The sequence below is a fragment of the Hippoglossus hippoglossus genome, chromosome 24 (genome assembly GCF_009819705.1).
Source record: "Hippoglossus hippoglossus isolate fHipHip1 chromosome 24, fHipHip1.pri, whole genome shotgun sequence".
In the NCBI taxonomy this organism is placed as follows: Eukaryota; Metazoa; Chordata; class Actinopteri; order Pleuronectiformes; family Pleuronectidae; genus Hippoglossus; species Hippoglossus hippoglossus.
In genome coordinates this window covers 10,887,857-10,959,945 of record NC_047174.1, presented here as the reverse complement: position 1 = coordinate 10,959,945, position 72,089 = coordinate 10,887,857, and the positions used below count along the sequence as shown (strand labels likewise).

The following is a 72,089-nucleotide window of genomic DNA, read 5'->3' as shown; positions in this document are numbered from 1 at the left end:
AGACAAATCATAACATGAGACTGAGCTGTGATTTGATGTTAATTGTGTCACTTTTCTTTTTTTATTATAATTGTATTGGTCGAACACAATTGTGTTAAAATGAACACTGTTAATGGATTTCTGTGAATCTGCGTCTTTTACTTCTCTTTTTAATGAATGAGTTCCATCTCATTTTGAATGCACTCAAATCGTTCACATTATAATTACAGCAATTTTACATTGTTCCAGGGAAATTACAGCCCTCTGATCATGTGTGTCTCAGCTTGGCCCTGGAATGCTCTTGTTTTGTTCCACAATCGTTCCCGAGCAGTTCCGCAAAGTGTTTCCTCTCGTCAGCACACACACGTCTCCTTGTAGGCTTTGGAACAACCAAGTGCTTTCACCTACACGTCAACATCTGCTGTCGCCCAAATCATTTATACATTGTTTCTTCTTTCCGGCTCTTTAAACTGATGACGGTTCTGGTGAAATTATATGCAGGAAAGGAATTGGGGGAGAAACAAAAATGAAAGTGTCTAATTGATCTTGTTTGTCTACGCGTTTTTTAAGACCAGGTTGAAAATGAGACATAGGGTGGTGCTGACTGCAGCTCCCCAGAGCCGCCAGTTGTGTTTAGTCTGTGCACAAATAGTGAACCTGCCTATCAAATAGAAACATGATGTTAATGAAGAGTGGGGGGGAGAACACAGGGTTTGAGTAGATGAGATGAAACACTTCATGGTCTCCACACTACTACAGAGTTTTAGAACTGGTGAAATAGAGAAGTTTGAAAACTCTGCTGGCCCCGTTTCAATTTGAAAACGTAGATGTTCGGAGAGTTGGTATTTGGCTACAAGTGTGAAATGCAACATGAATAATCAATTACCTGTTGTCTGTACAAACAGTTGCTGTCCGCTTCAATCCCACATTTTACGATGATACAACTGTTTTCAGGTGGAGGAGACAAGCTATGAAAACATAAATCCTCACTCAGCTTCTTATCCCATTGGGCCTTTACATGAGCTCATAGGGAAAATGTTTCCAGGGCCTTTTAGATTTACTTATCAGGGGCCTTTAAAAAAAAAAAAAAGAAGCAGCATCGTGCTTGAGTTAATTATCCAGATGCAGCTTGTCGAAGATAAGCAGTAACTGTACTTGATGGCTACCGTATGGAATTGTGGCACTGATGGCTTCAAGGCCTGTTTAAATCTGTTCAGGCTGTAATAAGCAGATCATGTTTCCACATTTGCTTGTTAACTTTCTGCTGCTGCACTTAATCCCATAATTACTGCGTTCGCTCCGCAATGATTTCTGCTCTCACTTTGGCAAAGACTTTTCTTTTTTCAGACAAAATAAGAGTTCATTTCTTTTCATTCCTGCTCGGCTAAGTTTCCATTTAGTCTGGTTTTGTTTGCGTTTTTCCTCATCATTTTTCCCCATGAGCGCCCCAGTGCTGCCTCCCTGCTTAACCCTTCTTTCATTTGTGAAAGTTTTAACACCAGCCAAAAATAAGAAAATAGATTATTTCAGCACTGTGAAATATTCCTGCAGTAATTCGCGGTGGCGTGCAGCGTTTAGAGCAGCTGCCGGAGCAGAGCGGCTCGTATCCCTGACAGGCCAGAAATTAAAGGGCAGCGGCTCGGAGGTATTTAGCTGCTGTGTTTCCGAGCCCATTCATAAGAGATGAGGTGGTGTGGGGGGGGGGGGGGGCGTGTGGTCGCTCTGCATTGAACAAGAGAGTAATGACGAGACAAAAAGGAGACGATGCTCGTGTCAGTGATGGGGCCCACAAGAACATACACAGCTTTCAAATGGGCTCTCTGCAGATCCGGCTGAGCTCAGGAAGCGTCAACATTTTACCACGAGAAGGAAATAATACTGCAGAGATTGGTGGTTCAATTTCACCGGCTCCGGCTGTGAGGTTTTCACACGAGACGCCGCGCCAGTGTCGGATGTTTCATAGTTATTCTGGACTTTGCAGACAATACACTGATGTGCGTCCCCCGGTGCCAAACAAGTTCCTATCAACACCGCAAAGTGAATTAAATTGGTCTCCGATGGAAACCGACCCCGGATTTGTTGGAGCCCTCGAGCTACAACAGGAGACCACTCTCGGTCCTGGCCAGCGTGAAATCAAGTCTTTGTCCCAAACTAACAAGATTACACCAGGCCTAGTTGTAATCAATCCTGGAGTGTTAGAGCCTCCACACACACACACACACACACACACACACACACACACACACACACACACCTTTGGTTTTAATGCTGTAACTAAGTGGTACAGCTCAGATAACGATTGAGCAAAAACTACAGCGTCAGGCTAACACAACATTTTATGAATGTGCAAAAGAGCTATGTAGAAAGCTTGGCTGAGGAGGAGGGAGGCGTTAAATACTGATGAACAGCGAGAACGAGAGGTCAGAAGATTTTACAGGAGAGACAAAAAAAAACAGAAGAAAAAAGAGGGACGGATGAAAGGGGACAGGGGAGGACGAGGTCCGAGTGGATAAGCGCTGCAGTGTTTTCACCGGCAGAGTGTTTCGACCTGTCTTGATTAGTAGTGCTGACCCCCATAAACTCCGGGGACCGTTCCTGCCGCTTGTTTGTTTAAAACACACACACACCTGCAATGCCAAGCAGCCTCTCACCGCCCGTCCACACAGCCCATGCATCTTAATTCTCGGCTGCTGTTGTCTCAGCAAACACTCGGGGTGAAAATAATGAAACGTGAGGAGCTTCATCACAAATGTTTTCCCAGCGCAGCCCCTGTTCTGTTTAAGGCTGCTACAATCAATGTTTTACTTAATTGAGATCTATCACTTGACTTCTCAGCGCCAACTCCAGCCAGTGTTTTGGTGCAGGGGCATGAGAACAGGCCCCCGTCACCATTTGGTGAGACCCTTGACCCTAAACCCTGACACCCTGAAAAACTGTGATCAGCTGTGTACAGGAGGCTGCAGTGACACCATGATCTGAGACCCCGGGGGCCCCATGTCACCAGCTTCCTGCCAAAAGCTTTTTCGAGGATTGTGTAGGAAGTGTCCGGGATGGTGGTGGTGGAGGTTTGCACTAAACGTTACTACCTAACTATTATCCATGTGCATGCATTGTGTGCAGCGTGGTACTGATGGAGTCATTTGAAGACTGCAATGATGTGGTTTGGTTTCCTGAGTTTCTTGGCGGTTTGGGGAAGGTCGGTTTGTTTCGATGCCTCAGGCCCCCAGAGTCTCTAGAAACTGCCTGACGAAGAAAGTGTTTTCGCCTCCAAAGGGATTTTTTTTCCTCAGGAACTGGTTGAAACCGTAACAGAGCTGAAAAGAAGAGGGAATATTGAACTCATATTAGATGAGAGCCTCCTTCCTGCTATGTTAAAAATCAAAATCCACTCCAGAATGTTATGGGTTCTTCCTTCCTCCACACCTCCTGTACATTTAATGGAAATCGGATAATATGGTTTATAAGGAATCGCAGACAGACAAACAAAAACATTACCTCCTAGATGCAGGTGATTAATGCCTTTGATGGATGTTTATAAAAACAGGCAACACACGATCACTCAGTGGGAGAATGGACTCATGCAAAGGGCAAATCAGGGAATCAGCTCCAGATCTGAAATATGAATCAGTTCCTCAGATTCTCACAACCATCAGTGTTTAGATTCACTGGACTGACAGGTACTGATTATTGATGATTCCCTCAATGATCAGCAAACCCACATCTTGGCCTCTCCTTCTCTCCCCGTGTGGATTTACTTGGAGTTGAGAGTTTTTTATGTTTTTGTCTGTTAAAATACATTTACGACTTACGACAAATCCTCCTGAAAAAGCTTTGCCCTCTTTTCATATATATATATATATATTTTTTTTTTCTGCAGACACCTCATCACGTCTTGTCTAATATTCGGACCAAACAGTCTGACAAAGCCATGCTGAGGATAAAAGGGCGTCTGCCTCTCATAATTACCTGAAGTATAATTTCCCTTTTATTGACTTCCAGCCTCATTTTGCAGTCAAGTCAGACCCCTCCACTCACACGTTTCTCCTTCACATGCTGCTTAACATGAACCCCGGGTCCCATTCACACCTGACGACTGTTTGAGGGGAGATCAATAGTGAGATGAACTTTTAACGACAAAAACATTTGTTCCTTAGAAAAAAAACGACGACGATCTTTTCGAGGGTTCTGCTTGTTCTCGAGTGCTCAGACAGATTGCGAGCAACTCGGGGACACGTTGTTAATGTCGACCTCGCCTTACTGTCGCAGGTTTAGCAAACACAATGTCGAAAAGTGTCTTACTTCCTCTGTCAGACGATGCCCCCAGTGCCGGCGGTGTGAGCCGTCCTCACGATCCATCCAGAAGGTGAGAGACACAGGATCTTACAAACGCTCTCCTCCTCTTAGTGGAAGTTTTCTCTGAGAAAAAAAGGCTTTAAACTTGTGCCCTATCTCCGCTGTGGAGAGTGCAGGAGTGAGAGAAAGAGGAAACATGAAACAGGTGAAAGAAATAGTGTTTTCACTGCAGGAAATCCCTCACACGCCTTCCACACTGTCAACACTCTGAGTCCTGGGAAATCATTTACCCTCCAAGGCCCCGTTTGTTCCCTTTGCCTTTATTCTGCATCCATCTTGTCTTGCTCGGTTTTGACCTGCGACCTTTGCCTCTACGGAGAAACTGTCTGTCTAGCACCTCCTGCACATGTAGTACAGTGAAATACACACATATGGGGGGGAAAACACCTTCTAACAGAGGCAGATTGGAAAAGAGAGAGAGAGAGAGAGAGAGCTGTAGAATGCAATGTAAAGAATGGAAGAACAATGAAGGAGATGGAATTACTGAAGGTCAAAAACAACGTGGAGAAGGAGACAAAGAAGAGGGAATAACAGAAGGTCTTGGAGGAGGATGCTACTGCAGGGTTTGCATGGGGGGGGGGGGGGTCTCAGAATAACAATTCAGATTCACCAGTGTGTTAGGTTAAGTGTTGGGTTGAGTTTAGATGTGTTGATTAGTAGGCTTGCATTATTTCCTTGTGTGAAACTTAAAGTGAACTTAAAAACACTGCTCCACAGCGCTACTAGTGGTCAAAAATCCCAACGCACAGTTGCAGAATGTGATCTTTGTTGTGTTGTATTTTAAATTTGAGAGTCAAAATCTTTCTCTCTGCTTGACTTTTGCTAAAAAGACTATTGAACTGACCTCCTCCATGTTTTGTTTCTTTTATTGACCAACACCTTGAACGAGAACATCTTTGATAGGTGTCGTTTGACCAGACTGCTTGAGGAGCCTGCACCTGAGAAACAGCCACTGATGCTAAATCAAGGTAAGACCCCACCAACCCACTGGGAGAGTGCTGATGTCCTTATCGAAGCTTTGCTACAAAGGACAGAGACTGTAAGTTACAATAAATGGAAATTGATAATCTATTATAATATTATGAGCCTATTTCTGCTTTATGCTATTTCAAATTGGTAAAATGTCACCATAGAGCTCGGCACAGTTTCTTGACTCATGTAGTCCCCTGATGGTGTCATGGTCTCTGTTAAACCTGCCCCCCCCCCCCCCCCCCCAACCCAAAATCAATGGTGGAGGAAACCAATACCTGTCTCCTATTTCCCCTGGTGTTCAGTAAGTACAGTTAGAAAATGACGAAATATTCGGGGATATCAACGATGGTAAAGTTATCCTATAGATGGAGAAGTCACATTCTTGATACGCTTTATCTGATTATTTCAAAATGTGTACCACTGAATGATACATTTGCTCAGTCAAAATAAAAGTGATAAATTAGAGAATGTTCACGGCGCCATTTAAATCCTCCATTCCGTTTTAATTGAGGTGTCGTGTCAGAGTTAAATGGGCGGAAGCACTTAACAGCTGTCAGGTGATGTTTTATCCAGTAATTAATATTTAAGTGTCTTTAAACTGAAATTGCCCAAATATAATCAAACCACTTGATTCATGCATCTCCCAAAAGATGTGGATGTGGGTGTTTTTTATTATCCCGTCCTCAAACCAAGTGAGTGTCAGATGTTTAAAATTCACACTGTCGAGCTAAAATGGCCCAAAATGAGTGCTCGTTTAACACATTTGACTTCTGTGAGGACAAATTATTCCACAAAGGTCAAGATTTGCGTAACCTGTTATTTTTAGCCAAGATGACACATTGCTAATCGAGAAGCGGCCCAACATGTAATGTGGGTTTCATCATCTGATCCTTTCTGGAGAAAAATACGAGCAGGAGATGCAGCGTCTGAATAGTTGGTTTTGTAGCTGTCGAGCATAAAACTTACAAAAAGGTGGAGAAAAAATGTTCACGTCCAACTTCCAAGTCTCAGATATGATGGAAAAAAAGGGTTTAACTCTAAATGAATAATCAGCACAGTGAAAAGTTTGCCGTGCTCCGGAATGATGTGCTGGTTCCTCTAAATGACAAAGTTACACAACCAGTGCGACTAAAAGTTTGGAGCCCCCGCGTATAGAAAGGGTCTCGGTCTCTGTGATTGCGTTCCAAAGAATCAGTGGAGACTCTCTCGACATCTGTGGTGTCAAATTCAACTTTAAAACCTTTTTAGAATTTCTTAAAACAAGTGAAACATTTTGCCAGCAGCGTGAGGTTCTCCTCAAATGTTGAACCGTGGCAGAATGAGGCCGCGGCTAAAAAGGGGGAAAAAATGACAGTTGATTCGATGGAATTGATGAAACGAGTTGATTTGCATTGGAGCCACGTGCGTTTAACTCCCACAGCTGGTACGAAGTCTGATGGATTGTAACATTTAATAATAGATCAATATGGTGTGTTTCTGCAGTGAGGCTATCGAAGCAGTTCAGAGCCGTGAATATTGGAATAATGAAAGAAATGAAAGCTGCATTATAAAAAAAACTGCCTGATGACACGAGACGGAAGCAGAAACATCTTTCTATCTATCAGCATCACATGTTTCCACAGCAGCTTTATTATACTGAGGATAGAAAAACGTCAGTAATGGGTTGTATTTCACACCTCGACATTAACACCCTGTCCTCTTTTACAGGCACATTTCACATCCTCATAAGCTGTCACTGAGGTCCCGTATGCTCCTCACACTGGCAGGTTGCTCGGCTGTTTAGGAAATTAGAGGAGAGCGCTGCCGAGGAGGTGGAGAGCCGTGTGAGACGGGTGGGGGGGGGGGGACAGAACAGTGTGGGTGGAGGTGCAAAACTGGAGATCCAGGAGATCCAGAGTGACTGAAGGATGGTTAGTGAGCGTCGGAGCACGGAGCTGAGGCAGGAGATGGGAGGAGAAAAGGGAGATCAGGGGTTTCTACAAGTGTCTGGATCTCAGCCGCATGAATGAAATACAATTCTCGCCAAAGATATTTCCTCATCAGGCGTTTTAATGATTATTGTCTCACACGTGGGTCCAAAATCTCCCATAGGTGTTTGAGTGGGTTGAAGTCTAGTGATTGCGAGGGACATTAAAATATGATTCATACTCATTTAACCATTCATATATACATGTTATATGCTGGCTGTGATTTTAAGCACATCAAATGGAGGAGGAATAGAGGAAAGTTGAGGAGTCTGGGTGATACTTTATACTAAGTGGAGTAAAAGTTTCATCAGCTGTGTGTGTGTGTGGCTGAGGGAAGCTTGTACGTACGTGTGCATGCATGTACGTACACTATATGATTGCATGTGTGCGCTCCACCCACGTCTGCTGAATATCAATCCTGCTCCTCTTCTCTGTGTGCAATTTTGTATGCTTCTCCCACTTTATGAATGTGTGCGCGTGTGTGTGTGTGTGTGTGTGTGTGTGTGTGTGTGTGTGTGTGTGTGTGTGTGTGTGTGTGTGTGTGTGTGTGTGTGTGTGTGTGTGTGTGTGTGTGTGTGTGTGTGTGTGTGTGTGTGTGTGTGTGTGTGTGTGTGTGTGTGTGCGCGCGCGCGCAGCATTTAGTATCTCTTCTCCTGCAATCACAGTTTCATTGATGTCGATCTCCTCGGCTGAATGTAGCAAATTACCAGCTTTGCCAGCAGCCGTTATCTTCTCTGCTCCAGTGTTCGAGCTCCGCCTCAGCCTCTAACCTCAGAACTCACACTCCCCTCACACACAGGCAGAGGTGAGGTTTACGAGACCTGTCTGAGTGCCATGCAGGATCATCACAAATACATTGTTAAGTGAGTCGAAGGGCTGCGTTTTGTATGTTTTCCTAAATGTCTGAGTTGTGCACGTGGCGCAGATCTCTGCAGATACAGTATGTGCATCTTAATTGGATATTCTCTGTGATCTTTTGTGTCCTTTGTCGAAGCCCGGGTCTCGCTTGGAATAGAGATTTTCAAGAAACAGATGATTTGTTTCTTAAATAGCAACTGTGTGATACAATTGAAAGCTCCAGAGCAGGAAGTCAGCAGGGGGGAACCTCCTCGAGACTTGATCCGGCTGGTGAAACAATTCTTAGAAACAAACGAAGCAATTTAGGAATACAAAGAACTTCTAATAACAGCATTTTTGTCTATAATGAAAGACAATAGCATAAACAGTAGAACAGCATTTCCTCATTACCGCCTGACACATGAAAAACTGGATGAGTTGCAAGTTCTTGTTTCCACATTCTGAAGGAGACAATGTTGTGGCCCTTCATAGCATCATGGTGATAAGCTAATGGCTAAAATCGTGAAGGAGCCTCGTTGCTGCTGCACAGCTGCTGGAACTACAGTAAACCTCTTGTCTTGATGAACCATTGCAGAGCAGATGGCACAAGATATTGAAAAAACACAGGAGGACACTGACAGAAATGTTCAGTTTTTTTTCACTCTGGCCCACGAGGAACCAACAGACATTACAAACACCACCTGGCAAATCATTTTTAACGTGTGGGACAACTGCAGAGTTTGTTATTAAGGAGGAATCACTGTCTATGCAAGCTGTGCATAACAATAGCAAAGGTGAGGATTTGTTTAAAGTTTCAGTGTGTAGAATTTAGTGACATCTAGTGGTGAAGCTACATGTTGCAGCTGAACACCCCTCACCTCACCCTCCTCTTCCAAACATGAAAGAGAACCTGTGGTAGTCTTCAGTTGTCATAAAAACTCAAAAGGTGTTTAGTTTGTCCAGTTTGGGCTACTGTAAAAAAACATGGTAGCCTCCGTAGAGAGGAAATATAAAGTATTTAAATATAAAGGCCCATTCTAAGGTAAAGAAAACAACAATTCATACTATTTAGATGAAACACACTAGTGAAAACATCACAAGGATTATTTTATTATTATCAATTCCTGCCAATAGATCCCTTTCACCTAAATCTAACACACTGGACCTTTAAGAAAAAGTTTATGGCTAAAAGCAGCTCTTAGTACAATCATCATCTTCATCATCTTCATCATCTTCATCATCCCCATCACTACCATCTGACATCAGACACCTTGCTGAAGAGAAGCAGTCCCACTCATTGCACTACAGAGGTTAGTGTGATGCAGAATGTAAGTGAGTAAAATGTATCCGCGTCTCCCCTTTCACAGATACAAATCCCACGGTGCTTTATGTAAAATAAACAATGTTAGAGATAAAAAAGATTAGAATCACAAGCGATAGCTCAAATCCCAACAAACAAATGGGCACAGAGACACAAAAACTTTCAAAATATAGGTGTTTCATAATTTAGCTTTGCCTTTGAAGAATGTTAAAGAAATTGAAAAGGCCCTTGATAAGAAAAAGGTTCCCCACCGGTGTACAAAGCGGATCTGGTTTGTTGTTTTATCTCTCTGTCTTCAATCAAACTGTGACACTGTTATGTCAGTCCTTACAAACTCATGCTGTGCAGCCCCGTTTTATTCAAGGCTTCCACTCAGAAACTCTTCATTTCAAATTCCTAGTGTAGATCTCAACGTTTACAAGGATACCAAGTAGCACAGGCTGGAATACGGGGGGGGGGGGGGTAGCATGTGCAAAATGATGCTTAAAACTGAGAGCATATTTCCAGTGTTGAAAATGATGCAGTCATAAAGATAATGGAGCCGGCAGTTTTAATATTTCACTTAATGTGGACATATGGCAGCAGTGAAGGGCTGGAACAAGTTGATACTGAGGATGTGATGCTGTCAGACAGGAAGAAACTTTCTATCTTTCCAAGCTTATAGGTACTGATAGGAGAAAAAATAAAAACCCATCATTCACAGTAAGACGTCGATTGAGTAAAAAGCTTTTCAGGGTCTTTAAAAAGTTCATTTCAACACAGAAGAATGTGCGTCTGCTCCGAGCGAGACTTTTCCAAATCTGACACACTGATGCACAAATCGAAGCTAATCCAGGATGGCAGCGACAACAGGAACAACAGGTGTTTGTGTTTCCGAGGGATTCGAGCCAGAGGAGAATGAGGCAATCAGTTACCATGGCGATGGTGAAGAAGGAGAGGGAAGAGGAGGAGGAGGAAACAAACTGTTTCGTTTGGAGAGTGCCACTTACAGGCTTTGATGATGATAAGGGTTGCTGCCGGGGTAAACAACATCACAGCATTAAAATACTGAGAGAATTGGGGACTCGAGAGAATCAGGTTGTGTTCAATGTCATTTTTTTTTATTTTTCTCTCTCTCCTCATCCTTCTTACTTACCCCCAACATCTGCCCTCAAACACGCAGACACACACACACAGAGACACACTCATATCAGCCCAGGCTACCTGCGGCTGCTCTGCTGGCCTTATGATGAACAGCAAGGAATGGTGTAACCATGGCAACACTCTGACACAGACTTTCATCTGAGTGCAGGGTGGGTATTTGGTCATATATATATATATATATATATATATATATATATATATATATGTTCAGTTGGTGAGTTTTTTTGTGCGTGTGTGTCTGGCCTTGCATAGAGGGAAGCTAGGTTTCGACAGATGCTCTTTTTGGGGAAGGTCTGATTGGGAGTTTATTAATGCAGCACGGTGAACGTATGTCACACTGCCACTGGATAGATGTCATCAAACGTGCTCCACAGATTGTCTCAGTTTCGCAGGGGGAGGACGGGGGAGGTATCAAACCAGCGAGGCAACAATCACAATGGCAGGCGGAGACGCTTTTCAATCCCTTTGGAAGATAAAGAAAGAGAGAGGGCAGTGAAAAGAGAGGCGGCACAAATAAAAAACAGTGATGAGATAACAGTCCTGGTAAAAGCAGAGTGGGAGGGTGAGCCAGAGCAAGACGAGGAGAAGTGATAAATTAAGAAAGGGATACAGTGAGAAGGAGATACGGGGCAAAGTGTGTGCGTGTGTGTATGTGTCTGTGTGCGTGTGAGATGACAGTGGGAAGCGCCTGACTGTGTGTGTCTGTGTGAGACTGAGCAGGCGAGAGGGTGAGGTAGAGATGAGAGCAGTGGAGGATGTTGAGCTGAAATCTTAACTAACAGAAGCACTGGCACCACACTGAGAGGAAGAGCTGAAACCAGACCTCAGGGCTTTAGGCTAATTAAGAAAAGAAAGAGGCTGTGTGTGACTGTGTGTGTGTGTGTGAGGAATAACAAGCTGTTTATGGATGTGTGTTTGTGTGAGTGTTTCTTTTTGGCAAACTCTACCTTCATGTCACCTTTCTCTCCCTGTTCTCTTGATAGAATATCTCAATCTCATCTTTGCCATATGTCAAACTGCTTTTACCTGTGTGTGTGTGTGTGTGTGTGTGTGTGTGTGTGTGTGTGTGTGTGTGTGTGTGTGTGTGTGTGTGTGTGTGTGTGTGTGTGTGTGTGTGTGTGTGTGTGTGTGTTTGTATTTGTATCTGCGGGTGTCTTTATCGTCTTAATTACCTAAAGATATCTATCTGTCCGCGGAATGGGCGACAGAGACGGCAGCAAAACAATATTGTCTCCTTGTGAGTCGGGTCAAAGTGCTGATTACTATTCAACGTGACTTAATTGCAGTTTGGATCACATGACGTCGTGTGAGCCGTGATCCATATGCTATCAAAATGTTCTTAAAGGGATATTCCACTATTTTGTGCAAGCTTATTTTGATGCTTATGGCCATCATCCCATTCGTTTATCGTATTTGAAAGTTTAAACCAGAAGTGACCGCATCCAAAATAAATTCCTAAATAAGTAACACTGAGCTCACAAAACCACCATAGGCTCAAAGTCAAATCACTTATTATATTAATTATGTTGATTAATTACGGTCACGATTTTAATTTGTGTTATTACTTGAAAAGGTTTACATTCTCTAATGTTCAGAAAATGCATCACTTTCCTCAAAGTGTCCATTGCTGCCGCTACTCCTTTCAGCCTCTGTCTGAAACACATGGTTTTAGCTGCTGTCTCTTTAAGAACCCCTCCTGATGAAGCCAGTCCGCTCTGATTGGCCATCTGGCTCACTCAGGTTTAATTGGTCAACTGCTTCCGGTGTATGTACAAAATATTAGCCTCCACTCTCGATCTACCTGGCTTTGTTAGGGGGCGTGCCAGACTCGATGCTAGTTAATATGCAAATGTCGGACAGTGTGACATCACAAGGGCGTTTCGGGAGCCATGTTTTTTTGTCAAGTTATAGGAGCTCCCTTTACTGCGATCATTTTAACTTTGCAGATAGTTTACGTACACAAAAACCTATATAACACACACAAGAGGAAAGAAACACTGAAAAAGAATAATAAGTCACCTTTAATGACTTTTGTCTTGATTATTTTTCTGACAAATACTTGTGTAAAGACTGGGAGATAGTGATGCTTCTTCCTTTGTGTTCCAGCCTCTTTCTGTGCATCTGACTGCTTGGTTCCCCCGTCTCTGAAGTCAGTGTCTGTGCTTCATCTGTCTTCTCCGGCTGACTGCACACGTTTGTCTGTGTCTTGTTGACTCCATGAGTCAGAGCATGACTTAAAGGCAGTTTCAGCTGTCACAGTGTGTCACAGGTGTCCCGGTCGCTGCCGTGGTCATTTTGAGTGACACTGATCTCGTCTCACCATCCGAATGTTTCACATGAGTTGTTGTCTTCAGCTCTGTCGTGTTCCTCCCCTCTTGGTGCATCTACAAGCACAAACACGTGGATTTAATGGTGCCAGGTGGGCTTCTGTGGATTTTAGGCAAACTTTCCAAAAGATTTTCCACAATAAAAAATGTCCCTTCACTGGCTGTGGTTCAGGAAACAGTGCAGCTTGTCCACTAACCAGAAGGTCAGTGGTATTACCCTTGGCTCCTTCAGTCTGCAAGTTGAAGGGTCCATGATCAACACACTCAACCCTAATGTGTGTGTGTGTGTGTGTGTGTGTGTGTGTGTGTGTGTGTGTGTGTGTGTGTGTGTGTGTGTGTGTGTGTGTGTGTGTGTGTGTGTGTGTGTGTGTGTGTGTTAATGGGTACATTGTATGCAGTGTAAAGCACTTTGAGTGGTCGATTAGCAACGTGCACTTCATTTACTATTTCACCAATTTTCTACTAAATTACCTCATGTGGGAAATAATTGTAGAATGAGATGAATATCAGTTAAATCCATTCTGATGTGCAAAGGGGATGTGATGTCTCTTTCTGCTATGGTTCCTGTAATTACCTGGAAAATGTCCTCACAATTTCCTAAACCTCAGCTGGTGTGTAGTCATAAATTATTACGATAATTCCAAGAAGGGCCGACCCAGTTGGGTACAACTTCTAAGGGAAACAGAGAGAGCGAGGTCCACTGTGGTAAATTAAGTAGCATCGAATCAAGTAATAATTTAACAGCAGCCTTAGAAATGTGTGGACGGCGCTGGAACCTTACACTCCAGCATCACTGATGGGTTGGATGGTTGAAAGTGCACTACAATGCACTTAACCCGTGCATCTGACCGTGATGTCATGGTGTGACGACCCACCCTCGAGTACTAATAGTCATACAAGTTGCAGACAATGTAGAAATACACACTTACTCTTTATAAAGAGGTACAGACAACGTGTCAAGGAGATGCAGCTCAAGTCAATTCAGAAAACAACTGTAATATGTTGTCAATACGTATATATAAAATAAAGGTTTCTTTATGAAGATGGAATTCTCTCATGAAATGATGTCTGCTGCTGCAAACCCCGAAGAGTATACAACATTTTGAATAAAGCAAAACTGAGCAAAGATGCTACGTCTTGTCCGTCACTGAACGTGGTTTATTTGCCAAGAGCTTTAGTCATTGTTGTATTTACAACAAAGCAACGCTGGCCTCACCAGGTGGATCCTCTCTGGCCCAACATATCCCATGATTCATTGCACTTCCTTGACAAACAGTCTTTGAAAGAGAAAGAAAGCGAGGCGAAAGCGTCAGAAGAATTTATTTTTAAATTTAAGTACTGAACCCAACAGCTAATGGTACACATCTTCTTCTCAACGTTTTTAAACAACCGAAGAACTTTTTCGCCTATAGCTCTGTTGCTAGGCGACGGCTGTAAGTGCGAGACAAGCTGGTGATGCAATAAGTAGACCCGATCATCTCATTTTTTGTTGTAGTATACGCAGACGATGAAGGATGCAGCTGATGTCGGTTGCGTAGACCGGCTCCTTCGAAGGATGCGTCCCCTGATTTGTGACACGGCTACTGTCTGCATCTGTCCCTCAAACTGAATTACATTCACCAATTAATTTATTGTAAATTAACTGTAAACCTGCTGTAGATTGTGTCTGTAAAAATCAATGAGTATTCACAGCCACAGTTAAGCCACCGGTGGTGCTGCTGATTAAAAACCACACCTCTGTTTGCCTACACACCACCTGTCAGGCCACGTCTCGCAGCTCACACTCATGTTAGCACATAGTGTTATAACACACGCCACCACAAATCAATGCATGTTCACATTTGAAACGCATTCGTCACCAGCCGTCAATCAATGTGGCCCAGGACTCGGCCTGCCTGATTGGTTTGGGCTGTGACCTTGGTTCCACAGGGAGCCGCAGCCATCGACGGGTGTTAACCTCGAATGATTCAAAATACAAAAATCCTCACCTGTTTTTTTACAAATCCAGTTCAGTGGTGTCTCAAGAAAAGAGGAGAAAGGACAAGTGAAAAAATAAAAGGAAGATCGACTCTGGCTTGTTCTGCTTTCTGAGGCAAATACGGTGTCGATTAAGTTTGAAAACTCTAATTGAGTTCAGCCAGATTAATGCAGCTCTCCAGTGACTAATTAAGTTGACATCTGCAGCGATTTGTGTACTTGTTAATTCATCCCCTCAACGAAACCCATTTTTTCTAGTGGTGAGGCCCTTTCCAATACTCCAATAGTCAATAAAAGGCGCACTAATGGATGACACACTTTCCTGCAGAGACTATCACTGCAGATCCGACTGGAACTCTCCTTTTCTTCTCTCTGCCTCTGTTTGTGAAGCGCCGCAGGAAGATTATTTGTCTGATTACTACCAGGCCGAGCCCACGCTTCTCTTTGTACACAATCAGCACAGCAATGGAAACAATAATGTAAAAGCTTTCTATCAATTTACTCATCCTAAATGTAGAAAAACATCAACAACCCGGATTGTCTCATAGTTTGAGCGCTAAGTTCACTGATTGGGGAAAATAAGAATCCAAAATGCAAGTAAACAGCAATTTTATCATCAATTTATCGACCAAAGACGGGGTCACAAGTGCCAAAGGCTGAGTGTGCACACAGAGGTATTGTTAGGGTACGTCTCTACTTTTGGGAAACACACCACTCGAGTCCTTCCTCATGTTTGAAAGCGAGTGAGGTTCCCTTTAATCTTTGAAACCAATAGTAAGATAGATAGAGCACTATGGTTTTTGCCTTGAAGACACTTAGCTGTTGTCATTGGAAATTTGTTTCTTACCGAGGTTTAAAAAAGCCTGTGTGTGTGTGTGTGTGTGTGTGTGTGTGTGTGTGTGTGTGTGTGTGTGTGTGTGTGTGTGTGTGTGTGTGTGTGTGTGTGTGTGTGTGTGTGTGTGTGTGTGTGTGTGTGTGTGTGTGTGTGTGTGTGTGTGTGTGTGTGCGTGCGTGCGTGCGTGCGCGCGCGTGCGTGTGCGTGCGCGCGTGCGTGTGCGTGCGTGTGCGCGTGTGCGTCAGATATATGAGATGCATCAAAGCAAGAACAACAGGTCAGTGATATTTTCATTGAATGGAATGTTTCCATCTTCCTGCATTGCACTGATTTGTATGAATATGTGATTTAGAAATATGCATCTAAAAGTGTGTGTGTGTGTGTGTGTGTGTGTGTGTGTGTGTGTGTGTGTGTGTGTGTGTGTGTGTGTGTGTGTGTGTGTGTGTGATTTGTGTGGGGGTGTGCGTACTTTTTCAAGTGGATTTTCCCTAAATGTATTCCCAAGTCTTGGCTGCCTGAAATGATGATGACTGTAATCAAGACAGTGCCTTTTCATCACACCGAGCTCAAATGCAGTGATGACATTTGCAAAGGTGCGAGCGAGATGGAATATTAAAACGCCGTGTCACGCCAACTCTTTTAATGGCCTGTCTTTGTGCCTTTCAAGACGCTTGACATTTCCTATCAGGGTCCTGTGCAATGTGATTTTGCTTTCTGAGGCTTCAAAGTTTAATCAGTTGTGTTGGATTTGTGTGTGTGTTTGTTTCTTACAGTTGTCTTTTCTTGTCAAGAGGTAATGTGAGGTGACCAAATGGATATAATCAGCATTGACTCCTGGTGGTGGGAGTTGATGGAAATGTGTCACCTGGGCCAACGCGTTAATTTCCACTTTTTTCATTTTGGCAGCCGAGCACCTGAGCAGCGTTATGACGTGCATGGAACTTCCTGGTGTTGTAATCATTGTTTTTTACATCTTGGGAACAACGTGCAGCTGCAATTTTGTTTTTCTGTATGGTGCAAGGTGCAACTCTGGCAAGGCAGCGAGAGAGCTTCCCCGCAAATTTGTGGAATTGAGCATGAAAGACCAGGGAAAATGTCTTTTCCACTTTTAAGCAGGTTTAACGACGTCTAGAAAACTTGCGTATATCCGCTAATAATAAAAGTAGAATTTGAAAGAGCAAGGTGAAAGACAATTAGACTGGAGGATGTATTGTGTGTGTGTGTGTGTGTGTGTGTGTGTGTGTGTGTGTGTGTGTGTGTGTGTGTGTGTGTGTGTGTGTGTGTGTGTGTGTGTGTGTGGTAACAGTAGGTAGGTCAGCACCGCTCCACTACTCTATCAGCTTGTTGACTGAAATGGAGTAGGACATCCGTGCAAACTATCGCCCTACCTGCAGACTTGAGAGGCTCAGAGTTAACGGCTCACATGTCTGTAAAAAAACGAAAACAAATCCCTTGGTTTTTCCAGGTAGTGAGTCATCATGTCTTGTCACACCATGCTGCATTATTGCCCTTCTTTTCCCTCTTTCTTTTTTCTCTGCAGCAGCATCTGTCGTCCTCCGTCCTCTCTCCATCCTTTCTCATCCTGAAGCTCGTTTGCTTCCAGAGGCCCATCCCGGCGTCGGAGACGTGCTCGGAATCGATTCTCTGATTAATACAGGAGACAAACACAATTAAAAATTGATTTGTGGCTCATTATTGACCAATGTGAATAATTAACCGAGGTCTCTATGGCCATGCAAGCAGGGAGTGTGTTCTGGTGGATGGTTGGTGTGTGTGTGTGTGTGTGAGATTTTACTGCAAATTCACATATTGTGGAGACCATATGCTGCAAGTGGTGGCACTAAGGCTGCACACACACACACAAACACAGGCTTATAGTTCTATCTTAAGCCGTTTGCAGATATGACCTCCAGGTAAAATCGAATACCTTTCACACGTGCACAACACAGCGGGAGGTTCCCTGCACAGATGCGTCCACAACAGCATCAAATCCGAGAGGTAGAGCAGGGGGAAAAACTGCCTGCTGTAACCCTGAGCCTAACATAACTCTAACCCTAACCCTAAACCCCAAAACAAGTCTTAACCTGACCAATATTTCCTCACTTTCCCAAACTGTCATTACTCTGTAAGGTCTCTGCTCAAAATGGTGCTCTCAAAGTTCAAGTACAAGAACACACACACACACACACACACACACACACACACACACACACACACACACACACACACACACACACACACACACACACACACACACACACACACACACACACACACACGCACACATGCACAGAGATCAGCTGCTATAAATCACCTGTGTTAAATGAACTCTGCTGGTGTGTGTGTGAGTGTGTGTGTGTGTGTGTGTGTGCGCGCATATATAAACTGTGAATTTCCCTGTTAATGTTTATGTTTCAGTGACATTATAAGTGCTGAGAACGTTGACTCTATCCATGTGTGACTTTAGGATAGAAGTTCAGTAATCAAACTTATCAAAGTTGTTAAAAACTAAGTGTCGATTTCACACCACGCTCACGAGGACTTATATAACAGGGTTTATTTAACACAGAAGCTTTTTACAGGGCTGATGTGTGCGTGTGTTGACAGGCGGATGTTTTTCAGGACGAATCCATTTAGTCATTACAGACAATGCTGTACCTCTCAGAGCTCATTGGTCTCGTTTAGAGAAAACATGGGAGGATGAATTCTGACACGTTGCTCCTGCAGATGGGAGAAGAAAAAAATCACACCGACAACAAAATTTGGGGATGTCAGAATTTTTGACAACACTTTTGCCTGTGCCATTTTAGACAAATTTAGGAAGATGATACATTTTTGTTTTGTAATATGAATTCAGAGTTGGATTATATGCATGTTTAGGAATCTCAGAAAGTCTGGTTAACAGGTTGAGATGATGCATATTGTTACTGTCAGGGAATTGATTACTTTTAATACCTTTTGATAATATTGTGTACGACGCATAGTATGTCTGACCAAAGGTATCGTTAAAGTTGGGTGGTTTCTGGTGGATAGTTGACCTGAGACGTCTGGAGGCCTTTATACTAAGGACAACTGATTAACTCATCAAGTTAACTGGGGACACCATAAACTGTTTTCACACTGCTGCCCAGAAGTGAAGCCAAAGCGTCTAAATCGCCCCCTGCTGGCTGGCTGCAGTACAGGTCATAAACACTGCTTACACCACATTTGTGGATGGGACATGTTTTGTGAATGGAGCCGCGGTATAGTTCATATCACAGTGACGTATGTTCAAGTGCTAAAATTGCAGTAAGTTTAGTTTTAATTAGTTATTTGATGCCATAAAACCATGAATGAATGCCATGAGACGTCATGATTGACAGCGGAGACTGACTCACGATTGGTCAAGCTCGCTTACCAGCAGGAACTTGCCACATCGGCTCCATCCCCTGATCGCTACTAAAGATCATCCATCTTTACGTCAGACACCAAGTTTTCTTCTTCATTAATTACTGTTAAACCTTCAAGTTGTTGATCGGTTTACGCTGCTCATGACCTATTGTTCTTTCACAAGACCTGAATTGTGTTTATTTGTAAAACTCGAGCCATATCAGCTCTGAATTTGTTAAAAACAAGAAAAAGTTCCCTCTCTGCTCACTGTCGCGTCTGACAATTTCCGCATCTGCCTCCTCACGATTACCTATCATTGTGTTGTCATCGCCTTCACCGTCCTATTATGTACAAATAGAGGAGAGGGGCTGACAGTTTGTCAGGGTGGGGAAGATAAGATGGCCATTTAGCAGGCGTTTGCTCTCCCGTCATCCGTCGAGATTTAATTACACCGTTAGCTCTGCTCCGACGGAAAGGCTTAGAAGTCAGTATGTCAGGAGAGCAGAGACACTGCATGTGATCTGTTGTAGCGGAAACTGTACGGAGTCGCAGCTTTGGGGAGATTTAGGAAAGGATTTGAATTCACAGCAGCCTTTGTGACTTTGATCTTTGAAATTAATAACCGTGTTTGATTACGTCACCATTGTGCAGAATTCAAAAGCGCCCCTGTCGCATTTAGACCCTGATTTAATGCGAATCTGCCAAATTACAAGAAAGGCAGCCGTCTGTGGCAGCTGCTCCACTGCAGAGTCTGAATGCAGCACTCCCATCAGGACAGTACACTCTGTAAAACATGCACTGCAGTCATAGCCTGAGGCAAAAGAGGAGCGACCCTTATAAAATGTGACGATACAAAGTAGGCAGCGGTGTGTGTGTGTGCGGGGGGGTGTCGCGTAACGAGCTGGGAGATTATCCTTCAAACCAAAGACCCGAGCTCCGGTCGACATTCAGCTCCACTGAGGAGAATTTCCTGGAGGGGATCAATATTTATTATTATGGCTCGAGCGTTTTCGATCAAGAGGAAACAGAAAGTGTGATTACAGCTATAAGGAGCCTCTGCATGATTTCCCTCAGATAAACACACACACTCTCGTCACGCATGACAATCTGAACGGTGAGGGAAATGGATGTAAATTGTGAAATTGAGTCGTCCTCCCCCTTTTAACGGCAGAGATGCACTCTGTGTACTTTGGGGTATTTATCGGTTTGTTGTTGTTGCTCTTTGCCTCTTTCCTCTCCTTTTTCTTGTATCTATTGTTTCATTAGACCCAACCTATTGGTTTGCTTTTGCTCTTTCGGGCCCAAGCTCCTTTTTCTTTCCCTATCTGCTGTTTACCAGGTGGTGAATCTGTGAGAGCTGTCTGATTTATAGCGGCATATAGAGAGCCATCCTGGACAGGAGTCGTCCATTGGGAATTCAGTCAATGTGTGTGTGTTTGAGAGAGAGAGAGAGAGAATCAGTGTGTGTTGGTTTATGCAAGGGTGGAGAAAAATGTACAACTTTTATTCAGGACCAAAAATGGTAAATGGTCTGTATTAAATGCTTTTCCAGTCAAAGTGCTTTACAGTACAGTTTTTTCGCCTACACCCATTCATTCGTCTATGTGCAGTACTTTTTCTATGAGAAGGGCTATTTTTTGGGTTCAGTATCTTGCCCAACAACACTTCGGCGTGCAGAACGGGGAAGATTGGGATTAAACCACAAATTTCTGGTTCAAGGACGACCGCTCTACCCCCTCAGCCACAGCCGACCCAGTCCTGTGTTTTTGTCTTACCATCTCATCCATTCTATTTGAAACCAGTCACTCTTGCTTGTCTTCCTTGTTGCCTCATTCCACATAAATTTTTTATTTTTTAAAACAAAGTCCCTCTCCAGCAGCTTATTACACCACAAACTCTACTTTGTTCTTCAAAAGTTTTGTCGCGAAACAATTCCCCTCACGGCCTTAAAATGTCTCAAATGTAACTCTGCACTTTCCTTTCCTTTCCTGTCCCTCCACCCTCCCCCCCGAACTCCCGGCTCAACTGCACTGTCGGAGCTAGAGTGTTCGATACCCGACACAAGCCAGTCAGGACCAAACCCATCAGATTCAGGATGGATTCAGCCATGTTGGCCATTTACTTGATTTGTATACACTACACGTGCCTGTAACCGGGGGAAACAACGGGCTCGGGTCAGGTTTGCTCACAAAAGACCAGGATGCCTGTCGGGTTGAGGTCGGGCTCGGTTCCTTTTCTCTTGGGCTCGGACAGATTTGGACAGAAAATTGCGTCTGAAGCTGGACTCTAGTCGGAGCCATTTCCAGCTACTGAGCCCCTCCCACAAGTTGCCACTCTGGCTGTTTGAATCTATTTACCAGTCACAGTGGAACTGAGCCCAACCCTGACCTGTAGAATACGCCTTGTTTTGTTCATCTGCAGCGAGAGTGTCACACCTGCTGAGCGAGAAGCTAACATGAGAAGCCGACAGGACGACAGGCAGCAACATGCCTCTTGTACCAGATAGTTTCCTCCTGTGGTGTCACAGCAATCTCTGCTATCTCACACAATTTGGTGTTGGGATTCTTCACTGGTTTCCATTAAAGAAAGGAAGACTTGCTTATTACATGAACAGCGACACATGTGATGGTCAGACTGGTCCGCCATGACCTCTGTTACAGTACAAGGCCTGTTGCATTTGTGAAAATGAATTTTAACACATCCAGACTGAATGTTTGATTCTAAAAAGGAGAATCTAAAAAGTGATTATCACAATGTGAATGGAAGTGGCAGCGACCCTGAAGTTTAACCCTCTTCTTTTGATTCAGTCTTTTTTTTTTAGAGGACACTTTACAGAAAAGTAAATATGGGAGAGAAGTGACAGTGACGTTGATTTACAGTAAATTGTGTTTCCAGTCAGCATTAATCACAGATGCACGTGTGTGTCTCTGTTTGTAAGTTACGCAACACCTCTATTTATGTCTTATTGTCTTTCTTAGGTTTGCTGCACGTCCTCATATATGTGCATATTATTTGTATCTTTCTCAAAAAATGTATTATCTGTATTAACCGCAGATATCCATGTTTCCTGTGCTGCAGGTTTTCAGGGGTTGATTCCCAGCTCTCTATCTGCCTAGTCTTCAGTCCTCTCTTCTTTTTCCAATTTATATCTTTGTCTCCCGTTAACTTTTACTAGATATTGCATCATTTACTCGGTTTTCGGAAACTTGGGCGCCTCTTTACACTAATTGGGATACAAATGCAAGTGATGCTGATCTGTCCACCTGCCTGCCTGTCTCCGCTGTACGTCTGCCCGCCTGTCAGCCGATCTGCCTGCCGCACTCTCTCTCTCTCTGTTTCCAACATTTTCTCACAGTCATATACAGGAACCAAAAGGTGCTAGGTTGCTAAGGTAACCAGTCTTCCGATCATTCCGGGATCTGTCACAAGTGTGTTCAACGAGCCAGTTTGGGGTCGAAATTGGAAAAAATGAGTCGTTCTCGCAGTTAATGATCTTGGAAGAATTTTAAAACGCAGACGTCTACTCGCAACCCCAGTGAATAGTAAAATACTCACGTATATAAAAAATATATTTTAATGCCCTTTTAAAGTCAGAATTTTATATATGGGTGAGTCCAGTTCATCAGGGTTTATTTTATAGAGCATGGTGGTAGGTTTTTTTACATGTGCATATGGGGATCAAGTGCTAAGTCCTGCCACCTATTGTTTTATACAATATATTCATGTTTGTGTTGCAGGTTTCATCTGAAGTCAATGTAAACATTGACAGTAAATGTCAATTCATTGTCACCAAATGAGAACTACTGGTATCTGCAGGGGTGAAGTGCTGTTTGAAAAAGAACCAAGACCGGGTTGCACCAATGACAAGTACGTTTATTCTCCCTATCATGGCAAGTTTTCATACATTAACCAACTATAACTGAAGACACTATCAAGTGTTAAACTGACTGAATACTTCATTAAATGATCATGTTGCAAATTATTTATTTTTTAAAAGAACATATAACGGTGATACTGCCAATGAGGATTATGTCCATATTATCTTTATATCTTAATATACATCAAATAACGATCATGTGGCAGACTGCGAGTCCATGATTAAGACATTTTGGGAGTTCTGAGTTGCTTCAGAGCACCGATGGACTTTAGCATTAAAAATATTGAGTTGAATGAGGTATTATTAAAGGCTTTAGAGTTTGGAGTTGCTTTATTAATTTTATTTCTGTTTTATTTTAAGAAGACAAGTAGAAATAGCATGAATGAAGGTTGACGCACTGTAGTTTGTGAATGAAAAGCTCATTGGGTATTGAACCCTTTTTAAACTGAGGTAATCAGAGGAACCAGTCATTAGATGGTTATAATTGATAATAAACTTTATGAACCTTGAATAATTTGTTTATTGAAACCCATATACAATTATTGACATGTTCTGTCTGATGCAACGCTCTCAGAGTGTTGGTATGAGAAGGACATGGGGCCCTTATGGGGCCGGCATGGTTCCAAAACCCATCAGTCGACAGCCTGGTCTTTACACGCTTCACTATCCTGGTTTATGTGTATCCCACCAGGCATCATCATGACCAGGGTATGAGGTTATCTGCTCTACTGTAAAATGTGATGGGGACCAAATCACAGATGGGACCTTCCTGATCATAATAGAACTCATTAATCCTCCTCCAACGTTTGTTGTCAGAATTCTTTATTCTCAGTAAAACAAAAAAAAACAGACAATAAAGAATTCTTATTACATATTTTGATTGTATCTGTATATCGATGCCTTCGGGGTTTGTTTTATTCTCTTAATCAACTTGCAGGTACATTGTTAGTAAGGAAATAAAATGAGCCCAGAAATGACAGCTTGACACTCCATTGTTATACTATCCTTACTTTTATATTCATGTTTATGCTGAAGTGTTTTCAATTATAAAATATATAAGAATTGGAACCAGGAAATACATGAAAGGAAATACATAACGGATAGAGACCAATAAAAAGCCAAACAGAGTTGATACCAACAAGACAGGGAACCACTAGAGAACTATTTTTTTCCCTGAGATTTCTATTCTCAAAATTCCAAACAAATCATTACTTCCACCAAAGACGTTATGTTTTCACCCCTGTCTGTTGGTTTCTTGGTTGGTTTGTTTGTTTGGTTGGTTTTAAGCAACTTTGTGCAAAAACAACATGACAGATTACCATGAAATTTAATTAGGGGATGTGGTATCGGTCAGGGAAGAACCCATTAAATTTTGGTGCGGATCATGAGGTTTATCCAGGAATTTCTTTTATCACTTTCATAACATTGATTTTTTTCCACATTTTCACAGATTCCCGGGGAAATAATGTGGAAATCAGGCATATTTAGGGGAATGATATCAGTGTGAGAGATTTGGTGCAGCTTCATTGAATTTAAAATTAGGCCATGGTAGAGGTATGTCTCTGTGTATATTCCAGTACTCTGTGTGATTTTAATGAAGTTATATTTTATTTTATGGTCATTTAAGTAGTTTTACATTCATATGACATCACTGCAGCATATACTCTGGTATTGTGAGTTAGTGTTGAGGTTATACAAGTAGCCTATTATTACACAAGAAGAGCAGGCAAAGCACAAATAGGAATAAATGGCTGAGACCTTGACAACCGAGCCACAACCAATCAACTTGATAATGGCTTTGTTGGCTTAACAGTAGGTGTGTGAATGACGAAATATTGTCGATAGTGTTGGCTTCACCGAGGTGGTGGTGGGGGCCCACAAATTAAATTCAGCTTGAATGCCAGGGCAACTAAACAATAAAGTAAAAACCCGGAAGCTAATGGTTAGCTCACTATCTTCTGCAGTTTATCAACGAGCCATCAAGCATCTGGCCTCATCTATTTTGCATGAATGAGTGAATTCCGCTCTGTGGTGTGACCACAGCTTGATGCTGAGCGTCCCCCTTGTGCCTAATTCAGGGTCCAAATCATTAAAAGAGCACAAAGTCAGGTCCTTCAGAGAATGAGCCTGAACCTGAGCTGGGAGATGATCCAATACCATCACTAATACACACCCAATTTCCACTCATTTGCATTAATAGCTTCAGACATATTGGGTTTGACTTAAATCTGGAACCATGTTGCCGATGTAAAACTCCTGGAGAGCAAAGAGAGAGAAAAACAAACATCAATACTGACCTAAAAATGAAAAAGCCTAATCAAATCTGCAGTATAACATGTGTTTTATCAATGTTTGTAAGTTTTATAAGATCTCCTTTGCAGAGTCTGTCCCGTTTGTCCTGTTAGAGTAGAGAACTGGCAGACACACACACACACACACACACACACACACACACACACACACTCTCATGGAAAGAGACACACTGGGGGGAAAGTCTGGCAATTGTTAGGAGTTAATCAACCTGTTAATTGCCCCTCTGTGACAGGTTGGTGTTTTTGTTTTTATATCTCTCTCTCTCTCTCTCCTCCCTTCATCCTCTCCTCCTCTACGATCCTGTTGCAGTAAAAAATCGGACCCAATCAGTCATTCAGAGAAGCAATTAACTGCAATTGGCCAGGGCTGGATGGGAATAGTGCAGTGTGTGTGTGTGTGTGTGTGTGTGAGAGGGAAAGTGTGAGCTCTAGTGACTCGCTGTGACTTAATGTTTTCCACAGCATTCATTCAGGAAAAGGCTCCGCCTGGACTCAGGCTTCTGTTGCCTCCACAAAGGAGGTTATGTTTTCACCCATGTCCGTTGCATGGTTTGTATGTTTGTGAACAAAATTACAGAAAAATCACCGCACAAATCACTATGAAACTTGGTGGAAGGATGTGGTGTGAGTCAGGAAAGAACCCATTCAATTTTGGTGAAGCTCCGGCTCATGGGGCAGATCCAAGAATTGAATTCACATTTTCTTAAACATTGCCAGAAAGGGCATTCTTTGATATTTTTTCACAGATAATTAATGAATCTTAATAGAAAAAAATCAGGCACATTTATAGAACTGACATCTATGAATGTGTCAAATTTGGTGCGGCTTGATTCAATTTAAAGGACCTGTATTGTTGGGCCTTGGCGGAGGCATGTGCTCTACTGAGTGCCCTTCTAGTTCAATACTGTTTGAATTTGTGTTATGATAACAAATGTCCTTTCAGAAATTATTTAAAGATATATCAAATTAGCTTCATAAGTGCACAGAAGCCCTCGAATTCAGGTTTTCAAGTATTTTATATAAATATGAATGTCTTGATTACTAACCCAAAGAAGTCTTTTCGATGTAAGACACTTTTTTTCCCTATTAGCTAAAGAATCAGTACTTAACAGAGACTGTGACTAAATATGGAGTTCTGTAGAACATCATCAATATTCTTTATATTATAAAGATGTATATACTATTGTTATTTCTTATTGCTAAAATTCATGGTTATTAATGAAAAAAGTCCGATCCCAGCACATTTTTGGAACTGTTATCTATGAGTTTGTGAAATTTGGTGCAGCTTGATTAAATTTAAGGGGACTGTTGGGCGGAGGCATACGCTCGATTTAGTGTAGTTCTATGCTAAGCTAATGAATGTGAATTATTATAATGTGTAACTTTAACAGCTTCCTTAAGTGTATTTTAAATTAGGTTGATTTATTATTTATGCTGCCAACTGAAAAATACTGTTCATCTCAGATAACGTTTGTTTTCCCAAAACACACCGAAGGGAAGAAAGAACAAGAAGAGGAAAAACTGAAAAATAATTAGTTCCAGGTAATACATTTAAAGGTCAAACACACATACTGTATGTAGGCTAGAAAATAAGCCTTTTCTCCGCCGGTGATAAAATGTGTCCGAGGCTTTACATTGGCTGTGATTGTCTTCCAGTGTGATCTCTGCACCACAACTCCAGAGGGGAGAAACACCTGATTGGTCGTGTATGTGTTGCTCTTACTCCGAAGCAAAACAAATTAATTAAAAGTGTTAAAGATTGAGAGCCGCTGTGGGCATCAGCGGGAATGGAAAAATTAAAACATTATATAAAATTCGATTAAATTCGTTTTTCTCCATTATTCTGCATATCTGATGTAATTTCCATTCAAAGCGGTTATTGTTCGGTGTCTGTAAAGGCCCAGCTGGGTCTTATTAAATGAAACTCATGACGCGCATATACCAGCTGCTGATGCTTTATGAGCAAGAATCAACAGATAAGTCGGCGTGTTGAGTGTGAGCATGGGTTGGCTGTAGCAACTTCGCCGCCGTCGTCGCCGCCTCCTGCCTGTTGTGTTCATGTTTTCACACTGATGGTGATGTGGGTTGAGCGTTTGTCTTTGTTCCGCCGTGATTCTTTGCTTCTAGTGAGACTCCCAAGGTCTCGGAGGACTCTATGAAAACACGTCTTATTTCACTTTTGTCGTATATTATCCCGTCGACTGTGCATGTGGTTGACATCAGTTTGAAGATAATGAAAGGCGGTCCATTTTTCTTATGATGGCTACACGGAGTATTTCACAGGAGAAAGAGATTTGGACGATAGCCAGATGCTATTTTAGACTTAGAAAAGCTCTTCTGGGGAGTGGATGGGATATTTTTATGCTGAATCATGGTTTTGCACTAAAATGCCATAGAGCGTGTGCATACAAGAGTGTATGTGATTTACGCATCTACTTTGATATAATGCATGTGTGTGTGTGTGTGTGTGTGTGTGTGTGTGTGTGTGTGTGTGTGAGAGAGTGTGAGTGTGAATATGAATGTGCGTCCTTTGCCCTTCATTCGGGATGCAGAACCGCTCTATTTTGGTGCCTCACATGTCTCATCAATATTTTACTCCCTCTCCTCCCTATTCTCTCCTCTTTCCCTCCCTCTATCTCTCTCTCCCACTCTCTCCTTCTTGGGTATCAGAATAAGGTTTTATCTATGCCTCACCACACACCATTGAAGGACGGGCTGGCTGGAATCCCGTCAGGAGGATATGAGTTGTGTCTGGTGCTATAAAGGATCTGCCGCCGCCAGATGGTTGCAAACAACCCTCTCGCCGTTTATTTTGAACCTTTATTAACACCACACTGGCTTTGACGGAGACCAACACATGCTCACGTATAGTTCTCCGCTATCCACAGAGGAGTTGTCCCAGAGAAAACCAATCTCTTTTGACATGAGGTCATTTAGCAGTCAAGGGCAGGTCAGTTGATGAAAGCAGTTAAATATAGTTTTGTCCAATTCTCCCACTAGGAATGTCAAATCATATCCCCCTCCCCCGCTGAGTCAATTCCTGCTGCCCCATCAACACTAATAGCAGCACGCAGACAGAGCGAGATGGAGGGAAAGTTAAAGGAGCAGAGGGTCCATGTAGCGCACCATAATCGCAGCGTGCTCCCCATACTGATCACACAGGGCAGATGCTACAAGTGTAGCTAAAGCTGCAAACGTTTGACCTTTGAACGGATTTATCTGCAGGTGGAATGAACACTTTGAGTTTTTTTTCTCTGTGTCTGTCTTCTTGCAAGGGGGCGAGTCAAAGCTGTGTGCACTTCACATGGATTTTAATAGAATGTGTTTGAGAAGATTGCTCCTTTTAATCACAACACGATTAAGTTAAAGGTTATATACACAGCAGCCAGAAACAGTTTTCTATATAACAACATAGTGGAGTCATGGCGTGCTGAGCAGAGTTGAAGTCAAGCCCGGCCTGTTTGTTGTTACCATAAATTGTATGGATGAAGTGATGGCTCCCGAAAAAATGAAGCCAAAGCATCTTGATCACCCCCTGGTGGCCGGTTGTAGTGTAGTACACATCACATACACTTTTCTCAAAGATCGTTTCCGTCATTGTCGGGAACTGGTTGGTTTGTTTTTAATCAGTCATTTAATGCTAATAAAATGGGGTGGAACTTCTTGATTGACAGCTGAGACTGACTCGTAATTGGTTGAGAGCGTGTGTCCTTCCCCCCCGATCACTGCCGCACAGACTCTAGCTTCAAATGACTTCATCAGTGCAAGATGGCAGCGTTCGTTTCGTGTTCCGAGACATTTTGGCCTCTTTCCCGGATAGTTTGAGGATGTAGAGACACGTCCTTTATCTTTATACACAGTGTCTGGTTTTGAATTGAGCTATTCTCTTCTTTGTGTTGTGAGTAGTTATGGTTGAAGGATTTGTTTTTGTGCATACACATGTGCACGGGAGTCCCTCCCTATGAAACCACTGACTCTCCCCACACTTATATAGTGAGATAGCTCCAGCTCCGATAGACAGTGATTTCTATCACCAGATTCATGACTCAACACCGATGGTGTCCAGACTAGATTCAAATGCCCACCCTTCACATTTGGAGGCTCGACTTGAGGCTGACTCATTGTCATCGGGTCCAGTTTGAAATCTACATAAACCCCCAAAAGAAAGGGCTTGCTCTATTTTAGCTTTCAAACTGTTCCTTTTGTGTCATCTGCTCTTCATGATGCAAGAAATGTTTTATCCTCTTTGTATGTTTTCATGCAGTTTTATGGTCTTTTTGTGTCGACAATTAAAAAAACATGTCATTGTGTGGCAATAAATCGCGAGCAGTTCAGTCGGCGAAGTCTTGTGAAGCCGGATCGCCAGCAGACTTCCTAGAAGTCTGCAGAAAGTCGACACAAAGACCCCATGTGGACTCGATGAATTGTGGATCTGGACAGTCTCTGGGCGCTCCGGGGAATCGCTTTCAAGTCTGCAAGCTGTGGAAGTCCAAACATTTGGATTCAGCCACGGTCTCTTCTGTGAAGTAAATATGACAAACAGTCTGGGAGCAGAGAGAGTTGCATCTTTCATGTTGCCCTGTTGCAGCAACTTTCAGTGTCAGACTTTTGGCCAAACACAAGGTTGGATGTCCAGTGAAGTGAAGTACCGGATGAAGGCTCCTCGTTAAGAAGATGCTGAGGGATCAAATTCATCCCTGAAAGAAAACGCATAGTCTGAAGTACATCAACTTTAATCTTATACATGTGGATGAGTTTAAAAACTAAGGGATATTTGACTCGGAGAAGATTCAATGATTAGAGGTTGTGAGGATCATTGTAATATTTAAAGTTTAGACTTGGTTCATCATCTCGGCTGCAGACACGTAGGGACTCTCATCACCGTATTTGTTGAGATGATGAGATAATTGAACCATGAGCCCTGATGTGAAAAAAAAGAATCTCTGTTTCAGTTTAGTGAAGTGATTTAATCCAATTAATCACCTGACTAAACACAAAGGTTTGGCAACTTCCCTGCATATAATGATGTTTGAAGCTGAAATCTCCAAAATAATTTATATCCCTAAATTATGGGGACAAGTGGGGCATTCACTGCACTTAATTATATTGTATATTGTGCTAATGTAATTAATTGGTCATTGGTAATGTTGTCAGACTCTTAGCAAAGACCTAGAACAACAATTTGAGCCTCTTATTGGTGAAAATATATTTTGTCGCAGTTGCCCCATAGTATTACATGGTAGCCACATGTTGTGGCAGCTGGAGGAGGCGATCTACTGGACTGATACTGAAATTCATAAACACACTCACATTTATAAATATAGGGCCAAGGTTGGTAAATGGAATAATTCCCCTTTAAGAAGGAACGCCTATTAGTTTGATTTGTATCATTATTATTGAATTCCAAACACATTTTTAACGAATTCTGCTTCGTCAGTTGCTGTAATGTCATGTGAAGAACATGTTATATGTTGAATCCTGCAGGAAACACTCCTACTCCCTCCCTGCAGCAGCCACCTAATGGACAGAAAATGCTTGCTTAACTATCAGTCCACTTTTGAAAACCTGGCCGTGCTCCAGCCATGTGTGTTTGTGCGCTTTATATTTTTTACCTTATGCGTATCATAATAACGGTGCCATTATAGAGGGCATTAGCCCCTTTGCCTGCTTTTATTAGGCCACACACGAAGCGCCTTATTTCATCGGATCCGACACCCTCCCAAGGAGTCGTTTCTTTTTGCAATTTTCTGCTCGGTTTCATGTTCCATTACCGGCAGATTACGCTTTTTCTCTGTCTTGCACATACACACTTATTAATGGATGAGCTCAAGAACAAACATATTTGCAGGACACACACACACACACACACACACACACACACACACACACGCACACACATTGTGTATGCCCATGCTCCTGTGCACTGTCAGAACTGGACCAATGGTTGCTGAATGGCGAATGTGTGAGCTTGCCTAGAGGAGAGGATGATAGTTAAATAGCGAATTGCTTCCTTTACTATGTAAGTAAAATCAATTCCAAAAGCCATTACCTGTATGGATGATTTAAAGGCACTTTGTGAGTTCTTTTTTTCAATTTCCCCCTAATTTCTCTCTATATGTTTTCTTACGTGCGCAAGGGAAATTGGCAGGGACATATTGAGTCTTTTTTTTCTGCTTCAATATGTAATACGGTTTTTCTAAAAGAGGGCACCCTACAGATTTGTCAATCTACTTGTCATAATGAATACGAATTCTGTTTTATGATGTTGTCAGTAGCTCCAGAGGAGAAAATAAGTCTTCCATAAGTTATCAGAGGATGAATTGACAAAAATGTTGTGTGCATTTTAATGTAGTTTTAGCCAAGATCAGAAATGAACATGTCAGTCAAACTTCAGCGAGCTGCTCCCAAGTGATGTTTCATTCAATTGATTTTACACTGAAGGAAAAAGAGAAATGAAAATAAGCCACAAAATGACAAGTTGTATGATTATGAATGCAGCTTTGCAGAGGCAGCGTCTGGTGTGATGGCATTGATTGGAGCAATGCATCCAGACATGAAAGAGGGTAACACAATGCAGTCTGGAAAGATGCAAAAACATTAACAAATCCTTTGCAGTCCAACCCCTGCAATATGATTCAATCAATGCTCTGATCTTAAAAAAAAAACCTGAGTATTAAAAAATGTGTAAAGTCTTGACAGGACTGTGCAGAAAGGTGTTAATATATCTCTGTAATGTTGTGGACATTAATGTTAGTGTTGCACTGGACACCATCACTACTGATTAGGAATGCTCCATCCAGAGGATTTTTTTTAAACTAATGCCATAGGGTCATACTTTTATTGTATTTCATTAAATTGTTATCATATTGTGTCTTTTATTTTGTTTGAAAATTATTTTTAACTGTGCTTTAAGATTTCAAATTGTTTTTACAACACTTTCAATCTTCTGCTGTGTATGAAAGGTGGTTTATAAATAAGATTGCCTTGCCTAGTACAGTAGGTTTTCTGCCCTACACTACTATTTATACAGAAACAATTGAAAATATTTCAATCTTGGTTGTGATTGGCCATTAGGCCCCGAATGACTAATGGCTAACTAAGATATTGACAAGGCCAGTGAGAACTTTATGGATTTTTTGACGTCCCACCAGGAACTGTCCCGGTTTGCCTGATACACAGTCCAACTATAAATGAGAACAGGAAAAGAATGGCATCAGCTGTGAGTGGTGAAAGTCCCATTAAACAACCTTTGAGGATCTTTTAAAAGTCAAACAGTTTTTCATTCATCCACGGACTTCCAGCTGTCGCCACAACCAGTTATTCCAGACACCACACTGGCAGCTTAGCCCCTAAACCACAGTAAGTCAGCCTGTTCTGCTTTGTTTCCCTTATGGCCTCTTTTTTAACCAATTAGTATTAAGCTTTTACATCATCCCAAAAATAATTTCATTATATTACGCACTTTTTTTAAATGTTTGCTTTGTGTTTTGCTTATTGATCAATTAATTGATAAGTTAATTAAATTTACTTCCTTCAAGATCCCTATTGACGTCAACAATGTTCCACATTGTGTCTGGTTCACTGTGGAAAACAATTTCCATTTGTTAGATGAACACAGAACAGACACGACAAAAGCAGAGCAGAAGAACATGACATTACCCTTCGTGCCAGTTCCTCCTCCTCAGGGAAAAGCAGTGATTGTTCTTGTCGAGCCTTCAGCCTCCTCGAGGAACAGAAGAGATGAAAGTTCATTTAATCTGAAGAGCCACAAAAGAGGACTCACTCAACCTGCTGTTTATGTGACTTCTGCCTTCGCCTAAGAGCGACCACAAGGTAATGTTGCTTTTGGATTTTTCCTCCACTCAGGGGAGGACGAAGACAGACCGCTAACAGAACCAGATTATTCATCTTTGGCCAAACAAGACACAAGAAGGGGACTGGGCGGAGGGAGGGTGAAGGAGGAAACTGAGGAGGAGCAGCAGGTCAAACCCAAAGATCATCTTCATATTTCAGGATTCAGTATCAGAGCTTAAGGATCTGACAGAGGAGACTTTATGAAAGAGGCTGAGACCACCCTCATCCATGCTCTATGCCACTGGGTTCATTCTGTGTTTTGCTAAAAAAACGTTTCTTTCCATACAAATATAAATGTATTTTCCAATAGAATTTGAGTTGAGCTTTACTTTTTTAAACAGGCTTTCTCGTAGTATTTCTCCTCTTTAGGTCCAAGTCCCGACCACAGGCTCCTGACAGCTGCTGTCAGCCTTAAATCTTTGATGATCACACACCGCCACGCTGAGTTTGAACAATACTATGGCGAGGAGACGGAGATGGCTTTGGACTGCAGAGGATGTAAGATACTTTTCTTTGTCTGGAAATCAAAGTTTCTTTTTTATATTTCCAAACAAAGACTTTTGAGTTTTTTCTTCGTGGAAAATCTAAATAGTAATAATAATTGGTGTTAACTTTGACAAAGAGCACAGTTGAACATGAATGATTCTGTGTAATATGTCAACTGAGATGTTGAGCAGCTTAACACGGAGGTGGATGATGCCTAAGCTCAGTCAATATTATGTGATTTATTGGGGAGCTCTTCAAATCTAAGACTGAGCGATGCTGTCGTGTCAGGAGACTCTAAAAGAACCGAGATGAGGAGTTTCTGAGTGCATGTGCAAGCTCTTCAGGATTATCTGCAACGATGAGGAGAACATCTTGAACTTTGGCAGAATGGATGTCTTTTAAGAAAAGGAAAGGAAGGCATCATGCAGGGTTTCCCTCATGCTGAAGGACACAGTGGACTTTTGAAAGAGAAACTGGTTTCCTGAGCTCGATCTGACCTGGGTGAAGGGAAAGAGCGCTCAGGGCTCACCCTCAGCCCTGCAGACCGCTGATCCAGAAACATCCTCAGGACAAACTGGCTGTAGACTTTCTCAGACCAAGGATACAGCCTCAGGCTTTGCTCCCCAGCCCGAGCCCACTGTGCATGAAAAGCCACAGCTGACTGTGGACAAGAGGGGAGGAAAACGACCGCCAGCTACAGCCAAAGAGAAAAGAGAGCGGCTCCTCTCGCTCCCCTCCTGTTAAACCCTCACTCACAGGAGGAGATGGAGACCTTCTCTGAGGCCATGACTGATAAATATTTCAACACAAACAACTTGAAAGAAGCCCCCACACTGCGTGGCAGAGCAAACCGACCCCTCTGTCCTCCATGTGGTTGTCAGGTCTCAGCGGTGGGAGATGGGCCTGTTGCTCCTCGATATGCACAAGTCAGGAGTCCTGCCAGCAGAGCAGATCTTTTCAAGTCGGCGAGAGATCTTAGAAGTCGCAGATTACATCTTTGCCGACATGCCTCACATTTGGCACGGCCTCGCTGAGCTTATCAGCCCCATGCTGCTTAAGGGAGGCGTCTCCGTGGCTGAGCCTGCGGGGGAAAAATCTGGAATATCGTGCCTCTTGAAGAAGGTGCTGGGAGACATCCTGCCTCTGATGAGACAAATCATGAGGTAAACAATAACGTCATCCATTGGGAATTTGCATTATTGAGTATGTGATTGGCCAGGGCAACACCTTGCTGGATGACATCATGTTAGGTTACAGAAAAGGTTGAACCGGATTTCAAAGTGGATAATTGATGAAAAAGCATTATAACGATTCTGTCCCTGTCGTGAACTTTTGAGCAACTATTGTGTTTGTTGTTTTGGAACTAGTTTGGATTTGGATGTTCTCTGTTGTATGGACTTTTTATTTGTCTTTGTGACTTATTTTTGAATTGAGGGACTTTTTAATGTTTGGTGCAGAGTTTGAACTTGGTGATCATTTCTCAATGTGGGCGTTTGATATCAGTCATTTATCATTTCCTGTTTTACTTTGAAGTCACTGACCTCGTGAGTCTCTTGCTTGTATTACTTCCTGTCTTTGTCCTGTCTCCCGCTCGTCTGCACCTGCTCTGATGAGTCCCACCTGGGTTCAGTGATCTCTGAGCTCCACCTTCTCCTTTGTCTCTTCACTTGTTCACATGCTGGCATTTACAAGTGTTTCAGGTTTGCTCCCTGATGTTTTCTAGTTCAGTCTTCTTTGCTTTTTGGAGACTTTTGAGTTTGGATGCATAAGTTTGTCCGCCTGCCTGCCTGCTTCCTGTCAACTATAAATGTAAGCCTGTCATTACGCACGTTAGATCCACAAGGCCTTGTAGGGTCCAGTGCCCTCGTTGTTTAGCTCTAAACACTTGTGTACATGTTGTAAACGGCATAAACCACATTCTGTAAACCGCACTGAAGCTGTGAGGGTGGACCTGCTTTTTTGGGGGGTTTTGTTTTCCATGTTGTTTCCTGTTGTAGCTTAATGAGTCCGGTTCAGCGAATGTCTCGTTTGTTATGTCTGTGCCAGAGCAACATGGCTGCGGTGCTCATCAAAGCTTTGGTTCCACTAGCTGTCACATTACATAACGGTGTTTCCTGAACATGTAGTAAAATGTAAGACAAATCTAATACATCACTCATCCCCCTTTTACCAAACACCATGAGTGGCTGTGAGCATTTACCTGATAAGTTGCGCTGACAGTTTAACACGCTCCTCACTTTCACGGCTGTTTTTTTTTTTACACGGGATATTAACGACAACCGTGACACAAGACTAAGCAAAGAGCAGCACCTGTTACTCAGGAGACCATGTTTTAACAGCTGAAATAATCTGTGTCCCACAAACTGTCTGATGACGAGTGTTTCCCTCTACTCCAAAGGTTGTTCCAACAGTGGGAGGTCGGAGGTCATTCTGGATCCTGAAAGAATCTTCTGCCCTGATCCCAGGTCCCTGAGGTCAAAGGTCAGGGAAGTGATTTTTTTTTTAACCACAGCAAACATGTTAAATAATTTGGGTTTCTGTTTAATTAAAAAAACCATCAGCCATTGAACTGCAGTTATTCATTACTTTTTGACAGTGTTTCATTTCTCGTTTCCATAAAGTATTAAGGAGCTCAATACACACAACCACAAGATGATTAATGTGTTTGTGATTTTTAGGTGAGGTATTGAATCATTTCACTTCATTTACAGAAGTGAAATCATGTGAGAATTCATACAACTAACTCTTTGGTGGCGCTGTTCACAGCTTGTGTATGTATATCTGAAATGTGTCTCAGACTACACACTGCTTTTTGTAAGACGGCGGCACAAAAGGTTCAGAACCACATGTTAAATCTTTCACTGTGTGTTTGAAAGCTTGTTGCATCATCCATTGAGAAAGTCGTCATCTTAAAGTAGCTAGTAACAGTGAAAAAAGAAAATCCACTAATGTGAATGTGAGTTGTTTTTTTCTTCCGTAGCCATCAAAACAATGATTTTGCCAACACTTCTTTAGTCAAGCGCCTTTTTGTGTCTCCTCTTTTTTTTGTCAGTGATATTGTTTGAAGATTCTGTGACAGTTAATGACATTAGCTTCGTCTTTTCAAAGTCTCGTCTTCAACACTGATGCATTATTTGCCTTAGATTACAGTAACATCTCCTGAAAATATTGTTTCAAATAAAATATAGAAATTTTGAGTTTGCTGAATTAATTTCACCCCCTCAATGTTGCTTATACTCTATATTTTCACTTCTAGCAGTGCATCCATCTGTCTCCTTTCCTGCATGCCCTGTTTTGCTCCAGATATATTACATAAATACATATGTTTCTAAAAAAGAGGATATTATTTGGAGGCGTGCAGACGGAGCGAAGAGGAGTCTGAGCCAAGGAGAGAGAGAGAGAGCAGAGCCAGTTCTTTTGGACCAGACTCTGGTGTGATGGTGGGCGAGAATAGAAAAACCTGCCTGGGTCACAGAGAGGTGATTGTGAGAGACTGAGGAGACGAGAAGTGATAGACAGTCTTTAAATGAGTGCGGAGGAGGCACAGGGTGAGAAACATACCAGGAAAGTAGGATATTTGAGGGTTTTAGTGATTTTTTTCTTTTTTAATAAGATACCTCTCAAAATGGTGTTTTTCTCTGGCAGGCCTGCGTGTCATCACTGGAAATATGAGGCAGGACATAATTGTCAAATAAAGTAAAGTAACTTCTTTTAGCTTGGATGTGTGTATGAGTGTTGGAGCGTGTCTGTACTGATGCTGCTTTGGCAGGTGTGTGTGTGTGTGTCATGTATTTTATGCTTAAGCAGCACTCATTACCTCATCAGGAAATTGGCGTGTGTTTGTGTACTTGTACTTATATCTTTGTGAGGCCTAGTTTTCATAGCGAACTTAGAAGTGGGGTATTTTACGACTTCAGGACCAGGTTTGTGTTACGTTTAGTTTAGGGTTAAGCATTGAATTGTGATGTTGTGGTATAGGGAAGGGGACAATGCATTGTGTTATTGAATGTCCGCATAAGAACTTTGTATGTGTGTATACTTGTTTTTGTTGCCTCATCCTTACAGTTGTTAGGACCTGGTTATAGTTAAGGTTTGAATAGAAGTCAATACAAAGTCCTAATAAGGATAGCTGCACAAACCTGTGTGTGTGTGTAGAGGCATGCACTTCACTGAGTATTTCATTAAGCTCAGTTAAACAACATCAACACTAATGGCCGAGTGTCACTGGTGTTATTGACAAGAGAGCTGTGTTTCATTCTCGACCTCTTCATCCGTAAACCTGCTGCTGCTCGCTGATACACATTCCTGGCTTTGATGGTGTTTTATTAGACGTCCTCATTTAATCCTTGAGTTTCTTTTACATTTATAATTTACAACAGAGTTTATAATGGAGGAAATGTTTTTACACCTGAAACCGAGATATTTTTGGCTACTTGGTCTTGAAGAGAGTGTCAATGTTTTCCTTATCCTGTATTGAGGGGATAGAACCCACTATTGGTAATGACACTTTGCAGACGGGTTCACTAACTTACAGTTCTTCACTCAGTTACTCACTCAGTCAATACAACTGTGTCTCTGTACTGTTCTTTTTTTTTCTTTTTTTTATAATAATTAGAAAGCAGACATATAATGTAGTTAAGATATTGAGTATATTTTGTTTAACTATCTCTGCTTTAAATTACAATATTAATACAATATTCATGCATACACCAGGGTGATATAGTGAAATACTATTTAAGAGTATTAGTTACTTTGGCTGATGGGCAAGATCTGCACACATCCAAGAATTTCATATCACAAGAGTTGCCACAAGTATTTCTTAGTGACTTGGTGAAACTTTGATGAGAAATGTCCACACACACACACACACATCAGTTGAGACTCACACAAAGTTTTTAATTACCTCCCAGCAACTCTTCCGGCACAGGCCTTTCTTCATGAGGAAGGATCAGGCCGAACTCTGCATGAGGGCCTGTGCTCGAAACATTACCTGGGAGGTAATTTAAAAAGGCTGTGGGAGTCTCAACTGGGGCGTGGACATTTCATTTTTCTTATGACTCTGTTTTTCCACGCTCACGCCGAGGCTGAAGGGCAGAGGATGTAGCACGGTGTACAGATTGTTGAGACCTATGAGGCAAATGGTGATTTGTGAATATAGGTTAAATAAATAAAGGTTGAATCGATTTTATTGATTTAAAGTTGCGTGTGTTGAGGGTTGTCGACCGACTTGTGTTTTTGTCATTTACATACACATGTACTCTACTGTGTCTGCTTAGTTTCTGACTTTTTCTTTGAATCCATTAAATCCATTTAAAACCTTGGTTAAATTGTGTTTTGTGTATTTAGTGACATTCAAGTCGTTTCTGAAATTGTTTAGAAATATATGAAGTTAATTTCACGAGTGCGCAGAGGTCCTTTAGACCTAACGTTTCAATTTTCAACATTTAATATTAACCTTGATTTTTAACCCAATAAAATACTTTTCGATGTAAGACAGGCTTTGTTTCCTTTCGCTCATAAGTACAGTAAATCATCAAGATAAAATATATATATATATATATATACACACAGTATATAATTTATGTGTGCTGCCACAGGCCTGCTCCTCACAAAATAGCTTCCTACTACAGTGACAGTGAAGATCAGCAAAGATTAATGGACCTGGATGAGCTTCATGTTTATTTACCAACTCCTCACCTGATAAACAGCCTCAGCAGGACACACACAGATTGTCAAACAACCACATTTGTCTTTAGCTGCACACTTAAGTTCTCGTCCGGGGAGAGACGGAGAGAGAGATTACCACAGTCCTCATATGAACCTTTCCGGTGTGAGACTGAGAGAGAGCGAGAGGAAGAAAAAGGATCTCGGCTCAACACTCCTCTTGTGAAAATTAATTCACTGAGGGCATTATTCAACACTGTGCAATTGTAAGAGATGCGAGTGAAATTTCCGAGTAACGTGGGGGGAAAATGGTCAAATGTGGACCTTTACTGAGGAAACACTCGGGAGCATATAATGACAAAATGTTATAAGAGTGACATTTAGCGGGCGGGTTATCAAGAGCAGGGCAAGCAGCAAGGTTGTGAAATGCCCATAATGACATTTACAGTAACCTTTTCCCGTGACTTTTTAAGAAGGGTTAAAACCACAGAGACGGAAAGATGGGGCCGTGTTAGGTCCTTCCCATTAATCAAACTCTTATTGCGCCCATGCCACAGCCCGAGGGCAATTTCTCCACTCGATCGTTAAAAAAGTGAGGAGGAGGAGGAGGGTCACGTACTTTAAAACAGTCAGGGCTGCTGGGTGGGAAGATGGTCACAGTATTTGTCCTTTTTAACCAGTCGAGCCAGGATCCACACTTGTGAGTATAGGTGTTGATTCTGGCCTCCACAGGGAGCCACAGCCCGTTAATTCAAACTGCTCACTCAGGGTTTTCATGAAAAATCAGGCTGCATGAATGTTTTATCACCATCAAATTACTCATTACCATGTACAAATGTGTGTTTGGAAACTATTAATTAATTATGGTGGAAAAAAAGCAGCTAATTTGAGCTGATTTAAGGACAATGAAATGGGGGCTGCTCCGTAAAACACTGATTATATGAAATAGCTGAGAGCAAATGTGAAACGACATTAACATGAGACCTACACTGTAAAAAGGTAAAAAAAATAACTACAGTTTTTGTCTAACTTAAGTGTAGATATCAGATTTTTGAAACATTTAACCATCTGTATATTAATATCATGGGAAATTATATTTTTTACAGGATAATTCAATAGCTTAATGATGTTGAAAGTTAAATTACATTGAATTCTATGTAAAAAAAATACAAAAATACACATGCTAAAAATCTGCATCTGTATATAATTATTTTTACAGTGTGTGGCTTGTAAGAAATGGGGAGGGACTTGTGTTGGTCGCAACTTTTCCTTTCAGTCTAGTCCAAATTAGATTTCACCTTAATTAATGCGGAGATGCTCCTACAACATTTGCAGCGTCTCGTTGATGACATGCTGGCGACATTTAACGGTGACCGTCTCCTCGCGGAGGAGCTGCAGAGCCACTGAAGACTGCAGCTGTGGCAGAGCACACATCCTGAGGCGTTCAGTCCCTAAACTCAGTGAAGCACAGTCAAATGCTGGAACACCTGCCTGTAGAATAGAACATTTATGAGCCGCTGCTGTTGGGTGCTATTACCTAAAAGCTTTTTATTCAACCACTGACCTTTAAGAATCTGCCCAAACACATTGCTGTACTAATAACTTCACACTTGCTGTGACGCCAACGTTGACTTCAGAATCTATGGTTCAGCAGTTCAACAAAAAGTTGGTGAAAAGGAAAGAATTATGGGTTCTCAAGTACTGATCTTGTTTTACAAAAGATGCTTTGGTTACTCAAGTTATTTAACTTAGTTTGTACTTAAGTTTACTTCCAATTTGTACACGTTTATAGATGCTACATTTCAAATATCGTGTGTTTTACTCCACTACATGTTTTATACAGATAAAGTTACTAGATATTTTCCATCAAACATGATGCACCATCATCTCCACCTGGACCAGTTCCAACATTAAAATATGATAAATGTTGAATTACTGCTGTATTATTACTAATATATTATCATTGACAGGAAGAACTCTCCATATTGAATAATTTTTACTTTTGATATTTCATGTATATTGTTAATCTACAGGAGTTGGACATGTAGGCGAGTGGACTTGCTTTTGAGTTGTGTTTACAACTCCTAAAGACCTGGTGGACTGAGAATCTTAACAGATATTTTGTTAAAAGTAATTTCCCTGTAAAAGCTTTTAATTGCAGAACTGTGGTGCAGCTACTTTTACTTCTAAAAAATCGAATACTTTTTCCACCACGACCAAGCCAAAATATACAAAGAGAAAATCCACAGTTTGGCAGAAAGAAATGAAATGCATAAAAGAAAAAATGACCTTTGATACCGAAATATTCTTTCCTCATTTAACCTTTGACTTGCATGTTGAGATAGAAAGCAGCTCAGTATGAATCAGCTCTCTCAGACTGCATCACGTCACATGTAGACAAAAGAGCTTGTTTAAACAGACGTTTATTTGCCTGTCAGTTGGTGCACCTGCTCTACCTGAAGGGTGTGTTTGCATGCAGGGTTTTTCCAGTACAGGAGGAGTTTCTAGTGTTGTTTACCCCTGGAGGCATGATGAATAGGTGGGGACGTTTAAGTGCAAGACATGTACATGCCGCATTCAAACACAAACACTAAACTATGCCTCGATGTCCCATCAGAGCAGGGATTCCCCACAGACGACAGTAACCAACACACAGACAATCAGGTCTAAATCTATTCCTGTGTTTCCACTGAGACTGAGTCTACTTTACCTGTCTTAGGATATGTTGATATTTAACTTTGTGATGACCATGTGTACTTAAATGTTCAACACTATTTTTAGACCTACTCAAATATTTAACCTAATGAATGTCATCCGTCATGTTACGTCAAGTGAACAGGAATGACAGAATGCAGCGTTTCTACTTTCTTGTTCATGGAAATATTGTGTAAAAGTCATTAAAGCAATAATCCGACATTTTTGGGGAAATACAGTTGATAAATCCAACGAAAACACCAAAACCAACAGTGTTTCATCTGACTCTACACTTTCCCACTCCTCTAAGCCCGCTGCCTCTTCCCTCACTTTTAAATGTTCTAAAAACATGTCAAGGATATTTCATTTCACTAAAGGCTGTATGATTTTTAAGAGAGCTGGCATCTGCAGTTTTTGAAACCGGTTTTATTCATAGGAGTAAACAACTTTTTAGTTTTCTAGAGATTATTTACTGCAGCAGAATGGTGTAAGTGGGATCAACTAGATCTAACCAGAGTGTCCATGTTTGCCGTGTTAAGAAACGTGTCACTCAGCTCAACAGCGTGGCTCACTGATGTGTTTTTAATCATCACCATTGACAACATGGCTTTGTATAGAATGGAACAAGAGGTAATTAGGCTTTGCCCAACAGGGAATTTTGTTAATGGGATTGAAACCTACTTTTTTTTTCCATTGGATTTGTTGAGAAGGAGAGCAGAAAATTTATATTACAAGACTTTATCATGTGCAAGAATTTAGCTGTGACAGACAAAGACGCTGCATGTTGATTTTATGTTGTAAAGAATCGGTGCCCAACAGCAGAGCGTTAACTCGCTCCTCGTGTTTTTACCAACCTATTACAGGTTTAATCAGTCTCACACTAAAAGGATGCTAGTTGGCCATGTAATTCAGATTACAAATGCCTCGCAGCATGTAATCGACTTTAAATGTCAGTTTGTAGGTGCAAGTTCAGACACTGAAGCACTGAATGCGATGTGTGCAACCATTTGACAACATGCGTTCAGAGGAAACCATTGTTACCGATGGTTTAACAGCATGTAACCAATTAGCCGCTGCCTAATTTCCATCACCACCTGCGTTTTTGCCACTGTTAAATATCGGGCTCATGCTAAACAATGGCGGTCGAGGAGACATTTGAGTCTACTGGGAGTTCAGGCCAGTGTCTAGATTACAGGGAGATCCTCTTAACGGCATCACACAGACAGGATAGTCTGTCTTGTTCCCTCCTCCCCAGAACATCTCCTCTGAGACCAGTGATTTAGCTGCCAGCAGCAGACTAGCTGTGATCCACTTTGACCAGATGTGTGCGCACACACACACACACACACACTCTGAAGACAAACCATAACGCAAAAATACATCCGTGTCACTGCAAAAAGGAACAACAGTAGGTCAGAGATGGTGGGAGAAGTATTTGGTCGTCATATATTTGTCTTACACGAGTAACCACTGAGGCTTACTGCTATCTTTGAGATGTGCAGTTTGCTCAGTCTCACACACATGGATACAGACACATGTTTCCCTAGTAACAGCATTTTACTTTCACACTGTCGCTGATGGATACAAAGATGCAAACCTTCATAAGTATACAGTACGTGCTCGCAGCATATGGCCAATATACTCTGTACACACACACACACACACACACACACACACACACACACACACACACACACACACATCCCTGAGCCGTCTGAGCTAACACAAACAACCTGACACTCACAGCTTCTGTATTTTGGTCTCACACCTTCACACACTCGTATACAGTGCCTATAGAGCTGAAACCCAAATGCTCATGCAGACAATGTCTTGTCAGACGGCAGGAGCCTCATCTTGAGCTAAAAATGCGGTGTGCATTATCTGCCTGGAGCTGTATCTCACACACACACACACACACACACACACACACACACTCACCACATGATCGCGCGCGCACACACACACACACACTCAGTAAACCTTTTTCTGAGGCCTATTAGTCACAGACCACAAACACACACACAAACTCGAACACCAGCTGCCCCAGTACCCTGATTTTACAAACTCTCAGGGGAGGCTGACGTACGTGCGTGCGCACACACACACACGTATGCACACACACACACACACGAATAGACACACACAACCACACCTGGGACAACCTCAATTAACCATTGAGCATGTTCAAAACAGTCATTAATGGGCAAAACAGAAGAAAGCAAAGGATTACAACAGCAGTAAATGAGCATTTACCCTTTTTCTAAGCAAGAAAAACATCTTTGAATTATTCAAATGTGTCTAAAAAATTGACTAAAGCACCCAATTCAACCTGAAACATTAGTGTGAATATGATCTTGTTTTATGAAGTGATTGCATGATATTTAACACTGATTTAGGCTTTGGTGAAACAACGAGAGGTGGAGACAGTAAGGCAAGACAGAGCAATAATGAAGAAATACTGGCCAATAGTGGCCCATAGAGATTTGGAGTAAAAGGAGGAAACGAGAGAGGAAATGTGTCATTTACAGCAAAGGCAATAGAATAAAGTATTTGGGTCAATAGCTGGAGAAAATCTTCTCAAGGCACATTTACAAGATTCACAATCTTTTGAGTCTGTATTTTTTGACATGATGAATGTGGAGGGCTGAGACTGCAGCATCTACACGCGCACACACACACACACACACGCACACAATGGAGCAGAGACTTGTCTGATTGAACTCGTCAGTGCAACAAAACATGACTTATACCAAACAAAATCAGTCCCAGCAGAGACAAACACACTCCCTCCCTCCACTCCAGTTGGATTAAGCCAAACCAACCACAGCTTTGTTATTTACCAGAAACACTGAGGCTTAAATCAAGATTAACTGGAGGTGCAGATTCAACGACTCAAGCTGTAGAGTGATAATACGATATTCCTAAAACCTCTCCATCTCCACAACCAGTGATGCCGCCCATTCACGTACATGTCCAAGATGAATCAGGAGGTGCAGCAGCCCGTCCTCGTTACAGCCAAGCATCTCCATCAATCTAAACTCGTCCTTTCAGACTCAATTAAGGTGCGGAGAGACGAGCGAGAAGAGTAGACGGACGTCTTTATGCAACTCGCTGAATGATTGATCCCACCTTCACTGATCCTACAGCAGATCACAGCCCCGAGACAACAAAGGCTCTCACACGGCAGATAAGCAGCAACATCAGTCCAGAGATAAAGCCACTGCAGACTCCTACAACACATGGTGCCATAATTACACAGTGACGAGCTTTACGCGGGGTACATCATGTTCATAATGCACATGAGCTGTATAAGAAGGCAACATAGCTTGTAGCAGTGCTGTTGTGAAGAATGGAAACCCACATAGGACAGATCAGCGGGCCCCGTGAATGTCTAAGTACCAGCAGGATAAAACCCACACAAGGAAATGCAGCCTGTGGCCAAATACTGCATGTTCCTATTGACTCCATACAGCTCCCCATATAACTGTAGCTCCCAGATTCCGTATGGATTTTTCATAAAGCCTTTTACGGGTTTGATGCAGATGACCATTTTATTGCCTCCAAATACTGTGGAGATATATGAACCCTATTTGGCTTGAGGCAGGTCAGGAGGCACCAGAGCGTCAATAATTCATGCACCTCCACATGTGTGTGCATGTGTGAGTGGAAAAAAGGGTGCGAGATCGTGGTGTTGCATGTGTGGGACCAAACAACACCTGCTTAGACCAAGTTCTTATTTTCATATTTCAACCTCCATTTATTTGAACCAAAAGAGAGAGAGAGAGAGAGATCAGGGTTAAATCCACTGAAACTTAAATACAAAAATAAGGGACTCAAACCAATAGGAATACAGCTTACACATACATCCAGTGCTGTGGATTGAGGATGACAGCATTGTGAAAAATGACAATACTCTCAATATGGCCAAAAAGGGGGCAGCTTGAACAAGCCAAGAAACACTTCGCTGTATAGGCAACTGTGTAGCCCGGGACTGTCAGAGGTCTATTCTGTGTTAGTGGCTTGGGTCTGTGTGGCATGGTCTTAAAGCTAACAGTAAAAAAATAGAAGGGAGACTTTTCCAGAGCCACCCCAGATCCTATGTTTCACCCCCCCCCACCCCCCCACCCCACCCCGCCCCCACCTCCCATCTCACCGTCTGGTCTGCCGCAGCAGGCGCCCCCTTTGCAGAGAGAGGGGCCATTATTGTTATTCATATTTCCGTTATTATCCCGAGAAATTAAAAAAACAGAACACCAAACCGAGCCTTGTGCGCAATGTGGTTGGGGGCAATGGATTGGTTAGAAATCGTGCGTCCCCCGCCACGAATTCTAATGTGAAAGGGGCGTTGTCTGTTTATGTGGCCGCGCTCTCTCTCCCAGTTTGTTTTCAACACTCGGCAATTTGGATGAGAAATTCCACAGGGCGCCTCGTGGGGTCCAGACAGCAGCCCGGGGTCCGTGCGTGACAAAGCAGACAGTCCAACAACCCAACAGGTCCTTTTTTTTGCATGTGCGTGCGTCTGTGTGCTTGTATGTGCGCAAAAAATACTGTGCGTCCGTGCGCGAGGCAGCTGATGGGGGGGGGGATGGGGGAGAGGCTTGGTGGAGGAGAGGATATCAAACGGAATCCCTGATCACTCCTTGCCCCCGTTAACCAGAGACAGCTCTTTGAGAATTCCACTGGCGTCCACTCGCCTCCTCTCCCGGATCATGTCCTCCAGGCTGCGAAAGACCAGAGTGTGCACCCCGCTGCCGGTCAGGTGCACTTTGAGGAAATACTGCTGCTCCGCCGAGTGCGCCTCTCCCCCGGCTTTAAACTCCCGTTTCCCAAAGCGACACCACGCTGCGAAACTTTCCGAGTTGGTCCAGCATATCTCCTCGCTGCGCAGGCCCAGGTGTCCCGCTGCGTTCTGCATCACCAGGTCGGGGGGGAGCGGCCGGTACCGGTACCGATTGTTCACTATCCTCCCGTGGCGACCGCTGCTGATCTCAAGCAGGCTGTCCTTTCGGATCTCGCCCTTGTGCAGGTGGATGACCTGGTCGTCCTGCTCGTAGATGGCCCAGTGGGGGGCTTGCGCCGTGGCCACCAGCTCCAGCAGGTCCCCCGGTTTGCACATAGTCAGCAAAGTTTTGGCCGAGTACACATTCAAGTCCTCGTTCTCCCGCAGCTTGGAGAAGATGCATTCCTGGGAGCAGAACGCGGAGTACTCCACCTCGCTGACCGAGAACGGTCCCTCCTCGGCCGGGCTGTGGTCCTTGCTGAAGCCGCAGTCAGACGGAGTGCGGTCGTCCACCTCCTCCTCTTCGTCAGAGAAGAAGTAGGCGACGCCGACCCGAAGCTCGTCCTTCTCCAGCCCGGACGGATCCCCCGTGGGCAGCTCGCTGTAGTTGAGGTGGGTGATCCGATCCAGTTGATTTCCCATCAATGACCTGGCAAGGCAGAGGCATGGACTGCGGTGTCTGAAAGAGAGGATGAAAGATGGAGAGATAGAGAGACGTGTGTCAACAGAGTGAAATGCAACGTCGAGCAAAATATAGTCACTTTCACGGGGCGCCACACATTACGCACAAAGCCCTGGCTGCGTTTAAATCCCTATGGGCAGTTGATAAGAGAGTAGGGCTACGGAAGCACTCAGCACTTCCCAGCAGACACCAAATAGACAGGAGCTCTCTTGTTATTGAGCCGAAAGAGTACACAAACATAATCAAGGATCTTCGGTCCCTTGCGCACTTTACACCCATTAGCCAATCATTAATTCCAGAGGAATGTGAAAAGAGACGGCTGCTCCGCATGCAGGAGAAGGAAGCGAGGTAAAATGGTCTGAGGTTGCTGCGTAAAAAGAGCGTGGAGATGGAGCGGAACTGTAAATAAAGGCCAGTGTTGTGCCTTTTACGCACGGCGCAAAATGCAACGAGACTGAGAAAAAACAGGATACCTGTGCGCTCCCCGGGCAAGCGGTTAAATATCCTTATTGTCCATCAGTACAGAGGGCTGCGCGGTCCCCTGCTCTCCTCCTTCCCTCTTTCTTCTCACACTTGGGTGTCACGCTTCGCGCCGAGTACCGGCCGCTCCGGCTGTCGTGCGTGCCAGTACTTCACTTCTTTCAGCGCCAGCTCCGTTTAAGTACCAAGGAGAGCTCTGCCTCGGCCGGCGCGCTCCGCCCTCACAGGGTCTCACTGGTGCACAGTCACGGGTCCGTTACGCACCGAGCCAATGGAAGCCGCGGAGGCGCACGCCAGTCAAGCAAGCGATCCAATCGGGTGCGAGCAGGGCGGCAAGGGGCGATAGGCGGCTGTTACCGTGGCATGGTTTTTGTTGTCAGAGGGAGCTGTGGAATTCTGTACATGATCAGCGGAGTCCGTATAGGCAAGTTCAAGGCAGCAGTCACCGGCGATAAGAGGCTGCATATCTCAAGAGGAGCATATGAGAGGAGCTGGAGCTTTTACTGCGCTCTGATGTGCCATAAACATCTCTGCTATCTAGAGAAAAACAAACGCTCCAGAGCTGCGCCCTTATCGCGCTCACACTGTTGCTGTAGGACATAAACAATGTGTTTCCACCTTTCCTGAATACACGAGTAGCTTCTGTCCTTCAGCCCCAATGTTTAACTAGTAGAATGATTACCACACATCTGTCACTGTGTGTGTGTGTGTGTGTGTGTGTGTGTTTGTCTGTCTAGGTGTGTGTGTGTGTGTGTGTGTGTGTGTGTGTGTGTTTGTCTGTCTAGGTGTGTGTGTGTGTGGCTGGAGGGAGGGGCTGGAGGCAGGTGTTTGTGCGCAAGGTGGGAACAAAAGAAAGGACTACACACCGGGGGATTAATACAAACTCTATCATATTTTATTTTGCATTGGTGTCATGTGTAGGAGCAGAATATGACTAGAATGAAATGCATATCAGATTTCAGCCAGCGAGTCACTTTTGCATGCATAATGTAGTGTTACTGTGCTTGGAAGATAAATGTGCGTACACTTGTGTCATCCGCACTCTGCTGCCACCTCTCCTGTAATCACCACTGCCCAGAGCAGAGAGCCACCTTGCCTTTTCTGAATATCCAACCTTTTATGTGGAAGTGAAGGTTTTGTGCGTCGACTGCACATCAGAGATCTCTTCATCTGTTTCTCCGTTTTCTTTTTCCTCCCCCTTGCAGCATCCAAAGATCTCCAGTAAGAGTATCTCTCTCTCTTCTTGTCCTCACCCAGATGGTGTGGAGATAGCAGCTCTCCAGTTGCTGACATGGAACAGTCCCTGGTCTTTGTTTCCTCTGGTGACAGGCAGAGCCGGATGCTGGCTGTTTTCCCCTCCAGGTGAGATATGATTGTGTTGATTTAACACCCTCTCTCCTACACACACACACACACATAAGTACACACACTCATGGAGCTATGTGTACATCCTTCTGCATTGTTTACATTTTCATGAGAGAGGGAGGGAGAGAGCAGGTGTGCATGTATCCGGCTGATCGCCTTTTAATTAATAACTGGAGCTGTTTATGATGTTGTGCTTTGTGTGTGTCCATGTACTAAAAGTCACACACAGAGGGAGATATACAATATATATGAGATTGATTTTTATTTTTTCACTCCACGGGCACGAAGTCGGCCCCCGAATACAGAGCCACACACACGCACAAGGTGTCACGGGACTGTCAGCAGCGGGTTTGGCTGCAGTTTCTTTGGCCATGTGGTCCCGCCACCTATAATCTATGAGCAGAAATGAGTTTCCTTTGTAGACGCCACCCTTTGCTGGACACACACACATATATACCCACAGTACTAGCTCTCCCTCACATTCTTTCTGTGTCTCTCTCTCTGTCTCTTTTACACACACACACCTAATCATATATGCGGCTGGTGTAATAATAAGGCAGGGTGCAGACAGTACTGGAATAACTACTGAGACAGGGTGATATTTCACAACCCCAATAATTGGATATGACTCGATTCCCTAATTACTAACTAAATCATATACGCCGCAGCGCCATACCACGCGGATAAAACAGACTGGCACATACACGCTCAGCTGTCCACAAATTCATTCAACATCAGTGTGTGTGTCTGCATCACACCGAGCGCTTCTCCCGTGAACACAAATGTACCAGTACACTTCACAATCTTCTCTGTCTGTTGTGCATGATGACGTAACGTGTGTTGTACCCATACATGCACTCACTGACCATACTTTTGAGTACGAGAGTGAGAGCCTCCGTTAGACTGTATACATGCAATATGAAGGTTGTGTCTTTTATGAAGAAAAGGCTCCACACAGCAGAAGAGAGGCTTGTGTACGTCTGTTTTGTCTGAGTCCTATAGATCTTAAGTGCGTGTATGTACCTCTTTTTCGGTGTTAGAGCTGCAGCACACCGAAACATGTCAATATTTTAAAGGCCTGCCTCACCTACAACTCAGTATGTTGGTGGTTTTTCCGACTATTTAAAGAGGGACGATATAACAGCTCCCTAAATGTGTAGCCAAAGCGTCCTGATTGCCCTCTGGTGGCTTGCTGTACTATAGGTTATAAATCCTGCCTCCTCATGTTAGTGGACGGGACATGGACCAAACAAATATGTCAAAGTAGACCATCTTTTCTCGAAGATGGTTTCTGTGATTTTAGGTATCAAACTGATGTTTGTCCAAGTGCTCGTGTTTCCAGTAAGTTTGGTTTTAATTAGTTATTTGAGGCTATTCAAATGGGGTGAAATGTCATGATTGACAGCCGAGACACACTCATGATACTGTGGTTCCATTCCCTGATCGCTACTGCACAGACCCTGGGCTCCATATGATAATCCAGAAGTCTTGGATATTTTGGCCTCATTTCTCGATAGTGGGAGGAAGTGGAGATACACATCGTCCATCTCTACACAGTCTATGATTCAGTTTTTGACTTTATTACAGTATGTGGTGTTGGAAAATGAGCTGCAGTGTATAAGTAATCCAGGTGGGTTCATTACTGCCCCTTGGAAAACCCTTTTATTGTTGTCTGTATTACTTGCAGCACATTTCTCTTGTTAGTTGTGTGTGTATTTGCTGTATATCTGTTTTTTGTGATTTCTTAAGTGGCTGTGTGTTTCAGGTAGGTCAGAGAGCAGGCTCAGCTAGAGGCAGTGTCAGGCAAGAGTTGTGCATCCCGCTCAACTCTGCACAAGACTGAGTCAGGGGTCTGCTGTTTGATGTGAAATATTGGGTAAGTTTCAGTCTAAAGTGGTGGTAATGGAGCAATGAGCTCGCACACCTTCAGTTCTAACCATTAAAATCTCCCGCGGCGTATTCTTCTCTTTAGAGCCACTGCTCTCTGTCTTCTCACTCTGGCAATTTTGTGACAGTGTGAAAAAGTTGGAGAAAGATCCGCCACAAAGGTTTCTCCCAAGAGGAAAGGGAATATCATTTTTGTGGGAATAAATATATGGCGCCATCAATTAAGAAAGTGCTTGGGTAGTGAGTTTTTCTGGTTGCTGGGAGAGTTGTTGCCCAGCGCGAGAAACAGAACTGTGATCTATCAAGTCAAGAGCCAAACGGAACAGGCAGCAGCAAAAATGCTGCAGCTGCATCTACAATTACTTTGCAATTACCTTGTCTGTTTGTGTGTCATGGTACATAAAGACACTTATGTAAATTATTCACAGCAGCACTTGCATAGGTGGAATGGATGGTGTAATGTATTTTTCTCCTATGGATATGGATATATTACATTACAAATTGACAGTGTTTTTATTGCAAAGTGTTTGATCGTGTGTTAGATGTTAATATTTTTATATATTCACGCATTTGCAAAAGACGAGTTCTTATTTCATTAGTTGTTTTAGGGCATGTGTAAAACATGTTTAGAAAATCTGCTTTTGTCAGAAAATGCTGCACAAAAGCAATTATACCCTCCAGCATATCTTTTGTTTATGGCTGTAATTGAAGGTGCTTATGTGCTGCAGATGGCAGCCATCAACATCAGCATCACATCTATAATCACAGTCAAGACTTTCCCACAGGGGGTTATTTCTTCACCTGAGCATAATCTTAATCTCGGTGGGATAGAAGAGTTGTGGAGCTTGGTGTCTTTGCCAGGCTTAGTAGTATAATAAGCTATCATAGAATGTGGTCTTTTATGTTATTCTATACTATGTTAAGCGACTAAATGTTATGTTGTTTTATTCCATGCTATGTTATGCTACATTATGTTATGATGTTATGCCATACTAAGTTATGGTATGCTATGTTATTATAAGTAAAGCAATGCTTTGTTTTGCTCTTTTCTGCTCTGCTATGTTTTGTTATGCTATGCTATATTATGCAATGTTATACTATGCTATGGCACGTCATGCTATGCTGTGCTATGTTTTGTTATGCTATGCTGTGTTGTTTGTATAGTTATGCTATGATGTGCTAAGTTCTGCTCTGCTATGTTTTGCTATGCTGTTTTATTGCATGCTATGTCATGTCATGTCATGTCATGCTGTGCTGTGCTGTGCTATGCTAGGCTATGATATGCTACACTGGGCTATGCTGTGCTATGTTTAGCTATGCTACCTGTATAGTAAAGTGTGACAATGTATTTTTCAGAGTCCAATTCCATGTCATTACTTTTCTTTGTCAGCCCCCTTTTGTTTGGACTAAAATAAACACTGGTCCAAATCAGCGTAAATAACCAGATACATGGCAAAAATCCTACTGGTAATCAATTAGGCTGTCGGAGCATATTAATTATCCCATAATTGGAAGATGCTGTGTTGGAGCATCATCTGTTTCTATAAACGAGAGGAGAGAGACATCTAGAGATAGTGGACACTGCAATGCTGTAGATGACAGTTTACATTTTTTGTTTGCTCATGTTCATAAACTGATAAAGCATGCTCGCAGAAGGACAGTATAGCTTTAATATATAATATTATTCAGTAACGTAAAAGCAGTTGACTCTTTCACTGTCTTAAACACACTGGTTTACATCCAGGCAGTCACATATGGCGTCAATTCAACAGGGGAAGAAATTGGAATAGTTTGGTTATGAAATGATTCTTTTGCCAAGAGGAAGGATTGAATTGGCACAAGTGTGTTTCTGTATAACACCAGTTCCAAAAGTCTCCCTCCATGCTCCATCCGAATACAGCCCATCCTCCCATTGTGATACATAACAGCTTCCTCTGTCTCACTGTGTCTTTATCTTTGTTTGCAACAATGTCCATCTAAAATGGATGAATGTGTTTGATGTTGTTTTTGTTTTCGGCATGCTACGGGTTTGTCAGGGGAAAGAAACTGAATTGAAAGTTGAGTCATCTGCCGAGATTTTCCATTTAGCAATGATTTATTTTGGCTTTGGCATTATTTGATTTTCCAATTTGTCTATTTCTTCTTAGAAACGTTCAGCAAAATTCATTAATTCTATTTACCCCCTGCGACAGGCAGAGATTTCCCAACATAGATGTTATATTTAATTCAAATCCTCTTCTTTTGTCTCACACCACTTCAATCCTATGTGTGGATGGTTTTGTGTGTGTGTGTCATGTGTTTTGTTCCAACTCCGTCTGTTTCCCACAGAGAAGCAGGTTTGCCGTCAGGTCTTATCAGCTCTCCTCAGACTGTGAGTCATTCAGTGGGCCCTCGCCTGACACATCAGAAGCCCATCGATGTGGCTGTGAATGTTAACTTGTGCAGATTCGACTCGCCTCCATCTCCAACTTAATGCTGCTACAGTCGCTCTCGTCTGAAAAGACTTGTACCTTTCACAGTGAAAGGCCTGCACGCTGAATTCTATCTCTCTCTACTGAACTGACAGAGGGGAATTATGGTTTAGTTTGATCTGATGTAGTTAAAAAAAATAATAGTGTGAATGTTCAATGTGCTGAGTTGCCAGAAGGTCGTAGCTCACTTAAAATGTACGGTGGCATAAATCAGGTATGATCTGTTCACCAATCGTGGTTTATTATGTGCTGAAAGCAAAACCTTTTATCTTTCCTTTTCTTTGCTCTCCTTTTAAATGAATGTAATAGCCTTATCCATGGGTGGTCAAAAGAATTTATATACTTATCTCAAAACAATTTCACAGTATGAAATAAAGAAACTGAACAGGGAATGTAGCTTAATAACCCCCATTCCCTGAAATGAAGTAATTCCAAACCGGTCGTATGTAGAGCTGCAGTGACTGGACCTCCTGGGTTCTGTCTGAAATGTAAGAAAACATTAAATATCCTGTAAATGCAATAACACATGACTAAAACGCCAGCCTAAGAATAAAGCCTTTAACGACAGTATTTAATTTTGCTCACTTCAAAGAATCAGAAAAAGAGGATAGCCTTTTGAAATGTGAAATTACATTATATTTTTGCCTTTTAAAACTTTGTGTTTTTATATATTTTTTTCCAGAGGGCTTTAAACACAATTTCACCCAAACCCCTTGGCCTTCATGTGCTATGGCTCAACAGAAAAAAGGAGTTTGTGAAGGGGTCAAGGAGAACATCATCATCATCATCATTACCATCTGACGTCAGACACCTTACCAAAGAGTGGCAGCTCCAGCCATCGAATGAAAGAGGTTAGTGGGATATAGTGAGTAAAGTTTATTTGTAAAGCACCTGTCGCAGACACAATAACAAATTCTCGAAACCAAAAAAGCAAATACACTCATCAAAACAAAGAACAGAGACAAAAACAAGTACAAAATATATAGTACAATATATGTTCAATAATTTAGATTTGATCTGAGGTTTGACCAAACTGAATCGATTGGGAAGAAGCATTGATCCTCCAGAGATTATTCTTTCAACACATTTTGCTTATACAGCCGTGGACACACTGACCCAATTTGCATGATCCTGATGCAAGTGTTGTGAAAATTATTCGAGGATGACTGTAAGGAAAATACCAAACCATGTTTCAGAAACTATCACAAGAGGCGGTGTTCATGGGCTCTCCTCCTGAACATGGTAAACACGACCCCTGTTGAAGAAGCATAAAATGTAGTGCAAGGCAATTTTATTCGTGAGGCACCTTTCACACACACACACACACGGAGGTAGAGTCAAGGTAATGTACAAACAAAATGTCAAGCACAATAAAAGACTGAAAAGAGAATTAAAAATAGATGAAAAGATTAAAACAGGTAAGAGAAATAAAAAGGTTAGATTTATTAAAATTTTAAAAATAGGTTAAAAGAGAAATAAAAAGAAAACAGTTGTAGAAATATGTACGATAACAAAATAAAAAATGGAATAAAATACGAGTTTTGACCTTGTAAAATAAAGCTTGATTAAAGGCACTTCTTCAACCTTTTGCAATGGATGGAGCATTACTGAGATCATCAGGCAGTTGGTTCCAGTGCTGTGACTAAAAGTTGCTCCTCATGTTTAGATTCTACCCTGGGTACCACGAGCAGACCACTCCCCAGTGATCTCAGGGGTCTTGCTGGGTTTTATTGGACTGAAGTGTGTGTTGTGTATTTGGGAGCAGCTCCATGAGGAGATTTAAACATGAGCAGTAAAACTTAAAAATCACTCCTGTGGCTTTTCCTGATTTTATTTCATTTTTTATTTTACCTGCTGACTTCGCTGGTCTGTCCAAACAATTTTCTCTTTTTTAATTTTTTTTACCTTTAATCTCTCACTCTTTTACTCGTTCTTCATTAATTCCCCCTCTTCCCCTTTATCTCTCTCTGGTTGGTTTAGTCCATTGGTATGCAGGGTGATGTTGGCTGCTGTTTGCAAGGGAAGGATAAAGCGGTAATCAGTGCCAATGAAGCAGCTCTTGTCCCAGAGCTCAAATGTGCCAACATCAGCAACACCACCAGACCGTTTGTGTGTGTGTGTGTATGTGTGTGTGTGTGTGTGCCTCTCAGTATGAGATTGAGGGTGCGGTATCAAAGAGGTCAGACAGAGGTCATTTCCGTGGACACAAATGTTATGTTATTCCTTGTGCACAATGCCAGCTGTGCAATATGATCGCAGCCATAAAAACGTAGCGGTTAGCTTCCCTTTTTTAAGAGTCCTCTCTGAGTTTTGACCACACTGAATCAATCGGGAGAAGGAATCGATCCAGAGATTGTTATACTCACCGCACACACACATTTTGCTTGTACAACCTTGAACGCACCGACTCAAACTGCTGTAGCTGATGCAACTGTTGTGAAATATATTTGGAGGATGGCTGTTAAAAATAAAGCACAATATGCAGTTTTTATTTTTGTGTTTGCTTAACATTGCATGTAGAGGCATCGACTTAAATAAACAGCACAACACAAATTGTTGTGTAAGCTAAAAACCATGTAATAATGATAGTGAGATATTATTCTCACCGGAGATCTCAAGGACGATCAAGAATAACTAGACAAGTGTTTTAGTGCCAAAGTGCCGATGAGCACGGCATCAAACCATCAAATGTTTCAGTAAATCAGCCAACTCGGCAGTGAAAGACCTTGTAGCTTTCCCCCGCATGTCCACGTGTTTTCAATCAAACTTCACCCAGATAAATAAAGGTTAAAACCATTAACACTTGGAGATCAGTGGCGTTAACTCTGATGATCCTCCTACGCTGTTCAAACAAAAGCCCGTTCACCATCCAGCCCATTAGCACACATTAGCTGTTTGTGTTTCCCCTTTCCCTTATCTCTGTCAGCTAAGTTGTTTGATTGGAGCCGCTGACTGAACATCTGGCCGAGTGAGAAGTGTTGACTGAGATAAACTGGTCCAGACGATGGATGATTCATGGTGAAGCTCATGTTCAATGTATTGTTTCTCCGTGTCTCTTCGAGTTTTCGCGCAGTGTTCGTTATGGCTGAGGGGTCACGTGAAGATCTGCGGCATTAAAAACACAGAAAAATATTACGTCAAAATACAATTGTTAATTATAGTGAAGAATCAAAGTGGACAAAACCTTTCACTTTTGATCTATTGTAATTTGATTCAGATTTTTTAAGAATTTTGTAGAGTCAATTTAAGTAATATTTTCATTGCATGATGATAACACAGAAGTAGAATGGCTCAATTAGCAGACAGGGCCTGATAGCTTTTATATCATCAGTCAGTTTACATTTGTCTCACCCTCTGTTAGAAATATAAAAGTTGCACAGCACAGTCGGATGTAAGATACAATATGTAACTCTGCCAGGAAGGGTCTCTCTATCAAAACAATAACAGAAGACTTAGTTTGAAAAAGCAGCGTGGGATCATGGGAGTTATACACATCACCAGCAAGTTTTATTCACGTTGTCCCTGGAAGTTATAGCAGAGACGGACAAAGCCACGGGTAAAGCAGATATGACTATCGACTATACCTTGAATAAAAGTTTAAACTAACAATTTAGTAGCACTTAAATGGCACTTACTTACAGCACATTGTAGTTTGGCTTTCTTGAAGAAATTATACTTTCTTGATTCTTGTTGTTCTGGGTTTGTACCCTCATGGTTGAATGCACTTATTGTAAGTTGCTTTGGATAAAAGCGTCAGCTAAATGAAATGAAAGGCGACCAAAATGAATCAAATTTGGGATTTCTATTGTTGGAAACATTTTGTACAATGTAAGTACACAACTCAATGAAATGTATAACATAGATGTTTAAATGATGAACTGTGTCATACTATATCTTTAATAATTAACAGGTGGACGTGTAGTAACTCTTCACATAGTTTGGCTGTAATAAATAAGTACACATGCATCAGTAAGGACATTAGGATTCATAAGAAAAAAACAAATTTATACTTTAAAAAAACTTCAATCATGTATTCAAATGAGTTAAATGGCTGCGAAGGGTCAAAGGTTTGAGTCAGCAAGTCTTTCCCCAAGAAACAGAGGAATTAACATTCATGAATTTAAATTACAAATTGGGCTTTTATTGTCAAAAGATGGATGGTACTGGGTGCTTTCATTTTTGTGATGGCCCGTGGCCAGGATGTTAGCGGAGTGGTGTTTTTAACTGGATTCTTGAACGAGCTGCGTTCTCACCTCCATGTGGTTGTGTTTTTATTGGCTTGCTGTGAATTTTACTGTTAGGATGGGCACAGTGGGAGTTCGTCTGTTATCAGGCGCCCCAGTGCAATTCCGGTGTCAAGCGTTTGTGCACTTCACGATTCCCACCTGCTAAGTCCATGCCCAAGGTGCACCGCACACCGCTTATGTTTTACAGAATGAGGCAGCAGTTTATAATGTTGCTATGGATTTGTTGTTTTAAATGCACATGAACAGCCTTTATTAAAAAACAAACAAAATAATAAATTTGTTTCATTTATAGTGTACATATGTGCGTAAATAGTTTTTTATATTTTATGGTATCTTCATGAGGTTGTGATGTGAATAATTGATTTGATCTCATCATAAACTTTACCTCTGTGTTGTTTTCTCTAAATGGTTTACAACAATGCCACTGAGCCACCGCACCAGTGTTGGCAAAAGCATTATCTTCTCCCCAGTTAATTTAATTTAAGGTACTGTGCATTTACGTCTGCACAACGACATGAAGTTCCCCTCGAGAGAGAGGCTTTTTTTACACTTGCGCTTAAGTGTTCTTCATCAGGAAATGCAGCATGATTAGCTTATGCAGCATAAATGCAAAGTATATGTCGAGAAAATGAGATTGGTCATGGTGACCGATGGCAGCTGCTGTCTGAACCTGCTTTCAGACATGCACTGAACTCCGGATTTTCTCCTGAAATCATCTAGAGTGATCGTTTGTGACAAAGCTAACGTCCGAGTGAGTGAGAATTGGTTCCACAGGGAATGTCAGGGTCATGGAAAACTACAGGGAATGTCGGGGTGAGCCCATGTGAGAACACAGAAGGATTATGTCTGGGGAATTCGTTGGGAGCAAGTGGGCATGTTGATGTTTTTCTAACATGCAACACACTCTGAAATACTGAAATAAAAAGAATACAAATATCTCGGGATGAAAAAGAGGTTTGATTTCCACAGGAATTTCTTCTACTTTCTCTAGCATGCTCTAACCAGGCACCACTCCTCACCTGAGCGCCCCAGCTATTTTCCCGCTACCGTGAACTTCTGAAAACGGCTTGACTCCCGAAACCATTTTTGCCCACATTCCAACATCTTAAAAGCTGTGCAGCAGTTGTAAAACTCTGGACTGAAACTACCAAGTCGATTTTTTTGCAGCAACACCGAGCCTGTACTATTTTTTTTCTGCTGTGCTGCCATATTTAACCACCTGAGTTGCTTCCACCAAGCAACAACAGGACTCGCGTTGAGGGTCTGTCTTCAAAAGGTGCGTTTCTTTTTCAGTGTGCCCATGTACCATGTAGTCGAGCATGTTTTCCTCCCTCCGACTGGGACTGCATTGGGTGTGTGTGAGAGTGAGATTTAGCATGTGACTCCCTCCTGTGTGGCCCCGGACCCCTGTCTAACACGCCAACCTAATCTGCTATCAAACAGCCCTGCAGACCTTTGCCTCGTACAATGGCTGCCTCGCCCTGATTAGTATGTGTGTGAGAACCGAGAAGTGGGAGACAATAAGGCGTGATGTAGGGGGTTCAAATCGGGGGCAAGGTGGAACATTCTTGTTATGGATTGTAGGGCCTAGAGACCGTACGCACACATGTTCAAACTCATGCATGCCTGCACACACAAGTACACACAGATAAATTTAGAGTGGAGCTGCATTGGGGGCGTTTAGTTCATTTCACTGTTGTAAAGTTGTGGTGGTTAAGATACGATCCCTTCCCTAGAGCCCCCCGGTGGCTCAGTAATACGTCAGGAGCATAGTTGCTATTATCACAGCTATGGAAGCAGTTAATTTAGGAGCTGAACCTGTGATGGCTCGTGCCTCTCGGCCTTCGTCACGTCTCGAACGCACTCTCGGTCTCCTCGCGTTCACAGTCTGCATCCAAGCACCGTTTCACTGGGGATTTGCATTTTCACCGTTCACTCCATATTGAATTTGGGCACAGTGAAGCTGTAGCATGAGCTTTTATAACATTTATTTTGGTTTGTAGCTCAAAGCTGTCGACTTAAGATCTTGGATCCAAGCTGAGAAATAAAAGGGAGTATTGCTTAGCAAGAGCATTAGAGTAGCATTAGCTTGACATCGGCTGCTGAATTTATTCTTCGTTTCCAATGGTTCGTTCAGTGGCTGTTTTGCTGCCAACTGACGATTAATGTCCGGTTATTTGCATAAAGGTGTCGAGCACAGACATTGAAACTTTCTCTGTATCACCTCATCATCACGGCCAGGAAGTGTCATTGAAGTTCATCTCTTACTACATCTTGGCATTTTGTTGATTTGACTAAAATGAGTATTTATGTATATCGCTACATATATTTAATCACTTTATTGAAATCTGTTTATTTAATCTCATTTACTTTTATCTTGTGTGACTTTTATTGCATCCTCTCTCTTGCTCTGTTTTTACTTTTTCATCTTTTCTTGTGTGTCGTTTGTCATGCTTGTAAAGCACTTTGACTTAACATTCTATATAAAAGTCTGACATGACTATTGCTACTTAGATTATTCGTTATAACTCTCAAAGAACCGAGCCCTTAATACTTGCGCTAAATGTTGAAGTTCCTGGCGTATGTTGGTTTCTGACTTCTGTCCTGTGATCCTGTGAATCCTGTGATACTAAAGGCGATCCCGACTGCTGCCAATTAACCATTTAAAAGAAAAATTGAGGCATGCCCATGTCTCTTATCCTCCAACGGAAACTAGAGTGTAAGTAAACAACACTCTGTGATTGTGTGCTGTCCAGCAGCACAGTGGACCCTTCCTCTGATGTTGAGACTGGGGCTGTCCCTGCACCGGCTCTCTGCTGCTCTCTGATGCTGCTTACGGGGGTTTTGGATCGCCACTGGTGTCTGTGGGGAGGCTGGTGTTTGGCTCGGAGTCACAAACTCAATCCTCTTTGCTTTGTCTTTGCTTCCTTTCTTCTCCCTCTCAACCGCAGAATCACAAAATAAACAAGCAGCAGCACAAACCACAACTGTCCCCGAAGGGAGCTCTCTCCTCAGTTAACCTCCCGAGATGCTATAATCCCTCACACGCTCATAAACCCTCACAACAGCACAAACTCCCATGTTTATATCCCAATGATCTGCCATTCAGCAATATGAAATATCACTCCTTAAACAGCCGGGTCTTCTCTGTTAAAAGTTTCTTTGTATAGGCGATAATCACATTATATAACCATGATTATTTTTGTATGGTCGATTATCTGTTTCTCTATTATGTTATTGTTTACTTTGTCTTATCTCGAGTTTATATTCTCCTTAGAGAGAAGATAAGCACACAAATGGGCGGGAAAATTAAGTCTCTCACATAAAGGTTGGTTTGATTAAATGATTGAATAAAAATACAAAATATAAACTTGGGCTTTGAGATGACGTTTAGCATGCAATGCATTTTCGGGTACAAGCAGCAACCAATGCAATTAATGCGGCGTCTCATTTGTGTTTCTCTGTTTTTGTTAATTAGAAAGTCAAAGAAGGAACTGGACAGGGAGTCGCATAAAACAGGACTCACTCTGCACAGCCACAGAAGGAATGAGAAAAGTGTTTTGTAATTGTTTTTGTTCAAATGTCACTGCCTGAATTGAACGTCTGCTCTTCACGATTAACATATTCTACAACGTATTGTGATGGAGATTCCATCCTGTGTCTTACAGAGATATATTGAAGGAACCACATTGTCGGATAAGATTGTAGGAAGAGAAGAATGAGGACATGTCCCTTTGAAACAAAAACTGTACTAAAGTTTCAGGAGGAGGTCTGGTGCATATCCCAGCTCCTTAAAGCAACACTATGCAACCTTTTCACCTTAAAGCAGCTTTAAAATTAGTTTGAAGCTTCACCAACTTGGAATAGTACGGTGCCAATGTCATTCCCACTCCTCATCCTGTGAACGTCTGTTCTTGCTCAATGTAACTTTGGGAACGGAGAGTTGCAGCTTATATGACCAGACTCAGGTCCAGCAAGTTTAACAATAATGTCGAACTGAGTTGTTACATTGGCAACTCTTCTGGTTCAGGAATGGGATATGTGAGGCTTGTTTTTTCTCCACACGCAAACAAGCATATGTGGCTGCAGGGGGCGCTGTCAATCACATTGTTTTTTTAACGTCTGGTACAAAATAGTTACAATAAAATGATAATCGCTAATTAGCCCCATCTAGAATTGCAGTAGCTCTTCGAGTAAGTTATTAGAATGTTGCCAGAGATTTTACAAACAAATATTTATGGTAAATTAACTAGAGCGATGCTTGCGAGTCAGTTCAAACAGCCAACTTGATCTGCGCTGCTTTAACAACCCACAATCCTCTGTAATACACACCCTCTCAATTTTGCGCTCTATTTAAGCTGTAAAGATTTCCCATCTTTCCCTTTGCTTGTCAACGCCTCTGCTGCTGCCGTGCGTCAGTATCGCTGCCTGTCGACTGAGCCCCTCCGCCACCACAGCATCCAGGGGGGGTTAAAGATTTTTGCTCATCACTCCCCATTACTGTAATCTTATCCGGGGAAGTGATGAAGTCGAAGCCTAACTAAACTCTATTTATATCCTACTTTTCCAGTCCTATCGACCACTCAACACGCTTTACAGTAGAAGTCACATTCACCCATACACATACTCACTCATACAGTGCTTCTATCTGCCTTTTTTGTCTTGCCCAAGGACACTTCGGGATTCAGACTAGTGGAGCCGGATATCGAACCACCGACCTTCTGGTAAGTGGAGATTTTTCCCCCCACGATGTTTCTCTTCAGAACAGCTAAAGACAGTTTTGTATTAAGATTAATGACAAGTCATTGTCATGAAGAACACAAAAATGTACCTTCTCGAAAATTGAGTTAATTTTTTTTTCGTCAGAAAGTCCATTCGCTTAGCTTACAGGTAAATGTGAATGAAATCATTCACTTTTTTTTTTTTTTTTTTTTTTTGAGTAAATGTTGTTGTGTAGTACATCCACTGACCTTTGACTCAGGACATTCCAGTTATTATTCAGAGTGACAGTGTCCTGTGCTAAACCTCAGAGCGAGCGGAGGAGGTTGTGAGATGTAGGGCAGAGAACTCTCCTCCCACAGAGCCGCCAGGTAAAAATGGCTGCCCTGTCAGTTGGAGGTCAGACACGGCCTGAATGAATGGATGTTTAATTCCAGACACAGTTAGTGGGGTAAGAGTGCAGCTAGCCGCTCTCCCCAGGGCTTCATGTTGCCTGTTTAAAATTGCCGAAAGCTAAATGCGCACACACACATGAACACATGTACATGCTCTGGTGCACTAACATGCACACACAGCGGCATTGCTCCGAGCCTCCTCTGATTTCCCAAGTCGTCCTCCCCTGGTCTAACAGGTATCGCTGCGTGTGAGCATGTGCGACCCTAATGTCGTCCTGCAGATGAAGTCTCGAGTGTTTCCTCTTCGAGACCTCTTGTCCTCGTCCAATCCCGGCCTCTGATCTTGAAAAACAAATGTTTTCCTCTCCTCCTTCACCCGACCCTCTCTTGTTCTCCTCCTCGTCCCACTTTTGCATACACTTCACCTTTTCTCTTGACTTACTCCCTTTCTATCCTTTCCCTCTTTGTAGCTCGCTTTTTTTTTTTTCATTCGGCACATTACTTCAAGCCTCTCATTCTATTTCCTCTCCTCTATTTCTCTCTCCGTCCGCCTGCTTCTCGCCCGCGAACGCCTTCTCTCCCCTTGCTGACAATTTGAGTCAATAATCTCAGGATATACCATGTGCCTTGAATCTAAAATGGCCTTCAATTTTCTGCAGCTTGAGGTGCTTCAGTCCGCCTTTCGCAGTATTTCCCCTCCTCCTCCAGCTTCCTACGTCCATTTCCTATTCCCCCTCTTTCATTTCTTCTCTCTCTGAATATGCTTTAAAAAAAAAAAATAACTCCGGCAATGTCATACAGTATCCTTCAATTTCTCAATACTTTTCTGTTTCCTCCCCCCCCCCCCCCCCCCCCCCCCCCCCCCCCCCCCCCCCCCCCCCCCCCCCCCCCCCCCCCCCCCCCCCCCCCCCCCCCCCCGTCCTCTCGCTGTGTTAAGGAGCCTTTGTTAAATGTGTGAAAGGAGCAGAGGGAGAACTTGGCAGAATAAGAATTCAATCAGTGAATGCCACCAAAAAAAATGAAAAATAAGCACAAAAGGTGAATGTCGGCTCAGCCAGACAATAAATCCACGAGTGTTCTGAATGACAGTGGCATCTTTTTCAAAATACCTCCATAGTTTGCGGTGATTGTGTTATTCACATTCACTGTGAAAACATGAGCCGGCCTGTTACACAAACAGCATTTTAAATTACTCTTTGTGTGCAAGTTAACTCCGTCTGTTCAGCTCCAGATTAACCAGGGTAAAATCTTAAAGCTGTATACGAATGATTAACATAATTGTTACAGCTTTCCTCACTTATGAAATCCACACCTTGTCAATATAAGCTGGGATGTTTCAAAGAAAGAAACGATTTGAAGGAGAAACAATACCTTACTGTATATTCTTATGCTATTCGTATTGAACTGCTCTAAGTATATATAGTGCTTTTAATTGGGTTTCTTGTTGCCTGACTAAGCGGCAAAGAAAACATGGGGTTATTTTTCTGTTTGGTTTAAACACATTAAGCATTAATGTAAGAACGACCAGCCACTCGTAGCAGCTACAAGGCCACAACTTCTAACCACAACATATCAAAACTGATTTTTTTTCCCCCCCTCTCCTCTCTGGTCTTATGCAAACGTTCTGTGTGCAGGTGATCCTGAGGCAAAGACTAAAGAAAAGGGCTTTGACAGATCGGTAGGAGTTTGGCTGAAGTAACTCTACCACAATGTAAGGCGGCGTTCTGGCGAGGAGGTGCGGAGCGGCCCTTGAATACTGTAGGTGAGTGAATGAATGTCATTGAGTGAGGAGGTGCTTGGAGGAGCAGGAACCAGAGGTCAAGGCCAGTCAGAATCACACACTAGCTTAAGTGAAGGCTGAACCATAATGAGAACATCTGGTCCACGGAGAATTTCCATGATCTGCGTCGCCAGCTCGTCCCTCCCTTAATGCTATTGCCTAGCAACAGCTCTGTAGTTATTCAAGGTTCAATGCCCGTTAGTTTTTTTCATAAACATGTGTACTGTTAGCTGTTTGGTCTGATTCTTCCATTTAAAAGTGTAAACCTCGCATCGGATGTCTTGTCCTTTGATGGTGCTATTATCTCTCTGAACAATGGTTCATGACCAAAGTGCAATGAATCCTGGGATAGGTTGGCTCGAGAGGGGTCCTTGGACGGGCGCGTTAGTTGGCCGCATTTGGAGGAGCCATCGAAATGGGACAGCCTAGTCATGCCACTGTGACGCAATCAGTCTTCAAATGCATTCTCAGAAGGATGTGGCTCCTGAATTGAGACACAGTTGGCGGAAGAACAAAACAGGGGTGGGAAAAAAACACATAAACGTCCAGGAAATGAAGCAGAAGGTGCCCAAATACCATAATCCTTACAAAAGCAGTCAACTGTTCTCTTGTTTACTTTTGATTGTTCCTTCAAGTTGCCTTTTCTTTCTTTTTGTTTTTGTGTAGCCAGGATGTTGAAAATGAAATTTCATGAAATAACAAATGCGTTCTCTGATTTGTCTTCAAACAGAATGTGCAGTGTTTTTTGTCGGACGCCTCTTCAGCGTTGGCCTTTTTCTTTAATGTTGTTGTTCTGTATCTCTGAGGACCCGGGTGAATGATTAACAAACATAATCACGGGGGCCTCGTGAAAAATTCAGACTTGTGTTGTTTTTTTCCCTCTGTAGCTGCAACAGCATTCTCTCATACTGTGGTCTATGCCTGTAGGCTCCACTTCACACACAAGCTGTCATGTGCAATGAATGCTTGTGATGAATGCACAGTTTTCTATTCACCTTTCAGCGCGGCTGGTTTGCAGAAACTCTTTATGCACGTCCAAGATGGAGCCTTGACAGGGTTCCTCGGCACATACCTCATGAATATGTTTACAGTGGAGCGTATATGTGTAAGGGATTGTGCGAGCCAGGTTGCATCCGGCGCCTTTAATATCTCGCTTTGTGGCTGTTTGTTTAGTTTTTTGCTTTACCTGTGCGAGATTAGACGCGTCTGTTCCAAGCTCTGTGCAGGGACTCGTTTTGCTTCCCGATGTCTCCCTCCCCCCTTCTCCTTCACCTCTTTCCACATCGCCCTCCATCCCTCCTTCCCCTCTCTTTCAGCGTTTCCTATTTTCCTCGCGCTGTGATATTTCCTCGCCGTGTTTTGCCTGTCATGCGTTTTGCTGTTGTGCCGTCAGTTCAGCCAGTCTGTGGCCTATGCTACTGTATGCATATGCAATTTCATTACTGATGCTCCCCGCTGACAGCAAGTTCAGCTCGGTATGGCCCTCTGCTTCTATCTAATATCCCAGGAGATGTTGTGTGTTGTGTGTGTGGTGTGTGTGTGTGTGTGTGTGTGTGTGTGTGTGTGTGTGTGTGTGTGTGTGTGTGTGGAGCAGATGGCTTCTCGAGCATATTTCTGTGTTTGTAGGTGGACAGTTAATTGTTATTGTCGTATTTATGGAATGCAATAATTATATATTGAACACATCAAAAACATGTCAGACCCTTAGAACGATTTTTCTATATATACAGTCAAGAGTCTCCTGAGTGGATCTGAATAATCAATGCAAACAAATACAAACCTTTGTATGTACAATCTTAAGGCCTGAAAGCCACCAAATATTGTCTGATCATATAAAATAAGAGTGTATATATACATTTTTTGAGATCATATGTGCTCAGGGCACCATGGCTCCTGAGCTGTGTTCATCCATTTGAGCAGAAAGTGACAGACAGGCCGCGAGAGGCTGAAGTGGAACAGACACACGGACAGAATGGCTTTCAGTGAGGGACAGTCCTAATCTCTCTGTACGCAGACAGGTCGCCGTTGGAGAGACAGCCGAGGCAAAAGGCGAAATTAAACTTGAAACTTACACTTGTTTGGCGCCGGGCGAGCATTTGCATTTAAATGTGTGTGACCTTCCCAGCAGCGAGGCCCTGGTTCCCGAGATGAGGTTGTCAGTAATTACGCCCAATTACAAGTATCTGTTTCGTCTTTTCTTTTAATTCGCCGGTCGCTCATGCATGAGATAGAAGACTTGTGTCGAGAGTCTGTCATTTAAAATGAGCAAATTAAAGACGGGCCTGTAGATCGGAACATCTCCCCTCATTTTCCCTACATGCAACACAATCGCAGCAGTATTGGTTTCATACAGCCCCCGTTGTTTCGTCCTAGGAAGACCTTGAGTCGGTGATTGGTTTTCCTGGTTTGTAATTCTACAGGCTAGGCCCAGAGTTGAATAATTCAATTCAGACTCGTATATCCTCTCCTTTTTTTGCCCTGCCTTCTCACAAGTCCCCTGTACACCCCAAACCTCCACTTGATCTCATCTATCCATGAAAGGGCCAATCTCTCCGTCTCAAGTGTTCAAACTGTTCATTTAGTTCCGAGCAAAGACGCAACATGCAAATGCCGACCTGTCATGCAGGATGTACACTCACAATATTTCCAAAATCGGAGGATGCTTCTTTTTTTAAAACAGCAGACTGATGTTTGCAGGTAAAGTTAATGCATGATGTACGTGGAACAGTGTTGGACTTTTATTCTTGTAAATGTTGGCATCTTCTTCTCCACTGGATGAACACATTTACTTTTATATTTGCTCATTTGGCAAATGCTTTTCTGTCCAAAGCAACTTACCACTGAGGGACAGTGCTAAAGCTCATGATATCTTCACATGAGCACAGAGCAGCCGTTAACACACTGCCCACTTGTGCGTGTTGGTGATGAAAACAAATGGACCCTACCCAGCACATTACAGACGGGTACTGATGCTGTGGGGTTGACAGAGGACACAGGTAAACACACAGGATGGACATTGACTGTTTGAAATGGGCGACGTCTCAAAATCTATAGACTTATAATAATAATAATAATAATACATTATAATGTATGCAGGATGTCATTATTCTATCATATGATCGTGAATTATGTTTTGATCTATATAAGATTTACATCATGTCTCCAGTCCCATAGGATTCAGATACCTGGAAACACAATGTTTACATTTTCTGCCTTCTTTGTGACTTCTTCACTTATCCTGTCATCGCATATGATGGGGAATCATTTTTGAACAATATAAGTTTTAGATTGTCGCTCTATTATTTAAGGAGATATATGTTAGAACATGTGTTTCCAGACCATAGTCCTGTTGACCTTGGACCAATCAGCTACAACAGATAATCCTCATTCTAATAAAATGTCATTCTAATATACTGAAGTTAAATGGTAAACTTGGACAGTATAACTGCTATGGCAGTAGTATTGTATGCATGTTATTTTGCTGGAGTTAGCATCAGCTTTTAGCTCCAATCTGCACCGCAGCCTCACGGAGCAAAGATCGTGCGACTGTGAACTGGCTGTAATCTTCACTTTGTTTTGAACCACGTGTGTTTGGGCTTGTAAGAGTGTTGTATCAGCAACACCACAGTTTCAGTACCAAACAATCCGAGGGTCCGAATGTCCCACAGCAACATATTGGCTGCTGTCCTTCTCTTCTACATCGCCCTCTTCATTAAGTCCAGCCTTCCCTCTTGCTGCCTCAGCTGTCACAGCAGCCTGGAAATAATTGAAATAAATGAATTATCTAATCTAACTGGTGGAGTGTTCGGCTTCCCCACTCGTGTTTTCTTAAGTTGCCAGCTCCTCCTTATTGCTTCGAATTATGAGTTACACTTACATTTCTTTTAGACTTAAAGAATTACAATGAATGTTTTCCACTGTCGCATGCAGTCAGTTGGGACTGGCAGCTGTAGACTGCTGTCTTCTCTCTGCAGGGAAAAGCCAATAACAATGTTCCTTTATCCCGCCCATGATCATATTTTGATTACTCAGACTCGGAGAGAGAGAGATATCTGATTTCTTTATAAATGAACAACTGCGGTTGGGTTATCAGATGACAAATTGAAATGAGTTCTCAATCGGATTAATTTATTAATATATGAATTATATAATCAAACACATGGAAATTATATGTCAGCGATAAACTGTAAGTAGCTTGTCGTGCTTGATCCAACTTAAGGATTAACCATAGACCTTTGGATGGGTGCATCATCTGTACGCTTTGAACTCCCTGATATTAGCGAGTGCATCAATAAGGTTCAAAATGTGTATCTGCAAAAACGTCAGAATCATATAATCACAAAGTTAAATCAAGTACAAAAACCTTTTTATTTTCCATCAACACTGAGGGATGGTGGACATCATTACGAGCCACAAACCTTGGCGACAACAACAAGCCCAGTGGTGTTCATCAATTTTTCTTGTCCCCTGGAAACACTTTCGTTGTGTTATAGGGTTTGGTGGTGCTGGGATTTTTTTTGTCATGTTGTCAAAATTTATTTTGTGTTGCGAGTATTTGCAACACATTTTGTATTTGCAGCATGTGTCAAATTGATGTTTTCTTGAGTTGCATGTGTTTTCTTGAGTTGCAGTGCGTTACAGCCCAAGTTTAAAAGTTTCACAGCGTTCTCCATAGAACACGTGGACAAAAATTGTCTACGTTTTTAATTCTGAAAAAGATCATTTCTCAACGTGTAATTAACCCCAATCAGACGGTGTTCAATTCATTTTGACCTGTTGACCCAGTGCTGTTTCATATGATTTGTCAGATCTCAGGTAGTCCAAGTATTTCAGTGTCGCACTTCCGTACCCATTCATTAGATACTGTTCCCCCGCTGGCCCCGTGTCAGCCTGGTTAATTTTGGTCGTGAATTAATATCATTTTTCATTACTCATACATCATTTAATGATACAGGCAGTTTTGGCCTTGTATTCAAAGTGGTTTTCAATTGCCTTGCCACAGCTAATGTCTCAGCTCATTTCATCATCCAGCTCTCTCGATGCTTTGTTGTCATTACCACTCCATCAGCTAATGACACTTCTGACCGGGCTGTTGTACTCGGTTCCCATTCGAAACCTGTTGAAGAAATTTCACGCTGTGGCGACTAGAGCTTTCACGGACAATGTGTCTATCACCTTAAACTTTCCAAATATTTATTACATCCCGAGTTTGTCTTGTTTCATAAATGCGGGCCCTCGATGCTTCTCACACCCCACACACCCATTTTATTTGGGTTGGAGGGGTTTCAATCAAAACCCAATTATGGTCACACTCACACACACACACACACACAACAGAATGAGATTCCTCTGGCCTACAGTTATTGGATTCTATGCCCTCAACTGCACAGAGTATCATCAGCTGTATAAATGTTTTTCATTATATCAAATAATTGACTGTTGAGCTGCCTGTACATCGCCCTTCACCTGAGGATCGTCACTTCATTTTGTGGTGTTTTTTTTCTTTCTTCCTGTGGGCGTTTTTGTGTACATGCACGTGTTGGCAAATGTGTGTGTGCGTGTGCTCACAAACACAAAAGCGGCAGAGATAGACGATCTTCCCATTTCTTCATGTACACAGAATCTTGGTTAATTCATGAAGGCTTTCTGAAAACACAGGGATCCACTGCTGATATCGCTTAGATTTTGCACACACATTCTCACACACACACACAGTCACACATACACAGATCCTTTTAGATAACTATGAGAAGAGCTTTCATTCTCGTCGGACACAAACAGGAATTCCTGCTTCTCACACCAGCGTTGAATGTGCAGAACACGCTGTGCTTTGCGCGGCAGTGGACGCTGCAGCTTGTACAAGTGATAATGAGCGAGTGCAGCAAAAGGCCCATTCATGAGTTACTCACACACCAAGGAACACAAACAGCAGAGCACAGAGGTACGGAGAATGAGTTGGTGCTGTTTGTGCCAGTGACACACACGCTTCATCATTTGAGAAATTTTTTTTTTCCTTTTCGTGTAACAGCTGAAGTGCACTTGCGTTTGTCCTTCCTCGCGTTCGACAAAAATAGCTGATGGCTCAGAAGTGGACCGGGAGGCGAGAGAAGCAAAAGGACAGTGGGAGCAAAACAGACGGATGATAGAAAACAGGACATTGAAATAACCATGAATGGTATTACAGTTTAGCAGTGTCGGCACAACGGCGAGGCAGAACAGACATGCTTTTTGATATATTTCCCCTGCTGGACAAAGAAAATCCTCCCTGTGATAAAAAAAAAAAGATAAAACAGAAGCAAGAGATCAATAATCTGCGCATGTGATGGGCGGCGTGGAAAAGAAACCTGGGGAGGCCCCGTGAAAACATCTCCTCTGAAAAAAACAAACAAGACGAGAGCGAAATTCAAGATGACAAGCAAAGACAAAACCGCACTGGATAAGAGAATCTAATTGACAGCATGAAACAACATGGTGGAAAATAACAAGATCTACGGAATGGGCGTCCTGGAAATAAACAATTTAAAGTGGCCACAATACAGCAGAGAACAGTGTCACTCCTGATTGAGGAATAGATGGTGCATGTGCAGGAGAGAATGTTTTCAATGTACATCATGATAAATAACAAACCCTTTATTGTCAAACTGAATTAATGTCAAAACATCCTGGAGAAATATGGGTTACAAAAAAATGACTTAAAATGTGCTGCATATTAATTTTGTTCAACTTAAAGGTAATAAATGAACACAATCACGTACTTAAATTTAAAAGAAAACTCATTTGTGTGTTACGAAAATTGAAGTTGTTTAATTTTCTTACATTACATTTTTCTGTCAACACGTCATAAAACAAGGAACTGCATTTTGCTTCTGTCTCATTCAGGGCCCGCATCCTTCAGAGGCTGCATTTGAAGGACGGTGCGATCGCAGCGGCGCGGCTAGCCTGTCCAATTTCGACCGGCTCCTCCAGATGTGGCCGACAACTGTGTCCTTTCATCCTCGAGAAAAATGAAAGCTCCAATGTGTGGATGCAGCTCGGGGCCGACCTATCCCAGGATTCATTGCACTTCAGTGACTTATCAAAGAGGTAATGGTGCCAGCAAGCGACGAGATGTCCGATGCGTGTTCACTCACCCGAACAGCGGTACACATGTTAACACGCGCATGCGAGGCGACAGCAATAATGGGGGATAAGCTCTATAGACCAGACAGTCTCATTTTGGTTGAGCCGTCCCGGTCTACGCGGCCCACACAGACCACCTCCTTCGTGGGTCGCGTAGATCACGTCCTCTGAAGAAGGCGACTCCTGAAACAGTGTTT

General features: G+C 42.5%; 2 protein-coding genes and 1 long non-coding RNA gene across 6 annotated transcripts in view; 2 read left to right on the top strand and 1 right to left on the bottom strand.

Annotated features, from left to right (window-relative positions):
* Positions 1–117, top strand: part of nbas (NBAS subunit of NRZ tethering complex) — a 155,835-nt gene extending 155,718 nt beyond the window's left edge. For all 3 annotated transcript variants that reach the window (XR_004613367.1, XM_034580814.1, XM_034580813.1), the window contains one exon: positions 1–117. This exon is cut by the window's left edge. The gene's annotated coding sequence lies outside the window, so the exon portion shown is untranslated.
* A 46,253-nt stretch (positions 118–46,370) lies between these two features.
* LOC117758488 lies at positions 46,371–71,841 on the top strand. 2 transcript variants are annotated; one of them, XR_004613298.1, is made up of 3 exons: positions 46,371–46,460; positions 49,167–49,271; positions 71,653–71,841. It is a non-coding gene; the product is annotated as an uncharacterized LOC117758488 (long non-coding RNA). The 2 variants fall into 2 exon arrangements; XR_004613296.1 differs by lacking the exon at positions 71,653–71,841 and adding an exon at positions 64,628–64,744.
* On the bottom strand, positions 46,434–48,051 carry lratd1 (LRAT domain containing 1). The gene is made up of 2 exons (XM_034580203.1): positions 47,903–48,051; positions 46,434–47,426 (listed from the first exon to the last, which is right to left on the bottom strand). Exon 2 carries the CDS (start codon positions 47,387–47,389, stop codon positions 46,601–46,603), a length of 789 nt encoding a protein of 262 aa, XP_034436094.1. The 5' UTR covers positions 47,390–47,426; positions 47,903–48,051; the 3' UTR covers positions 46,434–46,600.
* Positions 71,842–72,089: the final 248 nt, after the last annotated feature.

Bases quoted from the DNA above. Each gene is read 5' to 3' on its own strand.
- lratd1 (XM_034580203.1), bottom strand. From the start codon at position 47,389: ATGGGAAATCAACTGGATCGGATCACCCACCTCAACTACAGCGAGCTG.